This window comes from Ranitomeya imitator, chromosome 4, assembly GCF_032444005.1.
Source record: "Ranitomeya imitator isolate aRanImi1 chromosome 4, aRanImi1.pri, whole genome shotgun sequence".
Classification (NCBI taxonomy): Eukaryota; Metazoa; Chordata; class Amphibia; order Anura; family Dendrobatidae; genus Ranitomeya; species Ranitomeya imitator.
In genome coordinates this window covers 629,681,155-629,753,243 of record NC_091285.1, presented here as the reverse complement: position 1 = coordinate 629,753,243, position 72,089 = coordinate 629,681,155, and the positions used below count along the sequence as shown (strand labels likewise).

At 41.9% G+C, this 72,089-nt stretch overlaps 1 protein-coding gene across 1 annotated transcript; it reads left to right on the top strand.

The window, feature by feature from the left end:
• Positions 1 to 16,839: 16,839 nt before the first annotated feature.
• NPC1L1 (NPC1 like intracellular cholesterol transporter 1) lies at positions 16,840 to 45,019 on the top strand. Its single transcript, XM_069766701.1, has 20 exons — positions 16,840 to 16,993; positions 17,834 to 19,168; positions 22,263 to 22,477; positions 22,864 to 22,964; positions 23,675 to 23,847; positions 24,077 to 24,205; positions 25,213 to 25,395; positions 28,356 to 28,470; positions 28,583 to 28,710; positions 28,822 to 28,959; positions 29,085 to 29,174; positions 31,302 to 31,492; positions 36,181 to 36,299; positions 37,752 to 37,878; positions 38,245 to 38,300; positions 38,401 to 38,551; positions 39,698 to 39,929; positions 42,148 to 42,261; positions 42,761 to 42,923; positions 44,007 to 45,019. Exons 1-20 carry the CDS (start codon positions 16,940 to 16,942, stop codon positions 44,216 to 44,218), a joined length of 4,026 nt encoding a protein of 1,341 aa, XP_069622802.1. The 5' UTR covers positions 16,840 to 16,939; the 3' UTR covers positions 44,219 to 45,019.
• The last annotated feature ends 27,070 nt before the right edge of the window (positions 45,020 to 72,089 follow it).

Here is a 72,089-nt window from a genome sequence, read left to right as displayed (position 1 = left end):
AAATATTTGGCTGTAACAGAAGGCAGTTTGTTCACCAAGGGCTGGAGAGGAGTACAATAATGAGTTTCCGCAGGAACAACGAAGCTTGGTCAAGGATCCTTGTAAGTTTAGTTATACATTTCAGCAAATGGAATTGGAATTTGGTCAGGATTAATTATTATTTATTATTATTATTATTTATTTATATAGCACCATTGATTCCATGGTGCTGTACATGAGAAGGGCTTACATACAAATTACAAATATCACATACAGTAACCAAACTAACAATGACGGACTGATACAGAGGGGCGAGGACCCTGCCCTTGCGGGCTTACATTCTACAGGATTATGGGGAAGGAGACAGTAGGTTGAGGGTTGCAGGAGCTCCGGTGTTGGTGAGGCGGTAGCTCCGGTGTTGGTGAGGCGGTAGCTCCGGTGTTGGTGAGGCAGCAGCGGTGTCAGTGCAGGCTGTAGGCTTTCCTGAAGAGATGAGTTTTCAGGTTCCGATTAATGGTGTGTTATAAATACAGGCAGATACTTATCCATAATGTCATGCTTCTGGATTCCTTGATTCTGTGTTCTGTGGTCAGCGTCTCTTCTCGCTGAGTCATAACCGATACATCTTTTCTTTGGATGTTTCAGCTCTGTTATCTTTGTTTCTCTCTCGGTTTTGGGTAACAGGTGTTTTCCATTTACTCTGTTTCTCTGTCCTGTCTCCTTTCGGGTACAAATTTAAATAACTTTCCCAACTGGTGCTTCCTGCTGGTGATAGACTTTATTGGATTCATTCACTGTGATGTAGTTTGGGTTGGTTGCAGTTGCTTTGTGTGTGATTTCTTTATTCCTTAGGGAACTACTACTCTAGCGATCCTAGGAGCTACTATTATGTATACCCCTTCTCACATGTAAAGCACTATGGAATAAATGGCGTTATAATAATAAATAATAAGACTAAGGATATTCAGGGTAAGCTGCCTTTGAGTGGGGGTGCCATTGTGTTACCTTAGGTTACCAACCTCCGCGATCAGGCAGGGAAAGACCTGGGTCAGAGAAGGGCTTTTACTAGTCTGAACAGAGACCTTTCTGGTTCAGGTATTTGTCTTCCTGGTTTCAACGTTAGCTGTGTGAACCTGCTCTGACAGTCGTAACACATAAATGCAATTCATTCTGCGAGGTACCTGATTGATTCTAAATGTATTCTGCATCAGGACAATGATCCCAAAATTACGGTCAATCTCAATAGGAACAACCTTTAGCATGAAGAAGAACAAGGAGTCCTTGGAGTGATGATATGGCCCCCACAGATCCCGATCTCTGATTATATGAAGAGACAGAAGGATATGTGGATAGTTCTCCAAAATAACCATTCTTCCGAGTGCCTTCGAAACCTGTGTGCGTAGAAGAAGTGTTTTGTACATTCACTTTGCATTATGCTAATTGATAAAAATAAACTATCACATTTTTTTAAGCATTCCTATTTTGCAGCATTTTTTTGGACCTAACCTAAAAAAGACACCAAACTTATAAATGACACAGGGTTGGTGATGGCCACTGTTACAGATTTTGCATTGGAGCAAAAAAAAGAAAAACTACACCTCTGTCCTTTCCCGATTGCCCAGTTTCCTGCAACTCTTAGCTACATAACAATGCCTTCAAACTCTTCTGCACTTTGCACGTGTTCTCAGAAATAAGTCATCTAATAGGAGACGCTGGATTCCAGGGAGATATTAATACACTGACTGCTCTATTAAGCAGATAGGCGGCCAGTGTTTGTGTATACACAGACTCATTAGAGGGAAATTCAGGTATCTCCCAGATCAGCAATAACAGAATTCCAGGAGCTGATAAGAGTCACCCCACACAACGTCACCCAGTATTACCCAGCGTCATGTCACCAGATCTCCAATCACGGCCTCCAGATTGGTAAGAATCAGAAAAGCCACTCCTCAAAGTGACACATCACGGACAATTAGGATTGCTGAGTAACAGTATGAAAGCAGGATGCTCCATTATTGGATACGTTGGTACTCAGTGGTACAGACAATCCATATTGTGGTTCAATTACAGGTGTCAGTGGCTTTTACACCTTGAACTTATAGATTTACTGTATGTTTTTCACGCATTGCATAGATATATGACAACCAGTTACAAGGACATTTTTGGAAAAGTATGTAAAAGTTGCTCTAATTTTGTAATACTGTCTTATCTTTTTGACCAATATGTGAAGAGGTATAGACATACAATAATGACTGCACTGCTCTTGGGGAAGAGTTATAGAACGTGGAGGGCACCACCTTTTATATAACACTAGATAAAAGGTCCCGAATCTACCTCAACATGAAAAAATCATCATGAAATTATAGAGAGCAAAAAGACATGTTGAATAGGAGATCAACAGGACAACAAAATTTGCAAAAAAATACTGCACAAACACTGTAAACAGACCATACCATTAAAAACAATTAAAATACACCAAAAATACCCGTAATGACGGTAGTACAAAACACAACCCACAGACTAGAGTGTATCTTGGCACGAAGGTTGGGACATATAATATAGCACCTCAAGTATATAATATCATATGGGAACAATCATGATGCAAAAATCTTTGTCCAAAAGAGAACACACATAATTATGTATATAGTTCAGTAAAATACCCATAGAGTGTGCCTGTCCCAGCTAAAGCCTTTATGAATCTTACACCTCTTTGCTGGAGAGGATGCGGAAATAATGGAGACTTGATCCATATTTTCTGGTATTGCTCTATGATCCAGAGTTTTTGGAGTGACATTTCTGCTTTAAAAAAAAAAAAAAAGTTACTGGTTGCAACATTATAATTATTCAGCAATTATCTCTTCTTTATGTAGAAAAAGAGCATAACAACTCAGAATATAGATTTATTCTAATACACATTCTCAGTGGCTAAAAACGCTATAGCTTTAAATTGGAAAAGAGCTACTATTCCTTAACTTCAAGATATAATAGAGAAAACGTCATTACACAATTCTTCCGAGCGATTGTTCGTAACAATTGTTAATAAAACTTGGGGAAAATACTTATTTAAATGGAAACCATGGCTTACCTTTTTGGAAAAATTATTGGGCTAACAACCTACTAGTCTAGTTTTTTTTCTGTGTTCTGTAATTTTCGCAGTGCCGATGTTGCTGTAAGTTATTTCATAACATTCGTTCATTTTGTTTACCTTTTTCCTTTGTCCCTCCTTTTCTCTCTTCCCCTTTCCTTTCTTTACCTTTCCCTTCCCACTATCCTTAAGGGTACTAAGCTCTGCACATTAATACTAATCCCTGACTTACCCTAATGTCTCCTTTTTGTAAATACTGTAGTTACAATTTGTTAATAAAAATGTATTTAAATAATAAAAATGCTTGAGGCTGAGGGGTGGAGTGCTCAGTCAGAGAGCCTATGTATACAAATATCAAAAGACTGACAGTCTCTTCTTAAGCAGAAAAACATGTGTGTACAGGTGCTTACTAAGAGTAGCTATCTCTATATATAACAAACAAATAAAGTTGCACTCTGTAATGTTGCACTCTGTAATAGCACACAAACATGAAATATATGAAATTTGAATTGCAATACTGCTCTAGAAAATTGGAAAAGTTAGGCTACTTAGCTCATAAATTGTCCAATTCATGTGTACCCAGCAGCCGCAATAAGGCGATTCTCATTGCTAGGAACCTGCTTAGCCTCTTTACCCCCAAGGGTGGTTTGCACGTTATGGACCGGGCCAATTTTTACAATTCTGACCACTGTCCCTTTATGAGGTTATAACTCTGGAACTCTTCAACGGATCCCAGTGATTCTGACATTGTTTTCTCATGACATATTGCACTTCATGATAGTGGTAAAATTTCTTTGATATTACCTGCATTTATTTGTTAAAAAAATGGAAATTTGGTGAAAATTTTGAAAATTTGGCAATTTTCAAACTTTGAATTTTTATGCAATTAAACCACAGCGATATGTCCACAAAATACTTAATAAGTAACATTTCCCACATGTCTACTTTACATCAGCACAATTTTGGAACCAAAATTTTTTTTTGTTAGGGAGTTATAAGGGTTAAAAGTTGACCAGCAATTTCTCATTTTTCCAACACCATTTTATTTTAGGGACCACATCTCATTTGAAGTCATTTTGAGGGGTCTATATGATAGAAAATACCCAAGTGTCACACCATTCTAAAAACTGCACCCCTCTAGGTGCTCAAAACCACATTCAAGAAGTTTATTAACCCTTCAGGTGATTCACAGGAATTTTTTGAATGTTTAAAAAAAAATGAACATTTAACTTTTTTTCACAAAAAATGTACTTCGCCCCCAATTTTTTATTTTCCCAAGGGTAAGAGAAGAAATTGGACCCCAAAAGTTGTTGTACAATTTGTCCTGAGTACGCTGATACCCCATATGTGGGGGTAAACCACTGTTTGGGTGCATGGGAGAGCTCGGAAGGGAAGGAGCGCCGTTTGACTTTTCAATGCAAAATTGACAGGAATTGAGATGGGACGCCATGTTGCGTTTGGAGAGCCACTGATGTGCCTAAACATTGAAACCCCCCACAAGTGACACCATTTTGGAAAGTAGACCCCCTAAGGAACTTATCTAGGTGTGTGGTGAGCACTTTGACCCACCAAGTGCTTCACAGAAGTTTATAATGCAGAGCCGTAAAAATAAAACAAAAATTTTTTCCCACAAAAATTATTTTTTAGCCCCCAGTTTTGTATTTTCCCGAGGGTAACAGGAGAAATTGGACCCCAAAAGTTGTTGTCCAATTTGTCCTGAGTGCGCTGATACACCATATGTGGGGGGGGAACCACCGTTTGGGCGCATGGGAGGGCTTGGAAGGGAAGGAGCACCATTTGGAATGCAGACTTAGATGGATTGGTCTGCAGGCGTCACATTGCGTTTGCAGAGCCCCTAATGTACCTAAACAGTAGAAACCCCCCACAAGTGACCTCATATTGGAAACTAGACCCCCAAGGGACTTATCTAGATGTGTTGTGAGAACTTTGAGCCCCCAAGTGCTTCACTACAGTTTATAACACAGAGCCGTGAAAATAAAAAATCTTTTTCTTTTCACAAAAATTATTTTTAGCCCCCAGTTTTGTATTTTCCCAAGGGTAACAGGAGAAATTGGACCCCAAAAGTTGTTGTCCAATTTGTCCTGAGTACGCTGATACCCCATCTGTTGGGGTAAACTCCTGTTTGGGCACACAGGAGAGCTCGGAAGGGAAGGAGCACTGTTTTACTTTTTCAACGCAGAATTGGCTGGAATTGAGATCGGACGCCATGTCACATTTGGAGAGCCCCTGATGTGCCTAAACAGTGGAAACCCCCCAATTATAACTGAAACCCTAATCCAAACACACCCCTAACCCTAATCCCAACGGTAACCCTATCCACACCTCTAACCCAGACACACCCCTAACCCTAATCCCAATCCTATTCCCAACCGTAAATGTAATTCAAACCCTAACCCTAACTTTAGCCCCAACCCTAAGTGTAGCCTTAACCCTAGCCCCAACCCTAACCCTAGCCCTAACCCTAGCCCTAACCCTAGCCCTAACCTTAGCCCTAACCCTAACCCTAGCCCTAACCCTAAAGGGAAAATGGAAATAAATATATTTTTACAATTTTTTAATTTTTCCCTAACTAAAGGGGTGATGAAGGGGGGTTTGATTTACTTTTATAGCGGGTTTTTTAGCGGATTTTTATGATTGGCAGCCGTCACACACTGAAAGATGCTTTTTATTGCAAAAAATATTTTTTGCGTTACCACATTTTGAGAGCTATAATTTTTCCATATTTGAGGCCACAGAGTCACGTGAGGTCGTTTTTTGCGGGACGAGTTGACATTTTTATTGGTAACATTTTCGGGCACGTGACTTTTTTTTATCGCTTTTTATTCTGATTTTTGTTAGGCAGAATGACCAAAAACCAGCTATTCATGAATTTCTTTTGGGGAAGGCGTTTATACCGTTCCCTGTTTGGTAAAATTGATAAAGCAGTTTTATTCTTCGGGTCAGTACGATTACAGCGATACCTCATTTATATCATTTTTTAATGTTTTGGCGCTTTTATACGATAAAAACTATTTTATAGAAAAAATAATTATTTTTGCATCGCTTTATTCTGAGGACTATAACTTTTTTATTTTTTCGCTGATGATGCTGTATCGTGGCTCATTTTTTGTGGGACAAGATGACGCTTTCAGCGGTACCATGGTTATTTATATCTGTCTTTTTGATCGCGTGTTATTCCACTTTTTGTTCGGCGGTATGATAATAAAGTGTTGTTTTTTGCCTCGTTTTTTTTTCTTACGGTGTTTACTGAAGGGGTTAACTAGTGGGACAGTTTTATAGGTTGGGTCGTTACGGACGCGGCGATACTAAATATGTGTACTTTTATTGTTTGTTTTTTTATCTAGATAAAGAAATGTATTTATGGGAATAATATTTTTTTTTCTTTATTTAGGATTTTTTTTTTTTTTTACACATGTGGAATTTTTTTTTTTTACTTTTTTGCTTTGTCCCAGGGGGGGACATCACAGGTCGCTTATCTGATAGTTTGCACAGCAGGCACTTGGTAAGCCACCTCCCTCCCTGCAGGACCCGGATGCCGTGGCCATCTTGGATCCGGGCCTGCTACAGAGAGGGAGGTAAGGAGACCCTCGCAGCAACGCGATCACATCGCGTTGCTGCTGGGGTCTCAGGGAAGCCCGCAGGGAGCCCCCTACCTGCGCGATGCTACCCTGCACCGCCGGCACATCGCGATCATGTTTGATCACGGTGTGCCGGGGGTTAATGTGCCGGGGGCGGTCCGTGACCGCTCCTGGCACATAGTGCCGGGTGTCAGCTGCGATAGGCAGCTGACACCCGGCCGCGATCGGCCGCGCTCCCCCCGTGAGCGCTGCCGATCGCCCTGAATGTACTATTCCGTTGTTGGGAATTTAGGCCCACCCCACATGGACGGAATAGTACGTCCAATGACAGAAAGGGGTTAATGTATATCCTCTCTTAGGCTGAAGCCTACATTTATATGAGAAGGTAGGATTCTGCTGTTTGTGAGTGACGGTCAGTCTTTGATATTTATATATATAGGCTCTGTGACTGAACACGCCACCCATTAGCATCAGGCATTTTTAATTATAACAGGTTCTTACCTTCCCATATAAACGTAGGCTTCAGCCTAAAATACGATTCACATTAAGCAGGTTCGCAGCAAAGAAAATCGCCTTATCACGGCTGCCGGCTATACATGAATTGGTCAATTTATGCGCTAAGTATTCTCAATTTTTCCAATTTTCTAAAGCAGTAATGCAAATCAAATTTCATATATTTCATGCTATAGTGCTACAGAATGCAACTTTATTTGTTAGTTGTATATGGATATGGCTACTCTTAGTATGCACCTGTACACACCCAATTTCTATTTGGAAATGACTGTCAGTCTTTTGATATTTGTAACCATAAATTACTCCTTAAGAGAGAGTCCAAATGGATTAGTCGTACGTACAGTACAGACCAAAAATTTGGACACATCTTCTCATTTAAAGATTTTCTGTATTTTCATGACTATGAAAATTGTACATTCACACTGAAGGCATCAAAACTATGAATTAACACATGTGGAATTATATACTTAACAAAAAAGTGTGAAGCAACTGAATTTATGTCTTATATTCTAGGTTCTTCAAAGTAGCCACCTTTTGCTTTGATGACGGCTTTGCAGTAAAGTGGCATTTTGTGTTAAAGTTGGAGAAATCACCTATTATATTTGTTGTGTTGAATATTTTAAATTCTTCTGCTTTCATTGCTTTATTACAAAAAGTTTGTTCATCTTGGTAATAAACCTAATTTACAGTGGGGATGAAATAATATTTATTGCAACTGTACATACTAATCTCTAAGTATGAGAAACATTGTAGCTTCACGTGTATATCAGCAGCTCAGCGTGCTGTCACGTTTCTCTCTATTTAATTCTTAATTATAAGTCATATAGCTACTAGTAGCGGAGGATCTAGGAATTACCTTGGCTTAAAATGTTGCTGAAGTCCTTGGATTTGCTCTTATCAGCTCCCGAGCTCTGCACCCTGAGATAATCTGATGGTATCAGTTATTGGGGTCAAATATCAAGGTTTTTCCAAGCTAAAACAATAACTAATATCATATTTTAAGGCCAAACTGCCCTGACCTGATCCAACATTTTTATACAAAATAAATTGCCAATCCCAGACGAAAACCGCATCCACGTGTCTTGCATTATTAGGTAAGTTCCTTGAGCCACGTACTTACCTATAACAGTACATTATTTGCCCCCTCCCCTGCTTCCCAGAAAAAAAAACCGATTCATAATCTTCATTTTTTCAAACACTTTTTTCTGTCTTGTAGTATTCGTTGACGATTTTTTTCATCAGGTTGTTCAAAAAGGTGAATGTGCAGCATGAATTTTTCGCAAAATAAAAAATGTTTTTTATATTTGTTTCTAACATTTCTTTACTGTTTTTAGAGCAAAAGGTTGCATGTTTTGCTAAAATCGTACATAATCTGTCAAAAATTTTAGGAATATGTAAAACGAGAGACTAGAGTGCATTTGCGACCACAATGATAAACATAAAAGAGATACGCATAAAATAGATCTTAAAAAAAAGATGCAAATTAAAAGAAAAATAAAGCACATATGAAAAACAAGCAAAAAATACATCACAGTGACTGCTTTGCATACATCACATAGGATACCCTGTAACTGCTGTGTATATCACATAGGAAACACTGAGACTGCTGTATACATCATATAGGATACACTGAGACTCTGCTGTATATATCACATAGGATACACTGAAATGGATATATATACTGCACATTATATATACTGCACAAATGTGCACAGATCTGCACATTTGATTTTTTTTGTTTCTTATCATATCTGATTTCTATTATAGTTATATCCCAAAAGGTGACAGTACAGTTCAGGTTTTTAAACCCTTCATCAAGCCTAAGGAAGTCACCAAGTCAATTAAGAGGGCTATTCAGAGGGTTTCGCAGTCCACAGTGGAAATTACCAACAGTAAACTATAAGCAAGGCACCAAGTAGGTAAATATAGGGGAGAGAACATGGCTCTGTAGTTGAATTTCCCAATGGAAGACCCTTTAATTTTACACGACCTTTGTGGCAAAAGAGATGCTATATACAGTGATGAGCAAAAGGTTAACAATGTTTTGAACTTTTGACTTTTGGGCTCCATATCGCACCACCCAACTACTGCTTTGAATGTGAGACTACCACCATTTTATACACAATCATCTTGGCTATCTCATACATACATTTGACTTGCAACTATTTAGCATATGATTAGTTATGCAGATTCTTGTCATATCACTGTACTGTCACTGTTTTGCTCCTAAAAATCAAAATTTTAATTTTCAATATTTTGATAGTACTTTACAAATCTATCTTTGGCTTTCAACATTGCATGCATCCTTCTGGGCATTATCTTGATCAAATTTAAGCAAGTCTCAACTGAAATCTGATACATGGTCTCTTCTACACATTCCCAAAGTTTGTGCATAGTGGTAGACTCACTTGAGAAAGTATACAGTTTTTCCTTCAACTCTACCCGCAAGTGTCCCATTGGTTTGAGGTCTGGGGACTGTGGGGGCCAATCCTGCACCTCTACTTCATTGTCGTTGAACCATTTCTTCGCCAGTCTTATGCTTCATGTTCTTGTCCTGTTAGAACACTATGTCTTCCTTTTCACATCCATAGTACTCGAGTGTATGAAGAAACTCATCTTGTAGGATACTCACATATAGCTCAGCATTGAGACCACCATTAATCCTGGTCAATTATCCAATGCCTTTGGCTGTGAAACAACCCCATATCATCAAGCTTCTTCCATCAATCTTGACAGTTCTTTGAATTTCTTAATCTGTTAGCTTCTTTTACCCTTGTTTTTTCCAGCCCCATTTGGACCTATCAGAACCTATTCTATTGACTTTCATCTCATTGCTCCAAATCACCAGTTTCCTATCTTCCACTGTCCACTTTTCGCACCTTTTTGGAAACTCAAGACGGTGCTTCTTATGTTGGTATTGAAGTCAAGGCCTCTTCACCTTTTTTCAAGTGACCATTCCAGACTTGTGTAACGTATGTGTATATGTATATGTTGGTGCTATATAAATGAAATTAATGTTCTATGACTACTGTAAATCAGTCCTGTTACAGGATATCACAAAAGTGAGTACACCCCTCACATTTTTGTGAATATTTTATTATATTATTTCAGGGGACAACACTGAAGATCTGACAGCTTGATACAATGTAAAGTAGTTGGTGTACAGCTCGTATAACAGTGTACATTTGGTGTGCCCTCTAAATAACTCAACACACGGCCATTAATGTCTAAACCACCGGCAACAAAAGTGAGTACATCCCCTAAGTGAACATGGCCAATTTGTGCCCAATTAGCCATTTTCCCTCCCTTGTGTCAGGTGACTTCTTAGTTTTACAAGGTCTCGGGTGTGAATGGGTCAGCCTGTCAGTGCTCAAATCATACACCTCACACTGCATATGAAATCTTCATGGCTGCTTCTCGATTCGAAGCAATGACCTTTACTTGGGAATCAACATAGTAATACACTGAGCTATTAGGATATATGAGAACAGGTTGTATTTTGTAGTATACAGGAAGAAAAATATGTTTCCACCACCAGGAGCAAAACAGTAACAATGCAGGGACATGACAAGAATCTGCATAACTAATCATATGCAAAATAGTTGCAAGTCAAATGTATGTATGAGATAGCCAAGATGATTGTCTATAAAATTATGGTAGTCCCTTGTTCGAAACAGTAGTGAATGGTGAGATATGGAGCCTGAAATTCAAAAGTTCAAAACATTGTTACCCTTTTGCTCATCACTATATACATCACATAGGAAATACTGAGACTGCTGTATATACATTACATAAGATAAAACAGAATGCTGTGTATGCATCACATAGGAGACGCTGAGATTGCTGTATATACATCACACTAGATGGTGGCCAGATTCTAACGCATCGGGTATTCTAGAATATGCATGTCTATGTAGTATATTGCACAGCCCACGTAGTATATTGCCCAACCACGTAGTACATTGCCCAGTCACGTAGTATATTGCCCAGTGACATAGTATATTGCCCAGTCACGTATTATATTGCCCAGCCACGTAGTATATTGCCCAGTGACGTAGTATATTGCCCAGCCACGTAGTATATTGCCCAGTCACGTAGTATATTGCCCAGTTACGTAGTATATTGCCCAGTGACATAGTATATTGCCCAGCCACGTAGTATATTGCCCAGCCACATAGTATATTGCACAGCAACGTAGTATACAGCACAGAGCCACATAGTATACAGCACAGAGCCACATAGTATACAGCACAGACACGTAGTATACTGCCCAGCCACGTAGTATATTGGCCAGTCACGTAGTATATTGCCCAGCTATGTAGTATTTTGCCCAGCCACGTATGTAACAGATTAAAAAATAAAAAAGAAACATATACTCACCCTCCGAAGGCCCCTTGTAGTCCTGTCGCCTGTCTGCGGTGCACGCGGCAGCTTCTGGTCCCAGGTTTGGTATGAGCGCAGGACCTGTGATGACGTCGTGGTCACATGACCGTGACATCAAGGAAGGTCCTTCTCGTATAGTATCTTTGGAACCGGAACCTGCCGCTTGCACTGCCGAGGACAGCACGCACGTCGGAGGGTGAGAATAAACTTTTTTTTATTGTTATTTTTAACATTAGATGCATACGCAGTATCAATAGTAAAAAGTTGGTCACACAGGGTTAATAGCTGAGCTGCGTAACCGGAGTGTGTTACACCACGCTCCGGTAACGCTGGCATTAACCCTGTGTGATGGCTGACTGGATGACTGGAGGGGAGTATGGAGCGGGGACTGACTGTGGGGAGGAAAGAGTGGCCATATTGCTGCCGGACTGTGGCCATCGCTGATTGGTCGTGGCAACGGTCGTGGGCGTTTTGCCACGACCAATCAGCGACTTGGATTCCATGACAGACAGAGGCCGCGACCAATGAATATCCGTGACAGACAGACAGAAGGACAGAAAGACAGAAGTGACCCTTAGACAATTATATAGTAGATGGTATAAAATGAGACAACTATATACACATCAAATGGGATACACTGAGACTGCTGTGTATGCATCACATAAGAAACACGGAGATTGCTGTATGTATATCATACAGGAGACACTAAAACTCTATTGTATATACATCAAATACAAGTCACTGAAACTACTGTATACATCACATACGATACACTGAGACTGCTGTATATCTAACAAAAGAGATACTGCAACTGCTTTACACATCACAGAGACAGGAGCGGCATAGGAAAGCAGAGTGTACTAACTCCACCAATAAAGAGTGACCTGACGATGCCATTGGCCAGGGTCAGACTTAATCCAGCGTGTGCACACCGCTGAATTACTGCACCATACAGAACAATTAAAGGGCCAGCGACCAGGAAAAATGGGGTTGACGACCCACTCATTGCAGCCTCCATGGATCTGTTTGGAGGTGGCACCAAATGATATAGTGGGTTGTAAACAGCCCATGTACTGGATGTTCCCAACCTCTGTGTCATTCCAGTGGCAGGATACCATGTGATTAGCTTATAATTTTGGATTTCTTTTAATAAAAAAAAGCATTTTCCAAAACTATTGTCTCCTTTAAGCTGTTACTTCATTCGATGAACATTGTTCTCTCTTCACAGATCACCATTCATGGGTACAAAATACAATAAAATCTCTTGACGTGTTACTATGATGATTTTATGGTAGATTTCAATCTTGGGCTTGAAAACTCCAAAGCAAACAATGGACAAAGGTTCCCTGCAACCAGAGATATCCTGAGGGCCCACATGATAAGATGTGTATAACTTTAACCTATATTGCTATGTTTTGTAGCAAGGTAATATTTTTGGTTGAATTTCTTCTCTTTTTTTTAATAGTAAAACCTGAGTGTTGCTTTCACTGACTCTAAACTTCAATAAAAAATTTCCGAAATGCCCATTTTGTAATAAATGGTTGATGTAATATCACCAAGGACTGTTAAATAATATCACTGGTTCTTCAATGTCTGCACTCGATTATTATTGGAAGGATTCGTTACTATGTCATCAATCATTGAAGACCACATTGATGGAGTTTGCTTTATACTGTATAAGAGATATTCAAGTTTTTGTAGGTTGCGAACAGCTTGCCGAGCATTAAAAATATGAAAAGAATTTTAAAGAATTTAACAAAAGGTATAAATAATTAAACTCATTTTTGGGTTTCGCGTTTTCATTTTTTGCTCCCATTCTTCCCCAAAGCCATTACTTTTTAATTTTTGGTCAAAATGGCCATGTGCGGGCTTGTTTTTTTGTGGGACGAGTTGTACTTTTGAACAACACGATTGGCTTTAACATATTCTATACTGGAAAATGGGAAAAAATTCCAAGTGCGGTAAATTTGCAAAATAGTGCAATCTCACAGTTGTTGTTTTTTTTTACCATGTTCACTAAATGCTAAAACTAACATGCCATTTTGATTCTCCAGGTCATTGCAAGTTCACAGACCCCAAACATGTCTAGGTTCTTTTTTATTTAAGTGGTGAAAAAAAAATTCCAAAGTTTGTGAAAAAAAAAATTGCTCCATTTTCTGATACCCGTAGTGTCTCCATTTTTCATGATCTCGGCGATGATCAAATCACTTGTATGTAGCAGGAATGCTCACATGCTATGAGCGCTGACCACCTGTATATATCAGCTGACATGTGCCCGGAAATGTGCAGGCTCAGTGCTGGAGCCCGCACCAAACAGGGGGAGTCTGACATCAGCGTACTATTACCCCCGATGTCAGAAAGGGGTTAAAAAAATATACCAGAAAAAAAAATTATTCATTTGTTAAGTCTATACAAGCCCTGCAGCAATGCTGTCATTTGTATGACCACTGCAGTCAATCACTGGCCTAAGCGGTTGGCTGCGGGGTTAATGTAAATGATGTATATGGCATTATCATTGCAGGACAGGCAGATATTTTATAGGTGAATCATTTTTTTTTAGTTAAAATATTATTTTTTTTTTACATTTCCTTGTCCTAGGCAACTTTCTGGAAATCCTATTAACCACCAGTGCTGTGATTTTGACATTTTGACCCTAGCCTTAGGCTAGTTTCAGACTGCGTTAGTGCAGTCCGTTCAAAGCATACGTTAAACGGACTGCGTTAAAACGCAAGTGCCGAAAAAGATCGCGTTTATGCGATCGCGCTAGCGCAGATGCTCTATCTGTGCTAGCGGTGACGGACCCGAAAACGCTGCAGACTGCGTCCGAGGGTCCATCACAGAATGACGGAACATGATTAACGCATGCCGATTATGACATGCGTTAGCGATGCGCTACATAGTGGCAGTTAGTGGGTGCGCTAACGCATCCGTTACATAGCGTTAGTGTCGCTATGCAACGGATCCCGTCAGCGCATTGCCATTAACGCAATTAATTAATTAAGTTTTACGAATGCTAAGTCCTTCCACTATGTGCAATAGTTTTACTGCTGCTTATATTTTTTTTTTTTTATAACTTTAGTTATATTTTTTTTACAATGTTTCCTTCTTTTAAGAAACTTTCTGAAAATCCTGAAAATCGCTCTAAGCACCAGTCATATCATTTTGATATTTTGACTTTAGAACTAAGTTCTAAGAATGCTATATCCTCAAAATGTACATTAGTTCCGCTGCTGCTTAAGGTTTTATATTTTTTATAACATCATAATTTTTTTTACAGTTCCTTCTATTAACGCAAAATTTTCTAAAATCTTGGAAATTTCTAGGAATGTTTTGTCCTCCCCTAGTGCACAATAGTTCTGCTGCTGCAGGTTTCATATTTTTTTTTATAGAATATTTTATTTTACAACATTTCCTTCTCTTAGGCAACTTTCTTAAAATCTTAGAAGCCCCAGGAACAATTATTGATATGGTTTTTACATTTCAACACCAACAGTGAGTTCTAGGAATGCTTTGTCCTCCCCTAGTGCACAATAGTTCTGCTGCTGCGGGTTTCATATTTTTTTCTTGAATTTTTTTCTCTATACTTCCTTCTCTTAGGCAACTTTACTAAAATCCTAGCAGTCCCAGTAACAAACATTGTTAATATTTTGACATTTTAATTTTAACACAATCAACAAGTTCTAGGAAAGTTTTGTCCTCCCCTAGTACATATGCTAATGCTTAATCCTCTCCTAGTTTTGCGCCGCTGCAGGTTTCAGTTTTTTTTCTAGAAAGTTCCTTCTCTTAAGCAACTTAAGCAAAAATTGATATGATTTTGATAATAGCACTTAGTGCTAGGAATGCTAGGAGTGCTTGTAGGAAGGCTATGTCACATAGTAACATAGTAACATAGTTGTATATAGTAACATAGTAAGGCCGAAAAAAGACATTTGTCCATCCAGTTCAGCCTATATTCCATCATAACAAATCCCCAGATCTACGTCCTTCTACAGAACCTAATAATTGTATATAGTAACATAGTTAGTAAGGCCGAAAAAAGACAGTAAGGCCGAAAAAAGACAAGTAAGGCCGAAAAAAGACAGAATGTCCTTCCCTAGTGCACAATTGTTGTGCTGCCACTTACAGCTCCAGTTCCATGTGCGGGAAATAATAATGTAAAATTCAATTCTTTAATGATCGAGTCATCTTATTTTTAAGGCTTATACAAAGACAAAGATAATACAACTGTACAGCTCTAGTGCATACCCACTTTTAATTGCTAGGAAAACAGTTGTTATCACTGCAAAAACTCATACATTTCATATCAAAAGTAAATAGTGTCCAAATTAAATTATCAAATAAGGAAATTAAGTAAAAAAAACAAAAGAGCAACTGAGAAACACTGGTATTTATAACCATTTTTGTGCACTGTATGGCTTCTTATGTGTGTTGTCTGATGGTATTCACATTGTATTAATCTATCTTTTAGATCTTTTGCTGTTCAAATGTTTATTGAGGTTTTAAATTTTTTCAGCAAATAAACAGACATATATATATAGAGAGAGAGAGAGTTAACTGGGGAAGGCAAGAGGGGGAAAGGAAATAAATGGGAAAGGAAAGGAAACAACATTTTTATTAGGGGGAGTACTGCACAGTGTAAGATTAGAATCCTATTTTTTAAACCTCGGAACTTTGTAAAGATGGGTAATATAATTCTATGTAAAAGACAAAATGATCATAAAAGTGTCATAATTTTATTCCTAGAAGCAAAAATTGTTTTTCACTGTTATTGTAGGTTTTCTTATGAAATGTTTCACAAAACAATATTTTAGGGCCATTACACTTGAATTACATGCTAAGCTTAATGTAAAACTTATATCCAGGCCTAAGCTTCAGTGTCAATGACTTTGTATGTAACGAATGAAGATGTGCTATATGATTGATATATGGGATCTATCCATTTTCGCTTTTTCCCTTTCCTATGTAGACAGCAAGCCCTAACAGGCAGGGTACTCTCACCTCCTGTACCTATCTATCTATCTATCTATCTATCTATCTATCTATCTATCTATCTATCTATCTATCTATCTATCTATCTATCTATCTATCTATCTCATGTCTAAAGTAAATGTCTATCAGAGTTACTTGGTCCCTCGTTGTGTCAGTGAATACTGTAGACTGAGCCGTCCCTCCACCCACTCCTCTCCTAGTTAATAAGAAGCTGGATTTATCACATCTGTCAATGCCAATTGGCTCCTGTGCAAAAGCCTGAGCTAGAAAAACTCAGATCAATATTACATTGTAAGCGTTGCTTGTACCGTTGAACATCCCGGCTCCTGGCAGAGATATCATCCGGCTTTCCTGACACCCACCCGGTGGACTAGTTTGTAGGAAAGAAAAGATGCTTCCTAGGATTCTTACACTGGTGATACTGGGAGTCGTGTTCCCTCTTCAGGTTGGTAAAACTGAGTATTTTTGATAGATTTGGAAGATTTCAGAACATACTAAACTACTATGGGTGAGTGGAAGAATCGGCAGTACGTGTACTGTATGTGGTACATGTATAGTGGCCATGGCATGACAACCTCGCAATCTTGGTCTGTGGATGTCTGGAGGTTATGAATGTAATAGTTAGATAGATTGTTTTTAAATCATCCATCCGAACTTGCTTTCGATGGAACCAACATCAAGGCTACAGTCACTCCGTAATTTGATGTTGATATTAATTTTATTACTGGGTCACTTATAGGTGGTCAACTATGTTTGGTTGTCCTAGTCATTGAGTATTTGACATAGGGCATGCGTATGAGTAAGGCTGTACAGTCCGTATGTTGCTGATTTTTACACAGTGTATGTCACGTACTTGGCTTTGTACTTTACTATAGCTCTAAACATTGCCTTACCAAACTGTCTCATGTTCATAATTTTCGAGAAGCTTTGGGTAAAGAGGACCAACTTCTTCTTAATTAAGGCCAAAAAGTTTAGTACCATTTTGAGAAACCGGGCATCATTGTCTTGTATATGTTTAGGCAGCTCCAGCTCCCATTTCCATGACTTCATCATGAATTTGTCTGCTACTTTTATTTTGTATAGTCACCTTTATCTTTATTTTTGTGTGTTTTTGTTCTGTTTTATCTCTATCTGCATACAAAGTTCACTTTGTTTTTTTCAGCCTCTATCTTCAGTGCTAGGTGTTAGTCCCAAATGCATTTTCCTACCAGGTTTTACGTTATTGTATTGTTAGGTATGGATAGAAGATTTCATGTCAACTCCATTTTTTTGTTGTTGTTGATAGGTCATAGGAAAGACCAACATAAAACAGAATGGATATTGTTCCTTGTACGATGAATGTGGTAAAAATCCCGAGGTGACTAATGCTTTGCTCGACACAAATATTCCTTGTGAATCCAACACTGAAGCCAGGAAATTATCTGGGTTACACCTCAATCGTCTGAAAGAAGTTTGCCCGATGCTGTACAATGGTGACAATGATACGTATGCCTGCTGCTCCATTGCACAACTGCAAAGCCTTACTAAAAGCTTCACCCTTTCTAAGGCCATCTTGAATCGATGTCCGTCATGTGCTGAAAACTTTATAAACATTCATTGCCAGAACACCTGCAGCCCGAATCAGAGCACTTTCATTAATGTCGCCCGCACACACCCTTTCAATGTCAGCGATGGGATTAAAATAGGCGTACTGGAATATGAGTGCTTTTATCAGACCCAATTTGCTGACAGAACTTTTGACTCCTGCAAGAATGTCCGCTTGCCAGCCACTGGTGGGTATGCTATTTCTACAATGTGTGGAAGATATGGAGCAGAGTTTTGCACCAGTCAACGTTGGCTTGACTTCCAGGGAGACATCAGCAATGGATTGGCACCGCTCGTCATTGATTTCAAACTTGTAGATAATACAACTGAGGTTCGTGAAGGAATCATACCACATGATAGCACAGTGTGGAGCTGTAGTGTTGGACCAGGGGGAGATCCCGAATCTGCTTGCACTTGCCAGGACTGTAAAGAATCATGCCCAAAAATACCTGCACTAAAGCCCCTGCCAGGCCCTTTCAAATTAGGACCTGTAGATGGGTACTTGATAATAAGCATTGTAGTTTTTGCTACTTTGTTGTTTTTCTTTATAGTGTTTTTGGGTATAAATTGTGCAGCAGAAAAGTGCAAGAAAGACAAGAAAAAAAATAAAGAGCCACCACGTGTCCAACGTTCTGACTTGAACTGTTCAGAGAAAGTGAGCTACATGACTAATCGATCATTGGAGAAGATGTTTCAATGGTGGGGCACTCGTATAGCTACTTACCCTAAAACGGTTATTTGCATTTGTGCAGTAGTAGTTGTTGTTCTGTCAGCGGGTATGGCGTTAATAAAATTGACTACAGATCCAGTGGAACTCTGGTCAGCACCAAACAGTAGAGCCAGACAGGAAAAGGACTTTCATGATGCAAATTTTGGTCCATTCTTCAGAACTAACCAGCTAATCATCACAGCTAAGAACCGGCCTTCATACTCCTATGATTCCATCTACTTTGGACAGCTGAATTTTAGTGGAATTCTCTCCAAGGATATCCTACTGGAACTTCTGGACCTTCAGAACCAGCTGCAAAGTATTGAAGTAAGTGTACTACTATGGTCAGTTCCAATTGAAGTTGAAGGTCTCAGGCAGTAGTAATATGTATATTTGAAAACCATTGGCAGATCCAACTAAATTTGGTGAGATCTGCTGAGAACCTGACATCTTCAATGTGTATGGTCATACACAGAAGAATAACAGCAGATGCCACTAAAATAAGAAGGATCTGTCAATAATATGACGGCTAATATTTCATGTATATTTCAGGCTTAAATATACAATAGAGAAAATCATCCAAGCCCACTGATATTGGTGGGACTGACCAACTGTCTTATGCATTTAGGGATTTCTTGCCTTTTTCCTAGAAGATGATGTCAGGCGGAAGAGGGGTCGAACACGTTGAATTTCAATGTCTGATCCTTTTGTTCTCCCTTCTTCCCTTTGACAAATAAAAATGAAAAATAGCTGTGGGCCAACAACTATTGAAGGTTTATGGCCATCTTGACGTAGTCATTTACCTCCAATCCCAATACATATGTTACTGAAACTTCTAATCTTTAATGTTGATCTGAGCTAATGGTCTAATACTTCTGATCTAAAGCTCAAGTGATAAATGGTCCATTTACAAGGAATAATAATTGAATGCAATCATTAAGGAGCTGGCACCTGCCGGTGGTGTTTGATATTTCAATTATCATCCTGGTACAGGGATGGTCAGGTGCTTATCGATTCTTTGACCCATATCTTGCAGAATAAAACAAATAAGGGAATGTATCACCAGGTTTTTGCTACCTGATAAAAGCATGATGTAGGGGCAGACCCTGATTCCCAGTGATGTATCACTGGACTGAAGCTTAGGTGGCAAAAACTTGGTGACCGATGCCCTTTAAACCACTTTTTAGGTTGTTTTACCATTACTATATTTGCTTTGTGAAGAGAGAAACTTGTGCTGGTTAGCAAAACCTATAGTAAAGAATGATGGAGTACATTTATTTCGGGCCCCTTCTTTAGGACCACATGCTATCTGTAGTGGCTGCTTAAATGGTATTTATGCCAATGGAAAACGCCAGTGTTTCAGTAGGGAATAAATAATAGATTCAGATTTAGATTTGTGGAGTAGTAAGTAACGTGATTCATGAAAATGCCCATTCATTCGATGTTAGCAAATAGGATTCCATAATTTAGTGCATGGGGAGCGGGGAGTACACAGCAGTATATACGTGGCTTCCTCTGTTTATCTAGATGTAGAAATATACAGTAATCTCATACAATGATTTCCAGAGTACTATTAAATATTGGGCAATAATTCATAGTCTACTCACATTAGTCAGTATATAGTTGTGTACGTTCATGTCATGGAGGCCAATAGACATGGAATTGGTGATGAATTTGGCATAGACTAAAAGTTGATGTGGGGTTTGCAAAAAGTGTAACCATGGACAGATCAGAGCTGTCAGGGAACTGTTGCAAAATCAGGAGTGAAATCAAGTCAAACTAGGGAAATAGAACCGCGAAGAACTTGAAAGATACAGTACTTCATGAACACATTTTACTCATATGAGAAGGCAAAAAAAAGTCCCAGACAGTTTTAAATTTTTAAAGATTATCAGAGTTAGGGCTTGCTCACTCATGGCCGACTGCTCTCCGATATTTTATCGAATAGCACTCAGCCCAACGCTATACTATGGGGCAGTGCTGATATGCCATTATTTTCGGCATGCAGCGAGTGGCTCCTATATTCGGATCGCATGCACCCATATAAGGCTATGTGCACACGTTGCGGATTTTGCTGCGGATTCGCAGCAGTTTTCTATGCGATTTACAGTACAATGTATACCTATGGAAAACCAAATCCACAGTGCACATGCTGCAGAAAATACCGCATGGAAATGCTGCGTTGTATTTTCCGCAGCATGTCAATTCTTTGTATGGATTCTGCCGCTGTTTACACCTGCTCCATAATAGGAATCCGCAGATGTAAAATCGCAGGTGAAATCCGCACAAAAACTGCAGGAATTCCGCAGTTAATCCGCAGGTAAAACGCAGTTCGTTTTACCTGCGGATTTTTCAAAAATGGTGCGGAAAAATCCGCACAAGAATCCGCAACGTGTGCTCATAGCCTAAGTCTGTAGGTGTGTGTGCAAAATAGGACTGCACTCGTATGCCATCGCATACCTGTGATATGATTCTCTTATGCGAGAAAATCAGATCACACTCAGATGACACTCGGCTAAAACTCTGAGTCTCGTTAGCATAATTGGCCGGATTCTCTCGCTCATGTGACCCCAGCCTAAAATTGGAAGAATATGCACGCCAAAGATGAGTCACTGGCCAAAGTAAGTTGAAAAGTGATCACCATGACATTAGAAAAAAAACGTCTCTAGTATTTTAGTAGAAATCATACATAGCAGCAGATTAACCTAAGTAATACATTTCTGTAACTGGGAAGATTGTGTAATGTGTATGACAAATCCGGACGCAAGACTGATGACAAGATGTGGTGGTAGCAGAAAATGTATTTACAAAATGTTCTAGATGATGATTTAAGGTGTTTATTCATAAGAAGAGTTGAGATCACATGACAGGTCACTCTCTAAACGCTGGGGTGCGCTTGCTGTGACTCTCATGATCAGACATTAAGATTCCGATTCATCATTTGCAGATAATTATTTTTTTATGTCACATTTCATTTTTGTCTCGTGGTATTTCTAGCTGTTTTTGTGCCAAATTCTTCAAAAGGGTACATACGGTTAATTAATTTTGCTTTTGTGCAATGTAAAAAATGGTCTTGAATCTTTTTGGGGGATTTTTTTTATTGCGGACCTTTTTAAAAATGTCACAAAACTTTAGGAGTACATAAAATCACGTTGGGGAGGAGGACGGTGGGAATACAACTGCACAACAATTTTGTGATTTTTTTTTAAAAGTTGAACATGCTGAATCAAACAAAAGCATGTGTAATGGTCATCTCACAGCCATGTGTCAGATGGGTGTCAGAAGTTGCCCATTTATCTGAAATGTGTTTCCCCCCATTACTTCGCTTGGTGAAATCAAGGCAGGCAAGCCAGACATTTCTATAGATCATGAGATACTTTTTTTTTCAGCAGAGTGACATCTTAATTTTCTTTCCTTCCAGGCTTGGTCAGAGAAGCATGAAGTGAATGTCAGCTTGAAGGATATTTGCTATGCACCCCTGAATCCTACAAATCCCACATCAACAGACTGTGCAGTAAATAGCTTGATGCAATATTTCCAGAACAACAAAACGAGGTTCAACATGGAGGTGACACAAACAACATCTGGAGAAACGATTCATGTGGGCTGGAGGGATCATTTCATGTATTGCGTCAAGTAAGTATTGGGTTCATTCAAATGCCGCATGACCAGAAATGACTATTGGGATATTACACATTTTGCAAAGGACTAGTGTTACAGGGATTTCACAATGCACCCTACCATCCCTGGCTCTTCAGGTTCTGCATAAGAGCAGTCAGATGGGCAACCATTCATGGTATTGCCTCCTCCCCACCATTTTCCAAAATATATAGTAATGCTACATATTAACTCACACTCCCATCCCCTTCACAAATCTGCTGCATTTTCTATTAGTCAGGAGAGGCACTGTGCAGACAAAATGGGGTCCTTTCATTTTTATGATTGGTTGGGCTCCAAGTGGTTGACCTGGAGTCCACAAAATACCAAATCCAATGAAACCAAATACACTTTTTTTGTTGCAGTTCACCACTGTCGTTTAAGGATATTACAGAGCTGGAACTGAGCTGTATGGCAGATTATGGTGCGCCGGTCTTCCCCTTCCTTGCCGTGGGAGGTTATAATGGTAACAGTCTCTTATTTTATATATAGTAACTTAGGTCTCAAATAGTTCAAGAAAACAAAGATATCCAGCCGCTTGAATATAGAAATTCACTAATTTGCAAGTACAGTTTGAAAGGTTTAGCTGCATTAAAAATATTGCATAATGTCAACAATGGATGCGTTTTGGACAAACAAGTGTTCTTAAACATGGTAAAATCATGTAGTTAAGGCAGAAATTTGGAGAATTACCAGTTGCAACCAGTTGGATAATTTTTTTTCCATTTTTAATCCGGTGCTATTAAAATTAAAGCTAAAACTAATCATCAATTCATCCCATACTAAATTTCATATTAGAGTAACTGCGCACACGAATGCCCTCTTTAAGCCAGACTCGGAAGAGTTGCTCTGGCTCATCATTTAGATGGCAAATCATTTGAATGGCTGCCACGGAGGGGATATGTATAACTTCTGTTGGTAATATCTATTTGTGGCTGGGAATTTTGGTTATTAATTAATTGAAGGCTATGAAAAAAAAAAAATAATAATATTGCCAAAATTAGAGTTTCAGTATGAGTTGTTTTCCAGTTTTATAAGCATTCAGATTGGGAGCCAGGAGATTTATTCCAGTATGGCTAAAATATTTTGCCGTTCAGTAGCTTCGAAAGGCCAGGTGACAACTTCTGGCTAGGTCCTCACTAGTATCTCTAACAATATTTTACTTTTTGCCCTCAGACAGTCGTTTCTCAGAATCTGAAGCTTTGATTTTGACCATTTCTTTGAACAATTTCCCACGTTCTGACCCTAAGTTTGACTATGTTCTGGTTTGGGAGCAGAAATTCCTGGACATTCTTCAAGAATATTTGGACAATCCAAAAAGTAATTTCACATTTGCATATATGGCAGAAGTAAGTGTCTTACCACACCAGCATTAACTAAACTTACGGATAAGCATATGGACTTGACCAAGTATGAGAATTTTCATTGGAATTTTTGACAAGTTTCCTCACTTTGTATTTTATTTTAAGTATTTTCAATTATTTCATAATTGCACATCTCCTTTTAACTTCACTTCAATCTTTACCTGATAGAATTCTATTCTTTTTTCAGTAATATCTAATTTTGTTTTGTCAACAGAGATCTATGGAGGATGAAATCAGTCGAACCACAACAGAAGACATTCCCATCTTTGCCATCAGTTACCTGGTGATCTTCTTGTACATTGCCTTTGCCCTGGGAGAGTACAGCAGCTGTCGGAGAGTTCTGGTGAGACGAACTTCATATTTTTTATTTCACCCATATAAATTAGATTTTTTTTTGTTAAACCTGTTCAAATTTGACAGAATCTGTTGATTGGATCGGCTGGAGTATGATGTCAAGGGAATGCCAAAAATGTACACTTTAGAATTTTCCTGCACAAGAAAAAGAGGCGCTCACTTCCTGAACAGCTTGTGTTACACGGGAGCACTAGTGGCAGTGTGGGCGCATACCATGATAAAAGAAAAATTGCAGTTCTCCTTTATTGCAATCAACTTGCTCTTGCCAAACCACACTTGAAATACAGGGTGCTCAAAAACTGTTTCTGCCTATCCACCCTCTGGCTCTGGCTACCACTTACCTCTCCATGTGTGTCATTTCCATGGTAGAAAATATTCTTTGATGAAAGATTTTAGTCTCTATGACAGAATTAGGTTTGCATTAGACCCTTTAGGTAGATCTTCTCTTCAGTAAGTTCTTGTTCCAGGTTTGGACATGGTCAACCCTGATGCTCGTTTCAATCTACTTCTATCCTCATAGGACGGACTCCATGCTTACATGTATATTTTAGACCCATTCGTAGATATATTGGGCAGCTGAAGGCACTAGCCCAACATGACAAAGATACCCATACTTTAACCTGGGCCAGCTTTCTTCTGACAGTAAATGTAAGAATTGAAAAAAACATTTGGAGGAATTCGTCTGGTTCTTTAAAGGTATTCTGTCGTTCAGAACCTTTATAGCCAATTGTCATCAAGGGCAGGCTTCTCCATACTTTCATGAGGCCAAGACAAAACCAAAGCCTAAAATTTCTATCAAATGAGAATAAGATATCTAAACCAGACATTTTCTGACCTAGTAAGTAAACAACTCAAAGGAAGACCAGTCAGACAATTAAAATTGAAAAATGTTTCCTTAGCCAAACTCATGGTCAAATGTTCCCTAAGAGAAACTCTTGTTCCTGATAGTTTATGACTTCATCTCACACCATTGTAATGACTATTACTTTTCCTCAGGTTGACTCTAAAGTGACCCTTGGTCTGGGTGGAATTCTGGTTGTCTTAGGAGCTGTTTTGGCATCAATGGGTTTCTTTAGCTACATTGGGATACCTTCATCGCTGATCATTGTGGAAGTTGTGCCTTTCTTGGTTCTAGCAGTGGGAGCTGATAACATCTTTATCTTTGTCCTTGAGCTTCAGGTAAAACAATTTCTTTAAAAATCTCATCATTACTGAATGTTATCTAGTCTTCTTGGGATAAATGAGTTGACCTTAAAAAAATAAACCAAGAACATATGTACAGTATTATGAGTATGTTGATCATTAAAAGAGAGCTCCAGATTAGGCTAGCTAAAGTGGAAACCTGCATCATAATTTTAGTTTCAATAAGTTTTTATTTTGAACAAGAAATTAACAGCAGGTTTCCCGTACGAGGGAGTAATACACAATTTGAATCACGGGAAATAAGCATAGGTCGATCAACGACTGGAATACACAAAGTAAACATTAATAGACGACGTGACAAAGACAAGGGAGAAAAGTACAAGAGGTGGGGACAACTAGATATTTCATATTGAAAAACATGAGTGAGCATAGACAAGTTGCGTAGCCATCACAAGGATAATATTAGAGTCTGTCCTAGGTTAACGTTAGTGTCCAGTTCCATCCAGGGTCTCCAGGTCTGATGAAAGATGTCCCAAGTGTCATTCCTTGTAGCTTGGATTTTTTCGTAGAGTAGAATGGTGTTCATCCTGTCCACCACCAGTGACATTGATAGAGAAGCAGTCTTCCATTTCGATGCAATGTGTAGTTTTGCAGCCATGCAGAGTTGGCTGACCAGGTTGTGAAATTTATTAGAGAAGCCAGGTACCTTAGCCCCCAGGAGGAAAACGGCCGGGTCCAGAGGGATCGCTTTACCAAACATTTTTATCACCGTAGACCGTACCCTCTGCCATAGAGCCGAAGCCACCGGGCACTCCCACCAAATATGTTTTAGGCTACCCTGGGCCCCGCACCCTCTGAAACAACGGTCTGATACATTCGGGTAAATAGAGTGTAATTTACTGGGGACTTGATAGGCTCTATGCAAGAGTTTGATAGATGTCTCAGCTAGTGAGGACTGATAGCTACCCTTAGAGAGTGTGTTGCAGTTTTTCCTCCACTCCTCCAAAGACAATGAAATATTTAAATCTGTTTCCCACTGCTTCATAAATTTAAGCTTCTCATCACCCTGGGTATTATTTAGGGATGCGTATATAAGAGAGATGGTTCCTCCGCCCAGGGGGTCATTTAAACATCTCTGTTCGTAGTTTGTAGGGCGAGGGGGGACTTTGTAATGTAGTATCTGTTTGGCAAAATGGAAGATTTGACATGTACATAGTGTCTCCTCGGCCGGGGGTGTGAGTTTTTGGATGAATTCCTGTCGGGTAAGTAGGGTGTGGAAAGGCGTACAAAGGTGTCTCAGAGTAGTTATGCCATTAGCGATCCACCAGGAGAAGGGGCGGGGATCTAGTCCCGGTATAAAGTCAGGGTTATGGAAAAGGTTGGTCAATAGGGAGGATCTAGATTGTCCTTTCGCCAAATGATCAGGGAGTGAAAGGAAAATGGTGCCATTATATGAAGTCCATTCGGGATCTTCTGCATGGCCCAGAGTAGACCTGGTAGGGAGAAGGGTGCCATGAAGGAGGATTCCAGGTTAATCCATCTGGGTTGGTTATTCCTGTTAGCACAGGCATGAATCAGTTGGGCCAGTTGGGCCGACTTATAATATAATATAAAGTTGGGTAGGGATAAACCCCCCAATCTTCTATGTATAAATAGGGTTTTCTGTCGAATCCGGGGTCTCTTGCCCTGCCATAGGAACCTCCAGATCATGGCATGGATATCATGTAATGTCTTGGGTGGCAGCGGGATGGGTAAAGATCGGAAAAGGTATAGGAATTTTGGGAGGGTAACCATCTTAATCGCATGTAGTCTACCGAGCCAGGACAGTGTCATAGAGGACCATCTAGCGAGATCTGAATGGAGGCTTTTTATTAGTGGGAGGTAGTTCCATTTAAATAGGGTCGACCTATGGGAGGTCAAATTAACCCCCAAATAGGTCAGATAATGTTCTTTTTTAGTAAATTTAAATTTGGAGACTATGTTGGTTTGGGCATCTTTTGGGGTATTGATAAACAGGGCCTCAGACTTGTCAACGTTGATCTTAAGGCCTGATATGAGTTTGAATTCGCGCAGGACGGTGAATAGATTCGGGAGTGTAGTAATTGGGTCGGTAAGGGTCAAAAGTAGATCATCTGCGAAGAGGCTTGCCTTGTATTGATCACCCACATCTCGGGGTCCATGGATATTAGGGTTAGTTCGAATGGCCTCTGCCAGGGGTTCCATAGCCAGGGTGAATAGGGCTGGAGACAATGGGCAACCTTGTCTTGTGCCTCGCTGAATTTTGATAGGGACGGGTTGTTTGGAGGGTAATTTTAAATATGCTGTAGGGCTATCGTATAGTAATTTAAGGCTTGATATAATGCCTGTCGGGATACCAAATGTTGCTAGCACTTCAAATAGATATGTCCATGAGACTGAATCGAAGGCTTTTTCTATATCGAGAGCCAGCATCAATAGAGGCCGTTTGTGATGGTTTGCTGTGTGTATGAGATTCAGGTTCTTTCTAATATTATCGGGGCCCTGCCTTTTAGGTATAAATCCCACTTGATCTCGATGGACCAATGAGGGTAGGACTGCATTGGGCCTGACTGTCATAATGGACGTGAATATTTTCAGGTCTACATTCAACAAAGAAATGGGCCTGTAGTTTTTGGGGTAGAGGTGGTCTTTCTTAGGTTTAGGGATTATTGTTACGTGCGCAATATAAAATACCTGCATCATAATTTTAACTTAAATAGGCCTGATGAACTTCCCTAAGTCCATGTCAAATTTTTAAGTAAGTGAAGAGACTTCCGGCCTCAATAATGGAGCAATTAAAGAGATTCTTCCTACTGTATTTATTTGCCTAAGCATAAATATATATTCACCCAACTACGTGTGGATACCTCATTTCAGTTTACCATGAGAATTATATGTTTTAGATGTTTGGGACAATATGTTATATTATTTCCAATAAGTTCTCATCTACAGTATACGAAATGTTGTTCTTCTTTCAGAGAGATGAACGTCGGGAGGGTGAAACACGAGAGGAACATATTGGAAGGGTCCTTGGTGGTGTGGCCCCCAGCATGCTACTTTGCAGCCTGTCGGAGTCTCTGTGCTTTTTCCTGGGTAATAATAGGTTTAATGTGTCTACTAAGGTGTAGCTATAATTACAGGCGTGCGTTCCTGTTTTAAAACTTTCTGCACCATGTCACATCTTGAAATATCTTCTTTGGTACAGGCTCCCTGACACAAATGCCTGCTGTTCGGACCTTCGCCCTGAATGCCGCCCTTTCCATCCTCTTTGATTTTGTCCTGCAGATCTCCATGTTTGTGGCCCTCGTGTCTTTGGATGCTAAGCGGCAAGAGGTAACATGAGGAACCTGGGGCACCAGGGGGAGACTACATCATTGGCAAATGGGGTTAGGACAACATTATCTAATATGATTGATCATTATATCCACTGTACTCTTCCAACAGGCAAATAGATTTGATTTCTGCTGCTGTATCAAAAGCAAAACTGAAAAACCCAAGAAGAAATCTAAGGGGATGCTAGTCTCTTTCATGAAGAAAGTTTATTGTCCCATTCTTCTGAATTCGTTCAGCCGAGTGATAGTGGTGCGTAATCCATTATCCATAATGCCAAATTCTGTATCTTTTTTTCTGCATATGATTCATTTTCCTTGTTTTTTTACTTCGATGTTACATCCCCTACTGACCACCATGTCCTTTTCTCTTCACAGATGATTATGTTCATCTTCCTCTTCTGTTGTGGGATATATTTCATGATGTATTCTCGTGTGGGCCTAAATCAGGAGCTGTCTGTACCCCTGGTAAATAGATTATTTATCTGTGCATACATGATACCAAACCAAAGTGATGTTGACCAATGCAGAAATGGATGAGAAGCTTGGGTCTGGGGTCTTTCCACCTTTATAACACTATGAAAACTGATTGTTACAGAGACAAAAATGCTATTGTAGGCGGGTTTTCCATTTTTAGAAAACCCACATTATATACCATAATATAGGATTTTGAGCTAATATAGAGGGGTTCCCCTGTTTGGGATCCTCAACTCTTGGCTAGAGTGGAGATAATTTATAAAGAGCATCCCTCTCTGTGGAGGACCTGTCCTGTCCTGCATTACACACACAAACCATGACTCTGAATGGGCACTGTGTAATACTTCATTTCTCCTGTGGTGGTGCTGCAGGGAAATTGAACACTTGCTGCCAGATTTTTCTTCAAATTATAGATGATCACTGAGGGTTTAAGCTGAAAACTTCTTGTTGTCAAATGAATCGTTCTAACATAAAGAGATTGTCCAACTTGGAAAACCCCTTTAAAACTACAATTATGCATAGTCTGCAGTACAGATTCTGGGACTTCAGGCTGCTGTATTTCTGTAGGGTTGGGATAACGAACTGACAAGGGTACCAGCTTAAGGAAGGGTAACTTATTTTGGGGCATAATGACCAATCACAGTTAGAGCACTGGAGAAAAAATGACACTTGTCACAGCAATAGGTTTTGCTTGTAGAGGGATAGGGCTTATTAAAAGGAACGTATCAGCATGATTCAACTCCATCAAACTGTTTCCATGGTCACGTTGCTCTCTGAACATAATGTCATCCACACCTTGATGCAAACTTGCTTTTTAATTTATATGCAAATTAGGAATAAGTGCTCTGGTGTAGTTAGAGCACTTCCCTGCCAAGACCCCACAGTCAAGCAGAGGAATATATGGTTGGGTTGGAAATAGAGCTGACGAGGCTGAGGCTTGGGAAGTGCTCTGACTATGCCCAGAGCACTGAAGCCTAATTTGCATATAAATTACATTGCATAAGTAAAGATGTGGATGATATTATGTTTCAGAGAGCAATATGACCATAGAAACATTTTGGTGGAAGGAGTGATAATTTTAACATATTTGTTTTAGAGAAAGGGGGCATCAGGTGGCACTATGTCTTAAAGAAGTACATTACAGATCTTGTAGAGCAGTTACATGAGTTAGTAGACCCACATTCTTCATCTGGGCTCTGACACCCACCAAAAAATGTATTAAAAAATCAATAATGTTTTATTAACTGAGGTACATCCACTATGTATAGTTATTTGACATTTCAGCCAACACTAGGCCTTCATGAGAAATAATCTTCTGTTTTCAGAGACCACCCTACCGGTCAGATGAGACTGACCAATAGACTATCAGAATATCAAGGTAATACTGATAGTCTAGTGGATGTATCTCAGTTAATAAAACATTATTGATTTTTTTCGGCAATTAAGAGTGGAGTGCCAAATTCATTTTTTTTGCCTAAGGTTAGAAATCTAACTCTGAGTCCACATTCACAAGTTCAGTATTTGGTCAGTATTTTACCTCAGCATTTGGAAGCCAAAATCAGGAGTGGATGATAAATACAGAAGTGGTGACGTGTTTCTATTATACTTTTCCTCTGATTGTTCCTCTCCTGGTTTTGGCTTACAAATACTGATGTAAAATACTGACCAGATACTGAACACGTGAACATGGCCTTATGGTAAGTGACACTTTATTTTATGTTTAGACATATCTAATACGCATTCCTCTCCAAAAACACTGACCCCTTTTGTCTGGGCTGTATTTATTATTTAAGTGATTTTTGTATGTTTGAGAAGTGTTATCACATTGGCCAAAGTCCAGCTAAAATTTGACTTCCCCTCTTGAGAGTAACCGGAAGGTACAAAGTGCAGTCCATTATACAAAATGATGTGGCAAACACCTCCTAGAGAGGGAAGTATATAAGTACGCCAATATGATCTTTTCAAACTAGGTATTAAGATCCGTGACAAAACTGTTTGAATTTCTGCTGCGGATGTGGTGCTGACAATCCTGAAAGTTTATTATAGAAATGCTTATTCTGATAAATCAACTTATTTGCTTTCATACATCAAAATTTTCCATGAATTATCTCTCCACAGGATTCCTATGTACTTACTTATTTTAATCATCTGAATGAGTATTTTGAGGTCGGAGTCCCTACGTACTTTGTGACCACAGCTGGATATAACTTTTCCTCATTAGAAGGAATAAATGGTATCTGCTCCAGCGCGGGCTGTGATAATAACTCAATGACACAGAAGATACAGTATGCTACTGATTTTGCAGACAGGTAAATGCTGCCGAGATAAGTGTGACATTGAACCTTGAGATGAATGTCCTATCTTGTTTTATCTCGCATATACTTATAGCATAGTATTGCTTGCGGTCTGGGGTAGTGATCACAGCTAAAATGCTGATTTTGTACTTGCCAACAGTGAGCACTCCTAACCACTACTATGATTACACCTGTCTTGTTGGAAGTATACTAAGGAAATGCTGATTCACTATAAATGCATGGACCCTCACTCCTCCAATGCACATCCAGGGAAATAAAAGCTTAAAAAGAACCTGTTACTTGCTCAAAAAATTATGCTAAATACTTTGTAACAAATCTCTGAGCTTTCCTGATTCTGACGCTCATTTCCATTTTGTGCTGTGTCACCCCATTGTAGAGATATTTACATTTGTTTCTTCTTGAGCGCACTATGGGAAATCTTTCCTTGTAGAGCAACTGGGCGTGTCTTCAGACTCTTCTCTGAGGGCGTGTGCTTTCATTCCTCCCTCCCAGATCTTGCTAATCACAGTTTCAGACTGCTAGATCAGCTGGTGAGCTGTGATTGGCGGAGTCTGGGAGGGAGAGGTGAAATTGCACAGCTCCAGAGAAGACCGTGAAGAAACACCCAATTGGACTGCAAAGTACAAATTTCACTTAGTGCGCTCTAGAAGAAACAAAAGTAAATATATGTCCAATAGAGCAACACAGAGCAAAACGGAAAGGAAAGTCAGAATCAGGGAAGCTCAAAGATTTTCAAAAAGTATTGTACTCAATTTTTCAGAGGTAATGAGAGATGCTCTTTAATTTCTCCACAACTGCACATCAGATTACTATGAGCCGGGTCTGATTTTTATTGTTGTACTAAGATTTATACAGTCATAAAACATGTTTCAGTAATAAAATTCCCCTGGCAGGTTCCAATTTAATAGTTTGGGTTCCAGATATCCAGGACTGAATGTTAGGACATGTGATATATAGTCATGGCCGAAAGTGTTGGTATCCTTGAAATTGTTCACGAAAATTATTGCAGATACACATGTTTTGTTATAAGTATGATTATTTCCTTTGTGTGTATTGGAAAAACAGCAAAAACCAGAGAAAAAAGGCAAAATGCTAAATTTTTCACACAAAACCCTCCAAATGGGCTGGAAAAAAAAATGTTGGCACCTATCCAAAATTGTGGTTTAACAACTTTGTTTCAAGCATGTGATGTTCATTCAGTCTCACCTGTGGCAAGTAAATCACACCTGAAATCAGATAAAAAGGGGAGAATATGACTCAATCTTTGCATTGTATGTCTGTGTGTGCCACACTAAGCATGGAGAACAGAAAGAGGAGAAGAGAACTGTCTGAGGACTTGAGACCCAAAATTGTTGAAAAATATCAACAATCTCATGGTTACAAGTCCATCTCCAGAGATCCTGATGTTCCTTTATCCACAGTGTGCAACATAATCAAGGAGTTTACAATCCATGGCACTGTAGCTAATCTCTGTAGACATGAATGGCAGAGAAAAATTTATGAAAGGTTGCAATACAGAATAGTCCGAATGGTGGATAAGCAGCCCCAAACAAGTTCTAAAGAAATTCAAGCTGTTCTGCAGGCTCAGGGTGCATCAGTGTCAGCGCAAACTATCTGTCAACATTTGAATGAAATGAAGTGCTTTAGAAGGAGATCCAGGTGGATCCCCCTGCTGACATAGAGACATATAAAAAAACTAGACTATAGTTTGCCAAAATGTACGTGAGTACGCCAAAATCTTTCTGGGAAAGCATCTTATGGACACATGAGACCAAGATAGAGCTTTTAGATAAAGCACATCAATTTACTATTTACTGAAAATGAAATGAGGCATGCAAAGAAAAGAACAGCGTACCTACCATCAAATATGGCGGAGGTTCAAAGATGTTTTGGATTGTTTTGCTGCTTCTGGCACTAGGTGCCTTGACTGTGTGCAAGACATCATGAAGTCTGAAGATTACCAACGGATTTTGGGTTGCAAGGTAGTGCCCAGTGTCAGAAAGCTGGGCTTGTGTCCAAGGTCATGGGTCTTCCACCAGGACAATAACCCCAAACATACGTCAAGGAGCACCCAGACGTGGATGGAAACAAAGTGCTGGAGAGTTCTGAAGTGACAGCAATATGTCCAGATCCAAATCCCATTGAACACCTGTGGAGAGATCTTAAAATTGCTGTTGGGGAAAGGTGCCTTCAAATATGAGAGACCTGGGGCAGTTTGCAAAAGAAGAGTGGTCCAAAATGTCAGCTTACAGGTGTAAGTAGATTGTTGATGGGTATAGGAAGCGATTGATTGCATTTATTCAACTATTTTGTCTGGAACATTTTTGGGGTTTTATGTGAAATTATGTCCAATTTGCTTTTTTTCCCTTACTGTTCCAATACACACAAAGGAAACAAGCATGTGCATAACAAAAAAAGTATAATAGAAATAATTAAGTACTTCACTTTTTGGAACAATTTCAAGGGTGCCAAACACTTTCGTCCATGACTGTAAATTTTGCCATAGATGCACTGCTAATTTGGTCGGTCTGTCAGATAATAAATAATAATCAGTCGGTTTTACTGATGCATCTTCAGTCTTAATTGTTAGAAATATATTAGATTAATTATATATGTATTTGATGTAAGGGAAAATTCACCTAATCAAAACATTACACTGACTTTCACTGCAGAAAGTTTAGACCATCAAAATAAACAGTCTGACATTACAAGATGTGAACAGAACACTATCAAATGTATGCGTGGGTATTACTGGCCCTCCATAATGGCGGTTGTTGGAGAAATGACCACCTTGCATTCTAATGCTAACTGCTACGAGTGAATGGACTGTAAGCATTATCTGCTTTATCTGTGCTCGTCTTTCATCACCTACTGTTCACACCCTGCGTCACAGCTTATCTTCCAGTTACCTCTGTGCACCCTTGCTGTCTAATCATGCAACTGATTGTGTTTAAGGCATAGATTAGTCTTTGGACTTCATTGCCATTTATTAAACATTACTCTGATTATTATAATTATTGTTCCTGGAAATTTAAAAATTTCACCACTTGGTCTTAACACTTGTGAAAGAAATTTAAAGGGGTATTCCGATCTTGTACCTTTGTAACATATATCAACAGCATATGCCATAAATGTATAGTAGATGCAAGTCCCATCAAAAACCGGGCCCCAATGCTTTCTGCTATCAGTATAGATGTGGTCTAAATTTTCATTAGTTTATTTTAATTCAGAGCAGCATGCATTTGGGCTTGTTTTTTGTAGATAAATAAGGGTCCTATTGGTGGGACCTGCATCTCCTATACATTTATGGCATATCCTGTGGCTATGTTATAAATGGACAAGAAGAAAATACCCCTTTACAGGACTTAGAGACTTTATCTTTGTATCAAGAAATGCATAGTGGAAGCAATTTTGTTAATATAGTCTTCAATATGGTGCACTCCTTTTTCTCAAAATGGCTGCTGATTGAGGAAACTGTGAACAGACCTGTCCATCAACCTTCTTCAATGGAAAAACAGCTTACTCATCTGCAGAGTTATTCTATTGGACAGGTCTGGTCACATGCTCCTCCGTCGGCGGCCATTTTGAGAACAGGAATACTGTGCGGTCTTGTGAGGAAGGTGGAAGGCGCTTTACCTGCAATACTTATATATTAGCAATTGCCACAAAATCATGTCTACAACACATTTGTTAAAATAAAGATAAAGCTGCCAACCCACCTATCTGTCATCCACCATCAAGAGAAAAATAGACAATCATCCATTTTAATAATATCCTCAGTAAACGTCTAATTTAAAATGGCTGATTAAACTGTTATAAGATGTAGACACTTACTCGGCTACTTTCTGAACTCCAATAGATGTGAATGGAGAGAGCTGTGGGGCCCCTTCTACATTCACAGCGGCTGTAAAGCAGTGACCTGTTCACGAAATAGGTGCAGGACCCAAAGGTGGGACCTGTATATACAGACAATAAAAGGCTTGGCCTAAACCGAAAGATTGAGGTCATCACTATGAGCTATGTGGGCATCCAACATCTGTCACCACCATGGTGCACTGCTGAAAACTGCCCCAACAGCGGCTGGAACTAAGTGAAGTACGGATGGGAAAGCAGTAGCGCCCCACACATTTCACTGGCCACTGCGAGTACTGCACTTCATCTTCCACTCAACCATTGATGGCGACTGCTGTGCTCTGCCTGTACGTCGCTTAGATCTTTGAGCAGTTTTCAGATGACCTGTGGGGATGTTGGGTATCGGACCCCCTCCAATCTCATATTGATGATGTAACATGGATAACCCATCAATTATTCAGTACTGGACAACCACTTTAATGGCATATTCGCAGGATATGGGATTACTGATTTAAAGGTAAATCCACACCCAACAAAAAAAAACTCTTCTGGATCTTCTGTCACATGAGTGACAATTCCACAACAAAATTCCACATCTGTAGAAGATTGTGCTATGGATTTACTTCGGATTTCACCCAACACAGCATACGGCATGGGGTTTCAAGACCTCATTCACATGGATTGCAGTTTTATTTGCTTTAGTTTTGCAGTTCGGGCCCCCCATTGTACTATATAATAAATTGTAAAAAAAACACCTCTTGTTCTGGTACCACATTGTTCTCCTATTGAGCTAACACTAAAGTAATTATTAAATGGCTGTCTCTTTCCAGATCTTACTTGGCAGTGCCAGCATCTTCCTGGGTTGATGACTTTGTGGACTGGCTAAATCCCACATCAGATTGCTGCAGATTATTTAACGTTAATAGCTCCTTTTGCTCCTCCACTTCCCGTAAGTAATAGCTACTGCATGAGGTTGTTTTTTTATGAATAGCTGTACATTCTCTAAAAACTGACTCTGACGGACATAGCAGTCAGTGCAGATGTCTATAGGGTAGGGTTCTATGATGTGGCTGAAAACCATTCCTACATGAGGTGGAGAATTACGAATGAGGGCACAAGTTCCAACTCTCCCCCAACAGATGATGTTGGAGTAAACTCAAATGAGACATGTTGAATCAAACCACTTTTTTGTCTCTCCCCTATTCTCATGTGCACATTGAAGCATGAGAAGCAATGGAATGAAACAGAAAGGGAGAAGATACAGATTAGATATTAGAAAAAACTTTTTGACAGTAAGGGTGATCAATGAGTGGAACGGGCTGACACGAGAGGTGGTGAGTTCCCCTTCCATGGAAGTCTTCAACCAGAGGTTGGACAGACATCTGTCTGAGATGGTTTAGTGAATCCTGCATTGAGCAGGGGGTTGGACAGGATGACCCTAGAAATCCCTTCCAACTCTAACATTATAGGATTCTATGAATGAGACCTCATACATGCCTAGCTGAACCAAATATTTATCTGTATTGGGAAGCTTGACCAGCTTTAGATTAAATTTCAAAGATTCCACAACATAAAGACGTTCCATCGATGTACAGTACCTATCTGCCGCAGATCCTACGTATAAATGTCAGAAAGGTGAAGTCGGGGCACATTTATGACTGACTCCTCCACCCATTTGGAGAACAGTGGTCCTCTCATCCACATACTGCCAGGTGTATCTTCCACATGACCTCCGCATTTATGATTTACCTGGTCATCAGTGGTGTGACTCCTATATAGAAGACATGTTGCATTTGCACAAGATGTCCAATATGGGAAAACATCAACTTTAAGGCTTTGTTCACATATAGGGAAACAAAGGCTAAATGTATTCATAGGACCTTGCGTAGCCAGTATATGACAAAATGGTATCTTTTTTTGTCATATGCTTCACCAGAAAAGCATAGTCTGCTGCACTTTTCTATATAGTGGGAGCACATAGACAACGTACGCAACTGTGTAGGCCCCAATGCAAAATCTCCATCAGGACCCCCAACTATTGCAGGTTTTTAATAGTGATAGTCTTTTTATATGGGCCAAAGGGAACTTTTAGGCCCCCTAGGCTTCAGGGCCTGGGAGCGATTGCAACCCCTGCACCTATTTTTGTTACACCCCTGATTAGTCACATCATAGCCAAGGAGCAAAAGGTCTAAATTCCTCAAAATAATCCTTGATATAATGGCAAATGGCAAGTGTGTGTGTGTGGGATGGGGGGCAGACAGATTTTGTATTGGGATCCTGGAAGCCTAATGTATGTCTAATAATAAGAAAAAATAACTCAGATCTAGATTAGTCAATATAACATCTGCCTTTTGTTGGTTTGGAGGACTGTACATACTAATGATGATTATATTTCCGACAGCCACACTTACGTGTTTAAGGAAATGTATGAAAAATCCAGATGGACCTCTGAGACCAACAGTGGAAGAATTTAACCAATATCTACCCAACTTCCTGGGAGACTATCCAAATCTAAAATGTCCAAAAGGGTGAGTAAAACCGTCACTACATCCGGCCAGCATTCCAGTATTTTAATAATGAGGGTCATACAGAACCAGATATTTAGTCACTTTTGGGTGCTGATATAGCACTAATATTCCACAGCGCTGACCTAAAATGCACATTAACCTCTCAGTGTGATTGTGAGAGTCTAGAAGAAAACATGAGAAGTCAAGGAAAGATTGAGAAGGTGTAAACTTCATGCAGATGTTGTCCTTGGTCAGATTCGAACCCATGTCTCCCTTGCAGCATGGAGACACCATGCTGTTTTCCCATTGAATGTTCCAGTCTTTACAAATATGGTTTACATGGATGGATTAGTTCCAAATATAACATGATCTTATATTTCTTTCTAGGGGGCTGGGTGCTTATGATAATGCTGTTAAACGGAATGATGCGGGAGAAATTATAGGTAAGGAACATCGCCTGTGTTGTAAGTATGAAATGCCCCATCCTAGCTCTTGTACAGGATTGATATTCATAAATTTACTTTGGTTTATTATCTGCTGCAGCATCTCGTTTTATGGCCTACCACACACCCTTGAAGAACTCACAAGAGTATACAGCAGCGCTGAAATATGTCCGAGAACTGGCTGCTAATATAACAGAGTCATTGAGGAAAGTGCCAGGCACGGATCCTAATTTTGCCGTTTTCCCTTACACGTGAGTTTCTACCTTTTCCCAGTAAAATGATCGCAAGCAATGTAGCAAATATAGGGATACTTTGGGTTTGGTATTCAGTAGAGTTGGTGCAAATTGATTCCATAGGAACATCAGCCACGTCAGTAATCAGTAACTGAAAGCCCTGAAAAACCATCTCCTAGCTCCCGGGAACCCGCAACTCTAACTCTTCTGTCGATGAGCCTGACTGTTGTGACCCCATATCTGCATTGTGCCACATTGATGACATTGTGCCAGGGTGGCTAATCTGAAGAAGACCCGCAAATGCCGGCAGGTGGCAGGTAGTTCTCAGGGCTCCAGTCCAATGGCCACATACTACTGATGTGGCCGATGGATGGATGGACCCCGTCCTACAAATCAATTTGCACCAACTTTAGTTTTAAATACAGTCTCTTCCAAATGATTTCTTCCATCAATGGGTGGGGAGCTGACTCCTAGGATACTTATCCTCAGAAATAATGGGGCCATAACTAGTTTTAGAACTACGTCTCCTTTAATTTTTTTCCCCTGCTATCCAGAAGACCTCCGGGAACTGCAGCACATCCCTATCCACTTACATGAAGCTGTGCTGCTCTTTCCTGCACAGGTAGTACCCTAGAGTGTTACTGTGCAAAGAAAAAGCTGGTGAACGACTACAACTGATATTAAAGGGATGTCCCCAAAATAGTATGTTTCCCATAATATAGGGAAAAATTTACTGATTGCTAGAGATCCCAACGGAATTGCGCATGCTCGACCTCTGTTCCATCCATTGTCCATAGAACTGCTGGAGAAGGTCCGGTACAGCACTACGCTATTTCTGGCAATCCTATGGGCTATGAATGGAGGGAGGTGGAACATGTGCCCTTCTCATTGAATATGGGGCTTTTCAATGCCCGTTCCCGGGGCCCAGAGGCCTCCTTAGTGGATCGCTGTGGGTCCCATCAGTTGGACCCCCAGCGATCAGTACATTATTCCCTATCCTTTAGAATTACCCTTTAATATTATGGTTAATCTCAGTGATATGCCAGAATATTATGTACTAGGAATATCCCATTATGTATATATTTATATATATATATATAGTGTTACTTGGCTTTCACATGAAATGATCTTCCTTCTCACCATATATAACCCTTCTTTACACAGGATCACATACGTCTATTATGAACAGTACCTGTCAGTTGTCCAGGAGGGGCTTTTCACCTTAGCCATTTGTCTGCTGCCCACCTTCGCTGTGTGTTGCATCCTCCTGGGCATGGACCTGCGCTCGGGATTAATTAACCTGATTACCATTTTTATGATCATCATAGACACAGTTGGCGTCATGACTATATGGGGAATTGATTATAACGCTGTCTCTCTTATCAACCTGGTAACGGTGAGTAACTACTCCCTATCATATATCCATATTGTTCAACGGCAAATGCAAGATTTTTAACCAGTAATTTCCTTATTTTTTTATTACCTAAAGATAGCAAAAGACCAACTTACTATGTCCCATGTTTTTATATGGGATGATTATTATTGATAAATATTGCTAATAGTAATAATAGTGGTTCAGGGGTTAGTAATTATTATGTCAGACAGGTATGTTATAAACTGAAGACTAACAATCTTGGCAATTTAGGGTTAATAACGGTTAATATGGTTAAGGTTAACACCAAATATCTGCAGTGGATGTAATTTCCTTTTATTGTTTTTATTGTATTATTTATGTAATGAGATATGTAGACTTTATATATATCCTTTTATTGTATTATTATTATTTTAATATACAATATATATCTATATATATACACTAGATGGTGGCGCGATACTAACGTATTAGGTATTCTAGAATATGTAGGTAGTATATAGCACAGGCTACGTACTATATTGCACAGTGACGTAGTATATAACACAACTGTATACAACAAAGGAAAACACCAGCGCTACCAATAGAAAAGATACCCTTTGCTGCTGGTATCAAAACAGCCAGATGCCAGGGCTGTCAATGTAAGTAAACAATATTAGTAAAACAGGATGATACCGCGCTAAAGGGAAATGTCTGTGCTGAGGAATCTATATACCAATAGGTGGAGTATACAAAAGTTGCCCCTATTAATAAACTCCCCGCTGAGTCCCTGCTACTTGTGATGGGAAAAAGTGGAAGGATAAGTGCACTGTGATAAATACTATGCTGAGCACAATGTGGTACCAGAGGTGTTGGCACTAACCAATACGAGTCTAACTCACCGAGATCTGATGATAGACGTAGTGCCAGAGCATGTAGTATATTGCACAGCCACATAGTATATTGGACAGTCATGTTGTATATTGCCCAGCTACATAGTATATAGCACAGAGATGTAGTATATAACAGAGCCCACGCAGTATGTAACACAGCCCCCGTAGTATATAGCAATGTGGGCACTATATGCGTGGTTAAAAAATAATAATAATAATCTTTATTTTTATATAGCGCTAACATATTCCGCAGCGCTTCACAGTTTGCACACATTATCATCACTGTCCCCGTTGGGGCTCACAATCTAAACTCCCTATCAGTATGTCTTTGGAATGTGGGAGGAAACCGGAGAACCCGGAGGAAACCCACGCAAACACAGAGAGAACATACAAACTCTTTGCAGATGTTGTCCTTGGTGGGGTTTGAACCCAGGACTCCAGCGCTGCAAGGCTGCAGTGCTAACCACTGCGCCACCCTAGACTTAAAATAAACATATACTCACCTTCCGAAGGGCCCTTGAAGTCCTGGCGCCTGTGTACGGTGCACGCGGCAGCTTCTGGTCCCAGGGTTGGTATGAGCGCAGGACCTGTGATGACGTTGCGGTAACATGACCGTGACGTCATGGCAGGTCCTTCTCGCATAGCATCCTTGGCACCGGAACCTGCCGCTTGCACTGCCGAGGACAGCAGGCGACGTCGGAGGGCGAGAATAACCTTTTTTTTTATTATTATTATTTGTAGCATTAGATCGTTTTACTATTGATGCTGCATACGCAGCATCAATAGTAAAAAGTTGGTCACACAGGGTTAATAGCAGCATTAACAGAGTGCATTACACCGCGGTCCATTAACTCTGGCATTAACCCTGTGTGAGCGCTCAGCGCTGACTGCAGGGCCGTAAAGCAGCAGCCATGTTGCCGCCAGACTATGGCCGTCGCTGATTGGTCGTGGCAATGGTCGTGGGTGTTTTGCCGCGACCAATCAGCGACTTGGATATCCATGACAGACAGAGGCCGCGACCAATGAATATCCGTGACAGACAGACAGACGGAAGTGACCCTTAGACAATTATATAGTAGATATATATATTATACTGTAGTTCATAGTAAATAATATTTCTTTATTCCTGGAGTCACCACTAGGGGGAGCTCACCTCTGTGCATTGATACAACTCCCATAGGACTCAGTACTAATTTATATGTAAAGTGCTCCCCCTAGTGGTGGTTTTGGGCAGCAGAAAATATTTTATTGTATAGAGCTGTTTGATTCCCTTATAAGAGGGATACATGGGTGTCTGCATATTAGGCAGTTTCTCTCTCCCTACTACAGATTATCTAATGTCCCTTCTATGCCTGTTATTTTGCTTATAGGCCATTGGGATCTCAGTGGAGTTTGTCTCTCACCTTACACGATCTTTTGCCATGAGCAACAAAATAACCAAAGTAGAGCGTGCAAGAGATGCCACTATCCACATGGGCAGCGCTGTGAGTATAAGAGACGGGATGGGAACAAGAGGGAGACACCATAATTCATAGTAAAGTGTGCAAGCATTTTAATGTCTTAAAGGGATTGTCTGCTTTATTCAAATTCCCTTTAAGAAATTCTAATTGTTATCAGGGGAGGGGTGGGGGGGAAACTATTTTGGACTCTGACGGACCCAGCTCCTCTGTGCATTATGTGGACAGCGATTTGTTTTAATAATGGCAGTGTAGTGCATCCTTACATATTTTTGTGAAATATACTAACAGAAAAATGACTTTAATTGTCCAAAAGCAGCCAATCAGAGCCCAGCTTTAATTTTTCTTAAGTTTTGATAAAATGAAAGCTGCTCTGTGATTGGCTACTATTCATTTTTTTTCTTGCAGACAGTTTTGATAAAACGTCTCCGATTTCTCTAATATTTTAGAAGACGCGTGTTGACACATATTCCCCATTTTGTTTGACCCCCCTGTGTCTGATTTCATGTCCTTGTGTTGCACACAGGTATTCGCAGGAGTAGCAATGACAAACCTTCCAGGAATCATTGTCTTAGCATTTGCCAAAGCGCAGCTCATTCACATCTTCTTCTTCCGTCTTAATCTGACCATAACTCTGCTAGGACTGGTGCATGGCCTCGTCTTCCTCCCGGTCGCACTCAGCTACTTTGGTAAGTTGCATGTAGATAGGCAGGAACATTAATGAGACCTGTGGCATGACTGGTGCCAAAAGAACAAATAAACTTACAAAACCTTGTATGCACATACTATACCTAGAAGCTTATAGATTTACTATCAGACTCGGACTGGCCCACAGGCGAACAGGTGAATTCCCGGGTGGGCCCGTGCGCAAAAGCCTAACCCCCACTACCTTATCTGAGCAGTAGTTGGCAAAGTGTTTGAAGGGAGCATCTCATCAAATATTTGACAAATTACTCTGTTTATTATTATTATTATTATTATATAGAAGCACAGGTAATTTTGTGAATGAGGGTGAAGTAATATTTGTATGTAGCTGAACAGTGGACCCCCCAGAGTCAATGTTATTGGTGGGCCCTTGGCACCCCAGTCTGACAATGCACACTCTACCTTATAAAATTATTTCTTTATTTTTACATCACGTCCTGCCATATTGCAATATCACTCGTGAGCGCCAATAATGAAGCACATTGAAGACAGACTATGTTTGTCCTTTTACTAAGTCCAGGCTTAAGCCCCCCATGCAGCCATCTCCCTTATCCCCCCATACACAGAAGCAAACAGCTCAGCTGAGCATTCCTGTGTTCTCTGTGTGAGAGTCGCTGCCAGAATCATCTCCCAGAGAATCAAGGTACCAACCATTGGAAATCCAGCAGGCCGCATTCTTCTTTCCCCCTAAAATTAGGGTAGAGTCGGGAGACCACAATACATATTAGACTGTTGAGCGAGGAGGTAACGACAAACTTAGGAAGCTAATCGAGAGCAGTGAGGTATGTGGTCAGGTGAACCGATTGTCCCAACCTAGATTCTTTAAGATGTCTATAGGGTTTCAGTGACGGTCAATGAAGCGGGCCTGTGTCCTTCCAGCTGGGTCTGTAGTACCCTAAGCTGAGATCCTGAAGAGTCACGTCAATTTGAATAATATTAGAATTGTTAAATTATGGGAATGTGTGTACTAAAATAGACGTGTCAGGAGACCTTCTTTATAAGAAGAGGGAAATATATCTACAGTAGTTTTATCTTATGCTCTAACGCAAGGAATCATTTATTTTCAGGTCCCGATATAAACCGAGCAGTGTTACTGCAGTATCAGGAGAAAGAACAGAAGGCCAAGGACAGTAAGGAGCAGATTGATCCTCATGCATATTATGAGACCACCATCCCGGGAGATGGGAAAGCGAGGAATGAGGAGAACGGCACCCACATGTACAGCAACATGGCATTTCAGGAAGAAGAGAAAAACACAAAGGAGAACGGAAAATCTTAAAAGAAAAGCTAACCTTAAGGACAGACTTTGTATGACTGCTAGTGCTGTCCATTACCTCATGAACTACTTCAGGATCCAGCCACTTCTGCAATAAGTGACATGTATCCAGACATGGCATCATAGACTTCACACTAAATGTGACTTTGAAGGACGTTATGTAAAGGTGTAATCTTCTGGGTGCCAAAAGAGCCCCCAACTAGCGCACCTAATTTATAGCACTTGTCTCTTTATATAGGACTGGGGGACCTCCTCAGATTCCAGGACCATGGTGCGACGGACAGCTGTGCACCGTCGATGGCCAAAAGTCCTGTTTCCGCAAGCACAGTTTCAAGAGGTTTAGAAAAAAACCATGACTAAAAATGGACATTTTGGAGGCACATGCCAAGTTCTCGCGTAGCATTAATGCTGCCTTATTTCAGGTACAAATTTTCAGGATCCCCATAAATGTTTATAAGGAAAAAACACAACCAAACAAAAGCACTTTCAAGAGCGTGTTTAAATGGGTATGAGTTTTCAAGAAATAGCATCCACTTTGCTTCATTTAGACTTTCTGTTCAAGCAAAGTAGTGGAAAAAATGTGACGCTTCCGCTCTATGGAAACATGGCCTTAATGTCCTGAGATTGTCATTCTAAATCATGGTAAGTAAGTTGTAGTAAAGCCGCTGGTATTTGGAAGCCTACCAGGACTGTCGTAGGCAGGACACAATGTGGAAGCAGTTGATTTTTTTTCTTTTGTTTCCATTAATATTATATAAAATATAAAAAAAATATTGTACAATAAAATAGTATTTTTGCACCTTGTCTGTTTTACCCAGCAGTGGTCAAAAGCTGCAAACCTCTTCGCTCTGGATTAAGTGTTCTGGTTGATAATATTTATCTTACACTGTCGATTTTTGTTGTTTAACTCAAAACCATGTAAACTCTGTGGTCCCTCCGAGGGCCCTTGAGAAAAGGGGGCAATACTGCTTGATCTAATCATTTTTGCTACCGAGAATCCGCGCATGATTCTTCTCGGCAGAAATACTATATTGCTAAAAATTGGTACAAGGGCCAAATAACAGATCCTGTGTTGATGAGTGACAAAATCCCTTCTTATTAATTGAAAGTCCATTTTGACCTTTGTTATGGAGTCTCTCTTTTCTACATATGTCAGTAGTTTGATCCCGCTGTATATGAGGGACAGACTTAGGTTAAGTGTCTAGGACCTACATACATCCTAGTAGTTCAGCGTTAATAACCCTTTCCCTTGGCTGCAGTTTGTTTTACAAAAAAGACTCATTAACTTTACTCACCCTCCCCTGGTCCAGCATTAACTGGTGTAACAAACAGTGACAGCGCTGCAGCCAAATCGGGATCTCAGGGATTCTGCTCAAGTTGACAATACGAACAACTAGGGTTGAGCGAAACGGGTCGTTCATTTTCAAAAGTCGCCGACTTTTGGCAAAGTCGGGTTTCATGAAACCCGATCCGACCCCTGTGCGGGGTCGGCCATGCGGTACGCGACTTTCGCGCCAAAGTCGCGTTTCAATGACGCGAAAAGCGCCATTTCTCAGCCAATGAAGGTAAACGCAGAGTGTGGGCAGCGTGATGACATAGGTCCTGGTCCCCACCATCTTAGAGAAGGGCATTGCAGTGATTGGCTTGCTGTCTGCGGCGTCACAGGGGCTATAAAGGGGAGTTCCCGCCGACCGCCATGTTACTGCTGCTGATCTGAGCTTAGGGAGAGGTTGCTGCCGCTTCGTCAGAAGCAGGGATAGCGTTAGGCAGGGTCCATTAACCACCAAACCGCTTGTGCTGTAGCAATTTCCACTGTCCAACACCACCTTTGGTGTGCAGGGATAGTGGAAGCTACATTTTTTTTTTTTCTCAGCGCTGTAGCTCATTGGGCTGCCCTAGAAGGCTACCGGATAGCTGCATTGCTGTGTGTACGCCGCTGTGCAAACCAACTGCTTTTTTCAAAGCACAAATCCTCTTGTTCCTTCCTTTCTGCACAGCTATCTTTTTGGTTTGTACACACTTTTTATTTAATTTGTGCATCAGTCCACTCCTTATTGCTGCCTGCCATACCTGGCTGAGATTACTGCAGGGAGATAGTAATTGAAGGACACTCCCTGTTTTTTTTTTTTTTTTTTGTGGGAGATTAAGATTGACATTTCTGCTAGAGTGCCATCCCTGTCTGTGTCATCTCTCACTCAGTGGGCCATAGAAAGCCTATTTATTTTTTTGCTTGATTTGGGTTATAAAATTTACCTGAAAAAATCACTACATCAATCAGTGGGAGAAAAATATTGGCCTCAGGGCTTGTGTGCCACTCTTGACTCCTGTGTGCATCATCACTCACTCAGTGGGCCATAGAAAGCCCATTTTTTTTTTTTTTGCTTTATTTGGGTTCTAAATTCTACCTGAAAAAATCAATAAATCAATCAGTGGGAGATTAATATTGGCCTTTGGGCTTGTGTGCCAGTCCTAAGCGTGCCATCTCTCTCTCTCAGATAGTGGGCCATAGAAAGCCTATTTATTTATTTATTTTTTTATTGGGTTTATAAATTTTCCCTGGAAAAAAAAAAAAAAGTGGGAGATTAATATTGGCCTCTGGGCTTGTGTGCCAGTCCTGAGCGTGCCATCTCTCTCACAAATAGTGGGCCATAGAAAGCCTATTTATTTATTTTTTTTTGGTTTTATAAATTCTCCCTTAAAAAAAAAAAGGGAGATTAATATTGGCCTTTGGGCTTGTGTGCCAGTCCTAAGCGTGCCATCTCTCTCTGTCTCTCAGATAGTGGGCCATAGAAAGCCTATTTATTATTTTTTTTATTGGGTTTATAAATTTTCCCTGGAACAAAAAAAAAAAGTGGGAGATAAATATTGGCCTCTGGGCTTGTGTGCCACTCCTGACTCCTGTGTGCATCATCTCTCACTCAGTGGGCCATAGAAAGCCTTTTTTTGTTTTATTTGTTTTCTAAATTCTCCCTGAAAAAATCATTTTATTTTATTTGGTTTCTAAATTCTTCCTGAAAAAATCATTTTATTCTATTTTTTTTTTCCTAAAGTCTCCCTGAAAAAAAAAAAAAAAAACAAATCAGTGGGAGATTAATATTGCCCTTTCTGCTTGTGTGCCAGTCTTGACTCCTGGGTGTGCCATCTCTCTCTCTCTCTCCAATTGTGGGCCATAGAAAGCCTATTATTTTTTTAGCTTGATTTGGGTTCCAAAATCTACCTGAAAATATCACTACATCAATCAGTGGGAGATAAATATTGGCCTCTGGGCTTGTGTGCCACTCCTGACTCCTGTGTGCGTCATCTCTCACTCAGTGGGCCATAGAAAGCCTTTTTTTGTTTTATTTGTTTTCTAAATTCTCCCTGAAAAAATCATTTTATTTTATTTGGTTTCTAAATTCTTCCTGAAAAAATCATTTTATTCTATTTTTTTTTTCCTAAAGTCTCCCTGAAAAAAAAAAAAATAAAAAAATCAGTGGGAGATTAATATTGCCCTTTCTGCTTGTGTGCCAGTCTTGACTCCTGGGTGTGCCATCTCTCTCTCTCTCTCCAATTGTGGGCCATAGAAAGCCTATTATTTTTTTAGCTTGATTTGGGTTCCAAAATCTACCTGAAAAAATCACTACATCAATCAGTGGGAGATAAATATTGGCCTCTGGGCTTGTGTGCCACTCCTGACTCCTGTGTGCGTCATCTCTCACTCAGTGGGCCATAGAAAGCCTTTTTTTGTTTTATTTGTTTTCTAAATTCTCCCTGAAAAAATCATTTTATTTTATTTGGTTTCTAAATTCTTCCTGAAAAAATCATTTTATTCTATTTTTTTTTTCCTAAAGTCTCCCTGAAAAAAAAAAAAAAAAACAAATCAGTGGAAGATTAATATTGCCCTTTCTGCTTGTGTGCCAGTCTTGACTCCTGGGTGTGCCATCTCTCTCTATCTCTCCAATTGTGGGCCATAGAAAGCCTATTATTTTTTTTAGCTTGATTTGGGTTCCAAAATCTACCTGAAAAAATCACTACATCAATCAGTGGGAGATAAATATTGGCCTCTGGGCTTGTGTGCCACTCCTGACTCCTGTGTGCGTCATCTCTCACTCAGTGGGCCATAGAAAGCCTTTTTTTGTTTTATTTGTTTTCTAAATTCTCCATGAAAAAATCATTTTATTTTATTTGGTTTCTAAATTCTTCCTGAAAAAATCATTTTATTCTATTTTTTTTTTCCCTAAAGTCTCCCTGAAAAAAAAAAAAAAAAATCAAATCAGTGGGAGATTAATATTGCCCTTTCTGCTTGTGTGCCAGTCTTGACTCCTGGGTGTGCCATCTCTCTCTCTCTCTCCAATTGTGGGCCATAGAAAGCCTATTATTTTTTTAGCTTGATTTGGGTTCCAAAATCTACCTGAAAAAATCACTACATCAATCAGTGGGAGATAAATATTGGCCTCTGAGCTTGTGTGCCACTCCTGACTCCTGTGTGCGTCATCTCTCACTCAGTGGGCCATAGAAAGCCTTTTTTTGTTTTATTTGTTTTCTAAATTCTCCCTGAAAAAATCATTTTATTTTATTTGGTTTCTAAATTCTTCCTGAAAAAATCATTTTATTCTATTTTTTTTTTCCTAAAGTCTCCCTGAAAAAAAAAAAAAAAAAAAAAATCAGTGGGAGATTAATATTGCCCTTTCTGCTTGTGTGCCAGTCTTGACTCCTGGGTGTGCCATCTCTCTCTCTCTCTCCAATTGTGGGCCATAGAAAGCCTATTATTTTTTTAGCTTGATTTGGGTTCCAAAATCTACCTGAAAAAATCACTACATCAATCAGTGGGAGATAAATATTGGCCTCTGGGCTTGTGTGCCACTCCTGACTCCTGTGTGCGTCATCTCTCACTCAGTGGGCCATAGAAAGCCTTTTTTTGTTTTATTTGTTTTCTAAATTCTCCCTGAAAAAATCATTTTATTTTATTTGGTTTCTAAATTCTTCCTCAAAAAATCACTTTATTCTATTTTTTTTTTCTAAAGTCTCCCTGAAAAAAAAACAAAAAAAAACAAATCAGTGGGAGATTAATATTGCCCTTTCTGCTTGTGTGCCAGTCTTGACTCCTGGGTGTGCCATCTCTCTCTCTCTCTCCAATTGTGGGCCATAGAAAGCCTATTATTTTTTTTAGCTTGATTTGGGTTCCAAAATCTACCTGAAAAAATCACTACATCAATCAGTGGGAGATAAATATTGGCCTCTGGGCTTGTGTGCCACTCCTGACTCCTGTGTGCGTCATCTCTCACTCAGTGGGCCATAGAAAGCCTTTTTTTGTTTTATTTGTTTTCTAAATTCTCCCTGAAAAAATCATTTTATTTTATTTGGTTTCTAAATTCTTCCTGAAAAAATCATTTTATTCTATTTTTTTTTTCTAAAGTCTCCCTGAAAAAAAAACAAAAAAAAACAAATCAGTGGGAGATTAATATTGCCCTTTCTGCTTGTGTGCCAGTCTTGACTCCTGGGTGTGCCATCTCTCTCTCTCTCTCCAATTGTGGGCCATAGAAAGCCTATTATTTTTTTTAGCTTGATTTGGGTTCCAAAATCTACCTGAAAAAATCACTACATCAATCAGTGGGAGATAAATATTGGCCTCTGGGCTTGTGTGCCACTCCTGACTCCTGTGTGCGTCATCTCTCACTCAGTGGGCCATAGAAAGCCTTTTTTTGTTTTATTTGTTTTCTAAATTCTCCCTGAAAAAATCATTTTATTTTATTTGGTTTCTAAATTCTTCCTGAAAAAATCATTTTATTCTATTTTTTTTTTCCTAAAGTCTCCCTGAAAAAAAAAAAAAATCAAATCAGTGGGAGATTAATATTTACATTTGTGCTTCAGTGACAGTCCTGCGTGTGTGGCATCTCTCTCATTTGTTGCCACCAACAACAGAGTGTGTAACATTGTGCCTGATTTTCGTTGTGGTCTCACTCACCTGTAAAGAGGTAGCTAAATCATACTGAAGTTATAGCTCACCGTGTAATTTGTGTGACAGCAACAAATACCGTTAGTTTGTTTACGTTTTTAAAACAATGAGGAAGTATGGTGGAAGAGGTCGTGGTTCATTGTCAGCTGGTAATGAGGGTAGTGGTAGTGGTGGAGCATCAGCTGGTCGTGGGAAAAAAAATATTGCACCTAAGTCTGGAGCTGTGGAGGCAGGTTCGTCGTCTGGCTACACAAGGCCTCGAACGCTCCCTTTTCTGGGAGTAGGAAAACCGCTTTTAAAGCCGGAGCAGCAAGAGCAAGTTTTGGCTTATCTTGCTGACTCAGCCTTTAGCTCTTTTGCCTCCTCTCGTGAAACTGGTAAATGTAAAAGCAGCGCGTCGTTAGTGGATGTTCACGGTCAGGGACAAGTCGCTTCCTTGTCCTCTTCAGCAAAAACAACAACAGAGAAGAATGCAGCAGGCGACATAACGGGTTACTCCATGGAGCTCTTTACACATACCGTCCCTGGCTTAGAAAGTGAAGCAGTTAACAGTCCATGCCCATTACAAGTTGAATCTGACATGGAGTGCACTGATGCACAGCCACAGCCAGACTACTATGCTGGTCCTTTGACTCAGACCACAACATTGCCCTCGCAGGGTGCTGATCAAGAATCAGACCCTGATGAGACTATGTTGCCCCATCACGAACGCTATACCACCGACCGACACGGTGACACAGACGAAGTTGCACACGAGCTACAAGAAGAGGTAATAGATGACCCAGTTCTTGACCCCGATTGGCAGCCATTGGGGGAACAGGGTGCAGGCGGCAGCAGTTCTGAAGCGGAGGAGGAGGGGCCGCAGCAGGCATCAACATCGCAACAGGTTCCATCTGCCGGGCCCGTATCTTGCCCAAAACGCGTGGCAAAGCTAAAACCTGTTGGAGGACAGCGTGGCCATCCGGTTAAAGCTCAGTCTGAAATGCCTGAAAAGGTATCCGATGCTAGAAAGAGTGCAGTCTGGCATTTTTTTAAACAACATCCAATTGATCAGCGCAAAGTCATCTGTCAAAAATGTTTAACTACCTTAAGCAGAGGACAGAATCTGAAAAGTCTCAATACAAGTTGCATGCATAGACATTTAACCACCATGCATTTGCAAGCCTGGACTAACTACCAAACGTCCCTTAAGGTTGTAGCACCCTCGGCCAATGAAGCTAGTCAGCAACGCAACATCCCTTCCGGCAGTGTAGGGCCACCATTTTCCGCACCACCTGCAGTATCTGTGCAGGTTTCTTTGCCAGGTCAAAGCCGTCAGGGTCAGGGAATCACCAGTTTCGTAGTAGGAAACACTGCATCTAGGGCACCGGTGGCAACAATACCATCTCCCACCGTCTCTCAGTCTGCCATGTCCACCGGCACCCCCGCTAGTTCCACGATCTCCAGCTCTCCAGTCCAGCTCACCCTACATGAGACTATGGTTAGAAAAAGGAAGTACTTAGCCTCGCATCCGCGTACACAGGGTTTGAACGCACACATAGCTAGACTAATCTCGTTAGAGATGATGCCCTACCGGTTAGTTGAAAGCGAAGCTTTCAAAGCCCTGATGGACTACGCTGTACCACGCTACGAGCTACCCAGTCGACACTTTTTTTCCAGAAAAGCCATCCCAGCCCTCCACCAGCATGTTAAAGAGCGCATCGTCCATGCACTCAGGCAATCTGTGAGCACAAAGGTGCACCTGACAACAGATGCATGGACCAGTAGGCATGGCCAGGGACGTTACGTGTCCATCACGGCACACTGGGTAAATGTGGTGGATGCAGGGTCCACAGGGGACAGCAAGTTTGGGACAGTTCTGCCTAGCCCACGGTCTAGGAAACAATTGGCTGTAGCCGTTCGCACCCCCTCCTCCTCCTCTTCGTCCTCCTGCAGAAGCGAGAGCTCGTCCACAGACCGCAGTCGCACAACCACTCCATCCGCAGCTGCCACTGTTGCACACCAGGTCTCCCATTATGGGGCAGCTACTGGCAAACGTCAGCAGGCTGTATTGGCTATGAAGTGTTTGGGCGACAACAGACACACCGCGGAAGTTCTGTCCGAGTTCTTGCAGAAAGAAACGCAGTCGTGGCTGGGCACTGTAGATCTTGAGGCAGGCAAGGTAGTGAGTGATAACGGAAGGAATTTCATGGCTGCCATCTCCCTTTCCCAACTGAAACACATTCCTTGCCTGGCTCACACCTAAAACCTGGTGGTGCAGTGCTTCCTGAAAAGTTATCCGGGGTTATCCGACCTGCTCCTCAAAGTGCGTGGACTTTGCTCACATATCCGCCGTTCGCCCGTACACTCCAGCCGTATGCAGACCTATCAGCGTTCTTTGAACCTTCCCCAGCATCGCCTAATCATAGACGTTGCAACAAGGTGGAACTCAACACTGCACATGCTTCAGAGACTGTGTGAACAGAGGCGGGCTGTTATGTTTTTGTGGGAGGATACACATACACGGGCAGGCAGTAGGATGGCAGACATGGAGTTGTCAGGTGTGCAGTGGTCGAAGATTCAAGACATGTGTCAAGTCCTTCAGTGTTTTGAGGAATGCACACGGCTGGTTAGTGCAGACAACGCCATAATAAGCATGAGCATCCCCCTAATGCGTCTGCTGATGCAAAGTTTGACGCACATAAAGGATCAGGCGTCTGCAGCTGAGGAAGAGGAAAGCCTTGATGACAGTCAGCCATTGTCTGGCCAGGGCAGTGTACAGGACGAGGTAGCGGGCGAAGAGGAGGAGGAGGACGAGGAGGATGATGGGGATGATTATATTTTTAATGAGGAAGCTTTTCCGGGGCCACTGGAAATTGGTGGCGCGGCAAGGCCGGGTTCTGGTTTTTTGAGGGACACAAGTGACGTGGATTTGCCTGAAACTGCCCCTCAACCAAGCACAACCGCAGATTTGAGAACTGGAACTTTGGCCCACATGGCGGATTATGCCTTACGTATCCTCAAAAGGGACACACGCATAACTAAAATGATGAATTATGACGATTACTGGTTGGCCTGCCTCCTTGATCCTCGCTATAAAGGCAAATTGCAAAATATAATGCCACATGAGAACTTGGAACTAATATTAGCAACCAAACAATCAACTCTTGTTGACCGTTTGCTTCTGGCATTCCCTGCACACAGCGCCCGTGATCGTTCTCACACGAGCTGCAGGGGCCAGCAGACCAGAGGAGTTAGAGGGGCAGAAATCAGAAGTGGCGTTGGCCAGAGGGGTTTTCTGACCAGGTTGTGGAGTGATTTTGCTATGACCGCAGACAGGACAGGTACTGCAGCATCAATTCAAAGTGACAGGAGACAACATTTGTCCAGTATGGTTACAAACTATTTTTCATCCCTTATCGATGTTCTCCCTCAACCGTCATTCCCATTTGATTACTGGGCATCAAAATTAGACACCTGGCCAGAATTGGCAGAATATGCATTGCAGGAGCTTGCTTGCCCGGCAGCTAGTGTCCTATCAGAAAGAGTATTCAGTGCTGCAGGTTCAATACTAACAGAAAAAAGGACTCGTCTGGCTACCCAAAATGTAGATGATCTAACCTTCATTAAAATGAACCACAACTGGATTTCGAAATCTTTTGCCCCACCTTGCCCGGCTGACACCTAGCTTTCCTATGAAAAGGTCTTGCCTGTGGACTATTCTGAATGCCTTTTCCAATCTCGTAATTTTCTGCACCTGATTGTCCAGCATACGACATGTTTACACCTCACTAAATGGCCAAACTCCCCACACGGGGCCGTGGTATCGACACTTGGCGACAGCACCCGTGAGAGTGCAGTTTGTCTGAAGAGGTGGGTGAGCCCGCTTTTGGTCGACGGCACTGCCACTGGGTCCCTCCTAGTACAATAAAGTGTCTCTGGCGGTGGTGGTGCGCACCCAACGTCAGACACACCGTTGTAATATGAGGGGCCCTGGGCCTGTACCGCCGGCCACAAGACAGTTTCCCCCCACCCCAGCTCAAACAGTGCTCTACCACTTGCAAAATTATCTCACAGCTCCACCAATGTTTAGTCTATGCGCTGACATCCTTCAATGCCTGCCACTGACAATACCATTGTATTGACATTTTTGTTATGTTAGGCCTTCGATGCCTGTCTGTGGTCACTCCTTCCACTAGGCCTCCACTGACCACACCACTGCTGCCCGTGTACCCCTGGAACCAATTTAAAATTGCCTACAGCCATGTGTTATTATTTTAGGCCTTCGATGCCTGTCTGCGGTCACTCCTTCCACTAGGCATCCACTGACCACACCACTGCTGCCCGTGTACCCCTGTAACCAATTTAAAATTGCCTACAGCCATGTGTTATTATTTTAGGCCTTCGATGCCTGTCTGCGGTCACTCCTTCCACTAGGCCTCCACTGACCACACCACTGCTGCCCGTGTACCCCTGGAACCAATTTAAAATTGCCTACAGCCATGTGTTATTATTTTAGGCCTTCGATGCCTGTCTGCGGTCACTCCTTCCACTAGGCATCCACTGACCACACCACTGCTGTCCGTGTACCCCTGTAACCAATTTAAAATTGCCTACAGCCATGTGTTATTATTTTAGGCCTTCGATGCCTGTCTGTGGTCACTCCTTCCACTAGGCCTCCACTGACCACACCACTGCTGCCCGTGTACCCCTGGAACCAATTTAAAATTGCCTACAGCCATGTGTTATTATTTTAGGCCTTCGATGCCTGTCTGCGGTCACTCCTTCCACTAGGCCTCCACTGACCACACCACTGCTGCCCGTGTACCCCTGGAACCAATTTAAAATTGCCTACAGCCATGTGTTATTATTTTAGGCCTTCGATGCCTGTCTGCGGTCACTCCTTCCACTAGGCCTCCACTGACCACACCACTGCTGCCCGTGTACCCCTGTAACCAATTTAAAATTGCCTACAGCCATGTGTTATTATTTTAGGCCTTCGATGCCTGTCTGTGGTCACTCCTTCCACTAGGCCTCCACTGACCACACCACTGCTGCCCGTGTACCCCTGTAACCAATTTAAAATTGCCTACAGCCATGTGTTATTATTTTAGGCCTTCGATGCCTGTCTGCGGTGACTCCTTCCACTAGGCCTCCACTGACCACACCACTGCTGCCCGTGTACCCCTGGAACCAATTTAAAATTGCCTACAGCCATGTGTTATTATTTTAGGCCTTCGATGCCTGTCTGCGGTCACTCCTTCCACTAGGCCTCCACTGACCACACCACTGCTGCCCGTGTACCCCTGGAACCAATTTAAAATTGCCTACAGCCATGTGTTATTATTTTAGGCCTTCGATGCCTGTCTGCGGTCACTCCTTCCACTAGGCATCCACTGACCACACCACTGCTGCCCGTGTACCCCTGTAACCAATTTAAAATTGCCTACAGCCATGTGTTATTATTTTAGGCCTTCGATGCCTGTCTGCGGTCACTCCTTCCACTAGGCCTCCACTGACCACACCACTGCTGCCCGTGTACCCCTGGAACCAATTTAAAATTGCCTACAGCCATGTGTTATTATTTTAGGCCTTCGATGCCTGTCTGCGGTCACTCCTTCCACTAGGCCTCCACTGACCACACCACTGCTGCCCGTGTACCCCTGGAACCAATTTAAAATTGCCTACAGCCATGTGTTATTATTTTAGGCCTTCGATGCCTGTCTGCGGTCACTCCTTCCACTAGGCATCCACTGACCACACCACTGCTGCCCGTGTACCCCTGTAACCAATTTAAAATTGCCTACAGCCATGTGTTATTATTTTAGGCCTTCGATGCCTGTCTGTGGTCACTCCTTCCACTAGGCCTCCACTGACCACACCACTGCTGCCCGTGTACCCCTGGAACCAATTTAAAATTGCCTACAGCCATGTGTTATTATTTTAGGCCTTCGATGCCTGTCTGCGGTCACTCCTTCCACTAGGCCTCCACTGACCACACCACTGCTGCCCGTGTACCCCTGTAACCAATTTAAAATTGCCTACAGCCATGTGTTATTATTTTAGGCCTTCGATGCCTGTCTGCGGTCACTCCTTCCACTAGGCCTCCACTGACCACACCACTGCTGCCCGTGTACCCCTGGAACCAACATCAGAAAATATAAAAATAAGTATTTTGCTTATAAAAAAGAAAATACTGGAGAGATATCAAATGCAGACATTTTAACATTAAAAACAAACACATACAACAAAAATCTGGTACAGTACTAAAAATGGCCACCAGCTACAATAACTTTCTCCTGCAAGTAGTTAACTGAAAGGTTTTTTCAATTTTAAACACAGATATGGCATCCACCGAGTGTTGTCCTGTTGCGTCTTCTTTATATTATTGCCAAGAAGATGCAAAACAATGAAAATAATAAAATCATTATTTACCAAAAAAAATAGAGTAAGTCAAAACCACATTGCAAATAAACATTCATTACAAATAAAGAAGCAGGGCGCGTCCGAGGGTGAGTATATTCCTAATAAGAATATAATCACCCTCGGACGCGCCCTGCTTCTTTCCGACAGCCTTCCTTCCTAGGAATCAGCCCTTCCGTGGTGTAGAGAGAGGGTTTGTTACACTCCAAGGTGTTCCCCAGGTTGCCTTTCCTGAGCTTCGATCTTCCGGCTCTCGTTTAGTAGTTGTTGGAAACTACGCTGCATTGGGCCTACAAATTGGGTATGGGGTGTAGAGAGATGGTGTGTTCCACTCCAAGGTGTTCCCCAGGTTGCCTTTCCTGAGCTTCGATCTTCCGGCTCTCGTTTAGTAGTTGTTGGAAACTACGCTGCATTAGGCCTACAAATTGGGTATGGGGTGTAGAGAGATGGTGTGTTCCACTGTAGAGAGATGGTGTGTTCCACTCCAAGGTGTTCCCCAGGTTTCCTCTCCATTGCTTCGATCTTCCGGCTCTCGTTTAGTAGTTGTTGGAAACTACGCTGCATTAGGCCTACAAATTGGGTATGGGGTGTAGAGAGATGGTGTGTTACACTCCAAGGTGTTCCCCAGGTTTCCTCTCCATTGCTTCGATCTTCCGGCTCTCGTTTAGTAGTTGTTGGAAACTACGCTGCATTAGGCCTACAAATTGGGTATGGGGTGTAGAGAGATGGTGTGTTACACTCCAAGGTGTTCCCCAGGTTTCCTCTCCATTGCTTCGATCTTCCGGCTCTCGTTTAGTAGTTGTTGGAAACTACGCTGCATTGGGCCTACAAATTGGGTATGGGGTGTAGAGAGATGGTGTGTTCCACTCCAAGGTGTTCTCCAGGTTGCCTTTCCTGAGCTTCGATCTTCCGGCTCTCGTTTAGTAGTTGTTGGAAACTACGCTGCATTAGGCCTACAAATTGGGTATGGGGTGTAGAGAGATGGTGTGTTACACTCCAAGGTGTTCCCCAGGTTTCCTCTCCATTGCTTCAATCTTCCGGCTCTCGTTTAGTAGTTGTTGGAAACTACGCTGCATTAGGCCTACAAATTGGGTATGGGGTGTAGAGAGATGGTGTGTTACACTCCAAGGTGTTCCCCAGGTTTCCTCTCCATTGCTTCGATCTTCCGGCTCTCGTTTAGTAGTTGTTGGAAACTACGCTGCATTAGGCCTACAAATTGGGTATGGGGTGTAGAGAGATGGTGTGTTACACTCCAAGGTGTTCCCCAGGTTTCCTCTCCATTGCTTCGATCTTCCAGCTCTCGTTTAGTAGTTGTTGGAAACTACGCTGCATTAGGCCTACAAATTGGGTATGGGGTGTAGAGAGATGGTGTGTTACACTCCAAGGTGTTCCCCAGGTTTCCTCTCCATTGCTTCGATCTTCCGGCTCTCGTTTAGTAGTTGTTGGAAACTACGCTGCATTGGGCCTACAAATTGGGTATGGGGTGTAGAGAGATGGTGTGTTCCACTCCAAGGTGTTCTCCAGGTTGCCTTTCCTGAGCTTCGATCTTCCGGCTCTCGTTTAGTAGTTGTTGGAAACTACGCTGCATTAGGCCTACAAATTGGGTATGGGGTGTAGAGAGATGGTGTGTTACACTCCAAGGTGTTCCCCAGGTTTCCTCTCCATTGCTTCGATCTTCCGGCTCTCGTTTAGTAGTTGTTGGAAACTACGCTGCATTAGGCCTACAAATTGGGTATGGGGTGCAGAGAGATGGTGTGTTCCACTCTAGAGAGATGGTGTGTTCCACTCCAAGGTGTTCCCCAGGTTTCCTCGCCAATGCTTCGATCATCATGCTCTCGTTTAGTAGTTGTTGGAAACTACGCTGCATTAGGCCTACAAATTGGGTATGGGGTGTAGAGAGATGGTGTGTTACACTCCAAGGTGTTCCCCAGGTTTCCTCTCCATTGCTTCGATCTTCCGGCTCTCGTTTAGTAGTTGTTGGAAACTACGCTGCATTAGGCCTACAAATTGGGTATGGGGTGTAGAGAGATGGTGTGTTACAATCCAAGGTGTTCCCCAGGTTTCCTCTCCATTGCTTCGATCTTCCGGCTCTCGTTTAGTAGTTGTTGGAAACTACGCTGCATTGGGCCTACAAATTGGGTATGGGGTGTAGAGAGATGGTGTGTTACAATCCAAGGTGTTCCCCAGGTTTCCTCTCCATTGCTTCGATCTTCCGGCTCTCGTTTAGTAGTTGTTGGAAACTACGCTGCATTAGGCCTACAAATTGGGTATGGGGTGTAGAGAGATGGTGTGTTACACTCCAAGGTGTTCCCCAGGTTTCCTCTCCATTGCTTCGATCTTCCGGCTCTCGTTTAGTAGTTGTTGGAAACTACGCTGCATTAGGCCTACAAATTGGGTATGGGGTGCAGAGAGATGGTGTGTTACACTCCAAGGTGTTCCCCAGGTTTCCTCTCCATTGCTTCGATCTTCCGGCTCTCGTTTAGTAGTTGTTGGAAACTACGCTGCATTAGGCCTACAAATTGGGTATGGGGTGCAGAGAGATGGTGTGTTCCACTGTAGAGAGATGGTGTGTTCCACTCCAAGGTGTTCCCCAGGTTTCCTCTCCATTGCTTCGATCTTCCGGCTCTCGTTTAGTAGTTGTTGGAAACTACGCTGCATTAGGCCTACAAATTGGGTATGGGGTGTAGAGAGATGGTGTGTTACACTCCAAGGTGTTCCCCAGGTTTCCTCTCCATTGCTTCGATCTTCCGGCTCTCGTTTAGTAGTTGTTGGAAACTACGCTGCATTAGGCCTACAAATTGGGTATGGGGTGCAGAGAGATGGTGTGTTCCACTGTAGAGAGATGGTGTGTTCCACTCCAAGGTGTTCCCCAGGTTTCCTCGCCAATGCTTCGATCATCATGCTCTCGTTTAGTAGTTGTTGGAAACTACGCTGCATTAGGCCTACAAATTGGGTATGGGGTGTAGAGAGATGGTGTGTTCCACTCCAAGGTGTTCTCCAGGTTGCCTTTCCTGAACTTCTATCTTCAGGCTCTCATTAAATTGTGGTTAAACGGAACAACTGCATTTGGCGTACTAGTTGGTTTGGGGCCTACTATCGGTGTCTGCCGCTCCTTGCTGTTCTCCTGGTTTCCTGTCCTGAAATTCCGTTTTCAGGCGCTCGTTAAGTAGTTGTTAATGTTAGACTGCATTTGCCCTACTAGTTGGGTTGGGGCCTACTATCGGTGTCTGCCACTCCTTGCTGTTCTCCTCCACTGAACAAAGCTGTGCCGTCTGTTTACTACTGTTGCCAATTTTGAACTGCATTTCGACTACTTACTAATTTGGGCCTACTCTCTGTGTCAGCCTCTCATTCCAGTTGTCCTCCACTGCAATGCCCCCTGATTAGTCCTGTGTTACCAATTTTGAACTGCATTTAGCCCACTTTATTCTTTGGGCCTATATCTGTGTTTCCTCCTCATCCTGCCCATTGCCCAGCCAGTGATAGATGAGTCTGCTGGTACATTGACCCATAACGCAACATTTCCCGTGCACGCTACACTGCAAGATTGTGACCCTGCTGAAAGTCAGGTCCCCCTTCCCGCATACCATACCACCTTACACGGGGACAAACAGGAAGGTGCAGATGAAAGTGCAGGTTCCTTCATCAGGTGGGGGGAGGAATACTAGTTGGCGACGTCACTGGCACAGGGCCTCTCATGGTACGCAAAAGTGTTGCTGCCGGTGGGAGGCGCCCCCGCCGTGCAAACACACCGCTGTACTTTGAGGGGCCCTGTGCCAGTGCCAATGCCAACGAGTGGGCCCCCCCTGCTTGCTCAGGTTCACAGCACTTGCAAAGTTGAAATACTTACCTCTCCCTGCTCCACTGCCGTGACGTGGTCCAGATTTCCTGGGCCCACTAATTACTTGAACCAGCCCTACCCACCACAACTTTAGCCAAATGACCCCCAATTTCAAATGCCTTCCAATTATTATAAGGTAAATTACGCTTGACAAGCTTCATTAAGAAGAATGGATGGTTTTGACATTAAAATGGGCACTCTAGGTGTTTTCCTGGCCCCCACTCACTGCCGACTATGCTGCCCCATTGACTTGCATTGGGTTTCGTGTTTCGGTCGATCCCGACTTTACGTCATAATCGGCCGATTTCACTCGACCCGACTTTTGAGATAGTCGGGTTTCGCGAAACCCGGCTCGACTCTAAAAAGGTCAAGGTCGCTCAACTCTACGAACAACTCAGAGCTCCTATGTGTCAACATGAAATCAGTGCTGTAGGCAATCACAGAGCCGTGGTGGGGACTCAGTGCTGGACCTGAGGAGGAGGAGGAAAAGTTTTTTTTTAAACAAACTTCATCTGCAGTAACACAGCTAACTGGGTGTGGAGTAAGAAGAAATGGAGGTCCAAAGTCTCTACATGGTTGGCTCCACATTGTGCCCCAGATACGTGGGTGAGCTCCAGTTTCAATTGTAAATTGTATCAGCATCCATAGGAAAATGATACAGCCCTCTCTGTCCTGTAGGCCACTGCCTGCTTTTGGTCTACAGTCTGCAGGATGTCAGTGTTCCTGCACAGGCCGTTTGCGCTTGCGCTTAGCTGACAATTGAATTTGTCGGGATCTCTCTTCTCAGTTAGGATTTTTTTTCTCAGGGGCATAAAGGTGTCAAAAATATGTTTAACATAGCACTATAGGGAAACAAAGAGGCTTTTTTTTCAAATTCAAGATTTTTATTGAAAGATTTTTAACATACAAAGAACAATAAAACAAACTACCCCTTAACAAACAACATCGCAGTTGGAAATACACTAGGTGACCTAATCAGGTCAATACTTTACAACGCAAATGTGTAAAAGTCCTCGACTCCCAGTCCAAACAAATTTTAGGGTAAAATGATCCTAGGAACACAATAGAGCTGAGAAGAGGGTCAAAGGGAACCACCGCCCATGTCGGGGATGCATAAGTGGATCAAAAAATGAGAATGAAAAGGGGGATAGGTTAGAAGACGGACAAAAAACAATTGTGGAGGGGGGTCATGAGCAGACATCAAGCTCAGTAGTGATTAACATAGCAGCATTTTAGTTGAAGAATATATTATATTCCAATCGACCTATAAAGAGGAGAAGCTAGGAAGGCATCCTAATGGAATCAGTTGGTGGCTACTTTATTCCTTTCTTACTGGGAATGAGTGACTAGTAATTCCATGTGTTGGATTCTTGCAAATTCTGTGAACCATTCCTCTTGGGATGGAACTTCAGTGGATTTCCAGTGACGGGGGATGTTTGATGATGATTGTTTTAGCTGCCTGGAGCAGGTGTCTCAAGAGTAATTTTTTGAATCTTGTTCCCGACATGGGGAGCATGAATAGTAGAATAGCTTCTGGTTTACTAAGAATTACTATACCAGTAACTTCCTAAATTATCTTAAGAGCACCCTTCCAATAGGCCACGTAAGACCACCATATATGAACTAAAGTGGCCCACAACGCCAACAACATATATTAGAAGTGTTTAGGAACCACTTGTGTAGAACTGAGAGGACTCGATACCACCTGGAGACAATCTTGTAATTTGTCTCTGGGGTTTTGGTTGCAATGAGCGATTTATGGGAAAAATGGAAGCATCTATTCTATTGATCTATTCCATTGATCATTTGAGAATTGTACTTGTAGTTCCGACTCCCAGGCTCTACAAAAGTGAAGAAGAGATTCTAGGTCAGTAATTGAAAGCAATTTATATAGCATTGAAATTGTGTGTTGCACGTTTGTGGAGAGATACATAACTTTTTAAATGTTGATAGAGGTCACGCTGAGGCCTACCTGTTTACTAAAGAGCAATAGAAATGCTGTAATTAAATGTATTCAAAATTATGGCGCAGCGTGAGTTCACCATGCAGAATGGATGTGAGGGGTAGAAGGCGGCCCTGAGGGGCTATCTGTAAAAGGTGTGAGGGTTTTTTTCTGAGGACCCTGGGGGTGAGACGAATATAGAATTTTGAGAGTATGACTCACGCTAAAAGATAATGGAACTTCCTTATGATGGGGAACATGAAGCCAGATCCATGGAAGAGTGGGAATGTAGAAGGAACAGGTGTGCTGAGCAATTTCAACCCAACACTTAGAGGGCGATCCATGAACCAGAGCCTTGTCTTGGGAATGAGCAGGAGCCTGAAAATATCTATGGCAATCAGGTAATCTTACCGCCAGCATCCTTAGTTCTGGTTCATGTACTGAATCTGATCCTATGACGGCTCGAGGACCATACAAATCAATTGAGAATATACTGGATTTTATTCCAAAAAGGAGAGGGAATATGAATTGGGAAGGTCTGGAGAGGATATAGCAACCTTGGAAGGAATGCAATTTTTGATGGTGATCCTACCAAACAAGGAGAATTCAGCACGGTTCAATGTGGCCAATTCCCTCTTCAGTTCGGACAAAAAAGATTGGAAATTCAGAATGAATAACCTGGTAGGATCTGAAGAAATACAAACTCCCAAATAAGTGATTGAATTGTCAGTAGGCCATCTAAAGGGGAAATTACATTCCAAGGATTAAATTGTCTTTGATTGCAATGATATGTTGAGGGTTTCAGATTTCTCTGCATTTACCTTATCTACTTGAGTATAAGCAGAGTTTTTCAGCACATTTTTTGTGTGCTGAAAACGCCACCCTCGACTTATCCTCGAGTGAGGGTCCAGAAGATGGAGGGGGAGTGGCATTGGCAGAGCAAAGGGTCACAGGAGGCAGGAGCCTTCTGATGCGGCTAAAGTTTGTGCCGCTGCTAAAGAGAAATGAATATTCACTGCGCTGGCAGTGAATATTCATTTCTCTGTAATAGCTTGCACAGTGTCAGCAGCAGCCGGCTTCCTGCAGCAGCCGGGTGCTCATGTGTGCCTGCTACTTAAGAGAAATTAATATTCACTTCTCTCCACTCCCAAAGGAGAGGAGAGAAGTGAATTTTCATTTTTCTTAAGTAGCGGGCACACATAACCTCCTGGTGGCTGTGACTGACATTGTGCACACTACTTAATAGCAATAAATACTCACTGCCCTCCACGCACATAGTCTCAGTGTGGAGAGCAGTGAGTATTCTGGCAGATGTGCTCTGCTTGTAAGAAGCGCATGACATTACTGGCATGCACTGCTTACAAGCAGAAATCAGCTGTTGGCACCGGAAAAAGATGCTGCGAGCTCAGGAAGTAAAGTAGGATGGTTTAATTTCTTTAATGTTTTTTGATGGGGGCCATGCAAACAAGGATAGAGATAAGGAGCCATGCATACAAGAATAGTGAGGAGGAGCCATGCATACAAGGATAGGGATGAGGAGCCATGCATACCAGGATAGGGATGAGAAGCCATGCAGGCCAGGATAGAGATGAGGAGCCATGCAGACTAGGATGGGCATGAGGGGGCTATGCAGATCAGAATGGGGATGAGGAGTCATGCATACAAGGATAGGGATGAGGAGCCATGCAGGCCAGGATAGAGATGAAAAGCCAGGCAGACTAGGATGGGCATGAGGGGGCTATGCAGATTAGGATGGGGTTGAGGAGTCATGCATACAAGGATAGGGATGAGGGGACAATGTATACCCGGCTTATACTCGAGTCAATAAGTTTTCCCATTTTTTGTGGTAAAATTAGGTGTCTCGGCTTATATTCAGGTTGGCTTATACTCAAGTATATATGGTATTTTAAAATTTTCCAAACCTGCACAACTCCACCACCAAGGAAGGGAAAGATAGCTGAGGATTAGAAAGATATAACAAAAGGCCATCTGCAAATGCAGAACATTTACATCCTTGGTCTTTAATAATAACACCTCGGATGTCAGGACTCTTTCTAATAGCTCTCATTAGACTCTCCATAACCAACACATATCGTAGAGATGATAGAGGACAACCCTGATGTGTGCCGTTATGGATTGAGAAGTGGTCAAAAAAGAGAACCATTCATTTTAAGTATTGCGGATAGTGACTGATATAGAGCTAATATTTTAGCTTTTAGGACTGGGCCTAAACCCATGAAATCCAACATTTGGTCAATGGAGTGCCACTAAATCCTGTCAAAAGGCCTTTTTGACGTTGAGAGATAAGATCATAAGTGGAGAGTCTTGAGAGCTAGCAAAATTAATAATGTTTAGGGTTCTGAAGGTGTTATCTTGGGCCTCTCTTCCAGGAACAAAGCCAACCTCATTTGGGTGGAGAAGCTCTCAAAGAAGCGGATTTGATCTAATTTCTATTAGGTTGGCGTACACGTCAACATTTACTAGTGAAAGTGGACGATAATTGGCATTAGTGGCGTAACTACAAAGTTATGGGCCCCGATGCGAACTTTCAAATGCCATGCCAAAATATTTTCCACCCAAATTCACATTTTCCCTATTAATTTTGCACACTATAGCTTTATTACAAAGTTGTATAGTGTGACCTCAGTTGCATAACTATCCAGTTCCCCATCCTGGCATATATTTGTCCCCCGTACTGCCATTGTTATGTAATGTATAAAAGAAAATAAACTATTATACTCATTAGGGGCTAACATAGAAGTCATGGGGATCCATATAAGAAGTATAATGCACCCCCATAGTCCTCCTTATAGTATAATACACTCCCCATAGTCCCCCATATAGTATTGTACACTCCTCAGTCCTCCATATAGTATAATACACTCCTCCATATATTTAAATACACTCCTCATAGTGCTCCATATAGCATATTACACTCTTCGTAGTGCTCCATATAGTATAATACACTTCTCAGTCCTCCATATAGAATAATACACCCTTCATAGTCTTCCATATAGTATAATACACTCCTCAGTCCTCCATTTAGTATTATACACTCCACATAGTCCTCCATATATTAAAATACACTGCTCAGTCCTCCATATAGTATAATACACTGCTCATAGTGCTCCATATAGTATAATCCACCCCTCATAGTCCTCCATATAGTATAATACACTCCTCAGTCCTCCATTTAGTATTATGCACTCCACATAGTCCTCCATATATTAAAATACACTGCTCAGTCCTCCATATAGTATAATATACTCCTTATAGTGCTCCATATAGTATAATGCAACGTCATCGTCATTCATGTCGTACAATTCACTTCCCATAGTATGATGCATCCTAGTTCTTCATATAGTATAATATATTCCCCATAGTCCTCGATTCAGTATAATGCAGCCCACATATAGTATAATACAGCCACCCCACAGAGTATACTGCAGCCCTGCCATACAATACAATGTAACTCTCATTGAATAAAATGCAGCCCCCGTCATAGTGTAATGCAGCCCCTCCATGCAGGGGCAGTGAGAAAGACACGAGCAAATGGTGACTAGGGGGCAGGGGAGAAGGACACAAGGGGGCTAGGGGAGACAGGCACAAGGGTAACATAGAGGGGCTAGGGAGCAAGGAAGACAGGCACAAGAAGACACATGGGGCTAGTGTTGTGAATTCTGTGGCTGAATTCACTCCTGTGGTCACAAGTGGTACTGCAGCTTCTGAGCTTCCTCCCTCAGGTGTTCTGGTGAGCTCGTTAACTGCTTCATTACTTAACTCCGCCTGATGCTGCTATCCTTGCTCCTTGTCAATGTTTCAGTGTTGGATCTGAGCTTCTCCTGATTGTTCCTGTGACCTGCTGCTCTGTATAGCTAAGTGCTTTTTGCTTTTTTGTTGCTTTTTTTCTGTCCAGCTTGTCTTTGGTTTTGCTGGAAGCTCTGAGACGCAAAGGGTGTACCGCCGTGCCGTTAGTTCGGCACGGTGGTTTTTTTTTTGCCCCCTTTGCGTGGTTTTGCTTTAGGGTTTTTTGTAGACTGCAAAGTTCGCTTTACTGTCCTCGCTCTGTCCTAGAATATCGGGCCCCACTTTGCTGAATCTATTTCATCCCTACGTTTTGTCTTTTCATCTTACTCACAGTCATTATATGTGGGGGGCTGCCTTTTCCTTTGGGGAATTTCTCTGGGGCAAGTCAGGCCTATTTTTCTATCTTCAGGCTAGCTAGTTTCTTAGGCTGTGCCGAGTTGCCTAGGTAGTTGTTAGGCGCAATCCACAGCCGCTTTTAGTTGTGTTTAGGATAGGATCAGGTGTGCAGTCTACAGAGTTTCCACGTCTCAGAGCTCGTTCTTGTATTTTTGGGTATTTGTCAGATCACTGTGTGCGCTCTGATCGCTAAGCACACTGCGTTTCTGGATTGCCTTCATAACACCTGTCATTAGCAAACATAACAGTACAAGGAGCCTAACTAATGATTCTCAATAGAGGGAAAGAGAAAGTTCTGACATCATTTTTTTTTTTTTTTCTCAGCTCTGTGTTCACTTTTTTTTTTTCCCCCTAGACATTTGGGTGATTCTGGACACAGGTGTGGACATGGATATTCAGGGTCTGTGCTCTTCAATGGATAATCTCGTTATAAATGTACAAAAAATTCAAGATACTATTGATCAGAAATCTATGTTAGAACCAAGAATTCCTATTCCTGATTTGTTTTTTGGAGATAGAACTAAGTTTCTAAGTTTCAAAAATAATTGTAAGCTATTTCTGGCCTTGAAACCTCATTCTTCTGGTAATCCTATTCAACAGGTTTTGATTATTATTTCTTTTTTGCGCGGCGACCCTCAAGACTGGGCATTTTCTCTTGCGCCAGGAGACCCTGCATTGAGTAGTGTCGATGCGTTTTTCCTGGCGCTCGGATTGCTGTACGATGAGCCTAATTCAGTGGATCAGGCTGAGAAAAATTTGCTGGCTTTGTGCCAGGGTCAGGATGATATAGAAGTATATTGTCAGAAATTTAGGAAATGGTCAGTACTCACTCAGTGGAATGAATCTGCGCTGGCAGCTTTGTTCAGAAAGGGTCTCTCTGAGGCTCTTAAGGATGTCATGGTGGGATTTCCTATGCCTGCTGGTTTGAATGAGTCTTTGTCTTTGGCCATTCAGATCGGTCGACGCTTGCGCGAGCGTAAATCTGTGCACCATTTGGCGGTACTGCCTGAGGTTAAACCTGAGCCTATGCAGTGCGATTGGACTATGACTAGAGTTGAACGGCAGGAATACAGACGTCTGAATGGTCTGTGTTTCTACTGTGGTGATTCCACTCATGCTATTTCTGATTGTCCTAAGCGCACTAAGCGGTCCGCTAGGTCTGCCGTCATTGGTACTGTACAGTCCAAATTCCTTCTGTCCATTACCTTGATATGCTCTTTGTCGTCGTTTTCTGTCATGGCGTTTGTGGATTCGGGCGCTGCCCTGAATCTGATGGATTTGGATTATGCTAAACGTTGTGGGTTTTTCTTGGAGCCTTTGCGGTGTCCTATTCCATTGAGAGGAATTGATGCTACACCTTTGGCCAAGAATAAACCTCAATACTGGGCCCAGCTGACCATGTGCATGGCTCCTGCACATCAGGAAGTTATTCGCTTTCTGGTGTTGCATAATCTGCATGATGTGGTCGTGTTGGGGTTGCCATGGCTACAAACCCACAATCCAGTATTGGATTGGAATTCCATGTCGGTATCCAGCTGGGGTTGTCAGGGGGTACATGGTGATGTTCCATTTTTGTCGATTTCGTCATCCACCCCTTCTGAGGTCCCAGAGTTCTTGTCTGATTATCAGGATGTATTTGAAGAGCCCAAGTCCGATGCTCTACCTCCGCATAGGGATTGTGATTGTGCTATCAATTTGATTCCTGGTAGTAAATTCCCTAAAGGTCGATTATTTAATTTATCCGTGCCCGAACACGCCGCTATGCGCAATTATGTGAAGGAATCCCTGGAGAAGGGACATATTCGCCCATCGTCTTCACCACTGGGAGCAGGGTTCTTCTTTGTAGCCAAGAAGGATGGTTCGCTGAGACCGTGTATTGATTACCGCCTTCTTAATAAGATCACTGTTAAATTTCAGTATCCCTTGCCATTGTTATCTGACTTGTTTGCTCGGATTAAGGGGGCTAGTTGGTTCACTAAGATAGATCTTCGTGGTGCGTATAATCTGGTGAGAATCAGGCAAGGAGATGAATGGAAAACTGCATTCAATACGCCCGAGGGTCATTTTGAGTATCTAGTGATGCCGTTCGGACTTGCCAATGCTCCATCTGTGTTTCAGTCTTTTATGCATGACATCTTCCGTGAGTATCTGGATAAATTCCTGATTGTTTACTTGGATGACATTTTGATCTTCTCAGATGATTGGGAGTCTCATGTGAAGCAGGTCAGAATGGTTTTTCAGGTCCTGCGTGCTAACTCTTTGTTTGTGAAGGGATCAAAGTGTCTCTTCGGTGTGCAGAAAGTTTCATTTTTGGGGTTCATCTTTACCCCTTCTACTATCGAGATGGATCCAGTTAAGGTCCAAGCCATCCAGGATTGGATTCAGCCGACATCTCTGAAAAGTCTGCAAAAGTTCCTGGGCTTTGCTAATTTTTATCGTCGCTTCATCTGTAATTTTTCTAGCATTGCCAAACCATTGACCGATTTGACCAAGAAGGGTGCTGATTTGGTTAATTGGTCTTCTGCTGCTGTGGAAGCTTTTCAGGAGTTGAAGCGTCGTTTTTGTTCTGCCCCTGTGTTGTGTCAGCCAGATGTTTCACTTCCGTTCCAGGTCGAGGTTGATGCTTCTGAGATTGGAGCAGGGGCGGTTTTGTCACAGAGAGGTTCTGATTGCTCAGTGATGAAACCATGTGCTTTCTTTTCCAGGAAGTTTTCGCCCGCTGAGCGTAATTATGATGTGGGCAATCGAGAGTTGCTGGCCATGAAGTGGGCATTCGAGGAGTGGCGTCATTGGCTTGAAGGAGCTAAGCATCGCGTGGTGGTATTGACTGATCATAAGAACTTGACTTATCTCGAGTCTGCCAAGCGCTTGAATCCTAGACAGGCCCGTTGGTCGTTATTTTTTGCCCGCTTCGACTTTGTGATTTCGTACCTTCCGGGCTCTAAAAATGTGAAGGCGGATGCTCTGTCTAGGAGTTTTGTGCCCGACTCTCCGGGTTTATCTGAGCCAGCGGGTATCCTCAAGGAAGGAGTCATTGTGTCTGCCATCTCCCCTGATTTGCGGCGGGTGCTGCAAAAATTTCAGGCGAATAAACCTGATCGTTGTCCAGCAGAGAAACTGTTCGTCCCTGATAGGTGGACTAATAAACTTATCTCTGAACTTCATTGTTCGGTGTTGGCTGGTCATCCTGGAATCTTTGGTACCAGAGAGTTAGTGGCTAGATCCTTCTGGTGGCCATCTCTGTCACGGGATGTACGTACTTTTGTGCAGTCCTGTGGGATTTGTGCTAGGGCTAAGCCCTGCTGTTCTCGTGCCAGTGGGTTGCTTTTGCCCTTGCCGGTCCCAAAGAGGCCTTGGACACATATTTCGATGGATTTCATTTCTGACCTTCCCGTTTCTCAAAAGATGTCAGTCATTTGGGTGGTCTGTGATCGCTTTTCTAAAATGGTCCATCTGGTGCCCTTGGCTAAATTGCCTTCCTCCTCTGATTTGGTACCTTTGTTCTTTCAGCATGTGGTTCGGTTGCATGGCATTCCTGAGAATATTGTTTCTGACAGAGGTTCCCAGTTTGTTTCAAGGTTTTGGCGAGCCTTTTGTGGTAGGATGGGCATTGACCTATCCTTTTCCTCGGCTTTCCATCCTCAGACTAATGGCCAGACCGAACGAACCAATCAGACCTTGGAAACATATCTGAGATGTTTTGTTTCTGCAGACCAGGATGATTGGGTGTCCTTTTTGCCGTTGGCTGAGTTCGCCCTTAATAATCGGGCCAGCTCGGCTACCTTGGTTTCTCCATTTTTTTGCAATTCTGGGTTCCATCCTCGTTTCTCTTCAGGACAGGTTGAGTCTTCGGACTGTCCTGGTGTGGATTCTGTGGTGGATAGGTTGCAGCAGATCTGGACTCAGGTAGTGGACAATTTGATCTTGTCCCAGGAGAAAGCTCAACTTTTCGCTAATCGCAGACGCCGTGTGGGTCCCCGACTTTGTGTTGGGGATCTGGTTTGGTTATCTTCTCGTCATATTCCTATGAAGGTTTCCTCTCCTAAATTTAAACCTCGTTTTATTGGTCCGTATAGGATTTCTGAGGTTCTCAATCCTGTGTCTTTTCGTTTGACCCTCCCAGACTCCTTTTCCATACATAATGTATTCCATAGGTCGTTGTTGCGGAGATACGTGGCACCTATGGTTCCATCTGTTGAGCCTCCTGCCCCGGTTTTGGTGGAGGGGGAATTGGAGTATATTGTGGAGAAGATTTTGGATTCTCGTGTTTCTAGACGGAAACTCCAGTATCTGGTTAAATGGAAGGGTTATGCTCAGGAAGATAATTCCTGGGTTTTTGCCTCTGATGTTCATGCTTCCGATCTTGTTCGTGCCTTTCATGCGGCTCATCCTGGTCGGCCTGGGGGCTCTGGTGAGGGTTCGGTGACCCCTCCTCAAGGGGGGGGTACTGTTGTGAATTCTGTGGCTGAATTCACTCCTGTGGTCACAAGTGGTACTGCAGCTTCTGAGCTTCCTCCCTCAGGTGTTCTGGTGAGCTCGTTAACTGCTTCATTACTTAACTCCGCCTGATGCTGCTATCCTTGCTCCTTGTCAATGTTTCAGTGTTGGATCTGAGCTTCTCCTGATTGTTCCTGTGACCTGCTGCTCTGTATAGCTAAGTGCTTTTTGCTTTTTTGTTGCTTTTTTTCTGTCTTTGGTTTTGCTGGAAGCTCTGAGACGCAAAGGGTGTACCGCCGTGCCGTTAGTTCGGCACGGTGGGTTTTTTTTTGCCCCCTTTGCGTGGTTTTGCTTTAGGGTTTTTTGTAGACTGCAAAGTTCGCTTTACTGTCCTCGCTCTGTCCTAGAATATCGGGCCCCACTTTGCTGAATCTATTTCATCCCTACGTTTTGTCTTTTCATCTTACTCACAGTCATTATATGTGGGGGGCTGCCTTTTCCTTTGGGGAATTTCTCTGGGGCAAGTCAGGCCTATTTTTCTATCTTCAGGCTAGCTAGTTTCTTAGGCTGTGCCGAGTTGCCTAGGTAGTTGTTAGGCGCAATCCACAGCCGCTTTTAGTTGTGTTTAGGATAGGATCAGGTGTGCAGTATACAGAGTTTCCACGTCTCAGAGCTCGTTCTTGTATTTTTGGGTATTTGTCAGATCACTGTGTGCGCTCTGATCGCTAAGCACACTGTGTTTCTGGATTGCCTTCATAACACCTGTCATTAGCAAACATAACAGGCTAGGAGGCAAGGAAGAAGGTTACAAGGGGACTAGTGGGCAAGGGAGACCGACACAAGGGGACAAGGGACACTGGCACAAGGGGACACACAGGGACTAGTTGGCCAGGGAGACTGACAAGGGGATACACGGGGACTAGTGGACAAGGCAGACTTACACAAGGGGCACATGGGGACTAGTTGGCCAGGGAGACTGACAAGGGGACACACAGGGACTAATGGGCAAGGGAGACTGGCACACGGGGACAAGGTACACAAGCATAAGGGGACAAGGGAGACAGGCGCAAGGGGACACACAGGGACTAGTGGGCAAGGGACACTGACACAAGGC

What these genes read in the sequence shown, in the direction of transcription:
- NPC1L1 (XM_069766701.1), top strand. Translation starts at nt 16,940, where the DNA reads ATGCTTCCTAGGATTCTTACACTGGTGATACTGGGAGTCGTGTTCCCT. An exon ending in GTCTCTGTGCTTTTTCCTGG is followed by an intron (nt 28,471 to 28,582) that starts GTAATAATAGGT and finishes TCTTTGGTACAG; the next exon opens with GCTCCCTGACACAAATGCCT. An exon ending in AATCTAAAATGTCCAAAAGG is followed by an intron (nt 37,879 to 38,244) that starts GTGAGTAAAACC and finishes ATTTCTTTCTAG; the next exon opens with GGGGCTGGGTGCTTATGATA.